We start from the raw sequence: 72,089 nt of genomic DNA on the forward strand, positions 1-72,089 counted from the left end.
TTGTCAGTTTCTTTATATCCTCATAAATAAAATAAATATATAATACGTATCTATATAAATATATACACACATACAATGTATGTATGTGGTTTCTTTATACAATTTTGTATATAAGTATGTATGCATTAATTTATAAATACATACATATGTACTCGTAAATGTGTCTAGTTTTTATTGTGCATCATTAAATTAAGATTTTTTCACAGCATGAATAGAATTTTTAATAGATTTTCATTTCAAGTAAAAAAATTGTATTTTTGATAAACAGAAATTGGTGTTTCTCAATGATGGCGTTGACATGGCTCTTGTCATCTAAAAAAAACCAGCTGCTTATTTTTGCTTCTATGACACTATGCCACAACAACACCAACAACAAAAACATGACATTTTAACAGAGAGAAAAACGATATCCAACCTTACCACATAATGTGTATGTGTGTGACGTACGATACGATTTTGTCACAGGGAATAACCCATGTTCATCACAATTTTAAGGTCTTCTTCCATAAAAAGGAGGCCTCTTTGTCGACTATTTATGACAATAAAATAACTAAGTGGTTGGTTGTTTGGTGGGTCGGTCGTTCGGTCGCTCGGTCGCTCGGTTTGATGGCTGACTAAAGGTTATTTTATGACTTGATGTTATTGTATCGAGATGGCCGGGGTTGTGAGGTTAGATGGTGAGGGGGGTGAGAGAGAGGTTTTTCTTTTCTTGTATTTATTTCCGAAGGGGGAAAGGGGGAAGAAATTAAAAGAATATTAAATGATTTAAAAAAAATTAAAAAAAATTGAATCATTTTAATTAAATTGCTATTATTTTGATGAGTTTAAATTCCCAGCTAACTTAGCAATACAACAATGCAAAATTTCCATTTATTATTTGCTTGAATTGTCAAACAGGTGTTGACTGGCAATGGTTAATTAATCGGTTATTTTAATACGGTTGAGGTTTCTTTGTTGTTGTTGTTGCTTTTTCGTTCGTTGTTGGTTTGGGTAAGTGAGTTTGTGCGCTGCGCTGTGTGAGGAAGTGAGTACAATGTACCTACTCAGTCAGTATATAAATGTCATATTCTGTTATCAAACAGCTGTTTTCTGGTTTAAAACGGTGCGTGCGACCGACTACGAATGGATATGTGTGGCGGTCGTTTTTTTCTTTTGTTCAATTTAGTTCTCTTTTAAGAGAATTTCAGCAGCTACTACATTTTTAAGAGAAGATATGAAAAATGTTTTATTTTTGAATTTCTCAGATGAGTACTGAGAGACTGGCAATTGAAAACAACACACTACCTCTCAACAAAATATAACAAAGGCATTTTTTCAGTTGCTTAACAGACATACTGAAATGAATCTTAAAGATTGATTTTTTTGTTTACTCGTTAAATTATGTTGTTTTTGTTTGCTATTTGAAGTTAATTTTAAAGGTTGTTGATTATAAATAAAAGCAAATACCTATCATAAAATGATTAAAAAAAAACTGTTTTTAATTAAGGAGGAATTAACTAACAAATTGTGTTTCGATTTGGATTTATTAAGGACAAATTTCCCAACCCCCAGCCTTTTCTCACTCCCAGTAAAAATTAGTAAGCCACATTACCATTATAAAGTAATGTAATCAAGCTTCCATCAGCATTACCGATAGTTGAACAAAATTATGCATATGCAAAATTTATGCATTTTACATACCTATATATTTTCGATGCAACAAACATTTCAATAATATTTTCAAAAATGTTTAAGTGTATGAAGACGTGGAGGTATAGGTCCAGGTGGAAAGTTTTATAGGTACCTCCAACAAAGATTAAATACCAAATTTCAGTCATTTCGGTGGGATATTGAGGCCGCAACCTTCAAAATGCCGAAAATCGGAAGGTACCGTTCTATGGGGGCTATATGAAGACGTGGACCTATTCCGACAAATTTCCGGTGGAAAGTCTTATACCCGCAACGAAGACTTAATACAAAATTTCAGCCATTTCAGTGGTATATTCAGGCCACAACCTTCAAAACACCGGAAATCGGGAGGTACTGCTCTATGGAAGCTATATGAAGACGTGAACCTATACCTACAAATTTCTGGTCGAAAGTTGTATACCTCCAAGGAAGACTAAATACCAAATTTAGGTCATTTCGGTGAAATATTAAGGCCACAACCTTCAAAATATCGAAAATCGGGAGGTACCGTTCAATGGGTGCTTTATGAGGTCGTGGAACTTTGGGGGGAAATTTCCGGTGGTAAGTTTTTTAACACCAACGAAAACTTAATACAAAATTTCAGGAATTCCGGAGGATACAGAAAATCGATAGGTACTGTCCTATGGGGGTCATATGAAGACGTGGACCTATACCGAAAAATTTCAGGTGGAAAGTTGTATACCTCCAACGAAGATTAAATACCAACTGTCAGTCATTTCGGTGGTATATTGAGGCCGCAACCTTCAAAATGCCGAAAATCGGGGGTACCGTTCTATAGGGGCTATATTAAGGACCTGAGGGAAATTTGTATACCCCCAACGGAGACTAAATACCAAATATCAGGCTTTTCTGACACCGACAAATTTCCTGTGGACTGTTTTATATCCGCAACGAAGATTTAATACAAAATTTCAGCCAGTTTTACTGAACTACACGTAATTTGACATTTGAGATTCCTTGCCATCACGAAACTTCTCCAAAAGCAATTGTCAACATAGGCCCATGTTGTGGTATGACAGGAGAAGTTTAGCTACATTTTTTGGCCGAACTATCTGTTATTTGACTATTGAGGTTTCCAGTGCTCACAAAACTTCTCCATCAAAAATTATCAACATAGGTCCATGTTTTGGTGTAGCTCCCATATAATGGTACCTGCCGATTTTCGGTAGTTTTAGAACTTTAGATACATATTTTACCGAAATAACAGTAATTTGAGATTAAAAGTTCATAGTAAACACAGAACTTCAGCACTAAAAACCGAAACCAATTGAGAGTTACTTTCGTAGTCTTCATTAGTTATTGAAATTGATTTGTTACTTTAAAATGTTTTTTCATTGTCATTGTTGTACGGAAAAAAATGCATTCACTCATTTTCCCTTACTAAAAATGTAAGGTAGTTGAAATCTGAGGCTTATCACTTGTCCCTGTGCTATATTGAACGTTTGTTTTTGCATTTTATTGTTTTTTTTTTCAATTCCAACCACCACCGCCAACATAATTTTCGTCTCTCCATAAAATCCAAAAATGAAATGAAAAGAATGAAAAGTACTAGATTGAAGACGGAAGGAGAAGCAAGCGGTGATGACAACAAGCAGCGAGAAAAATGAAGTAAAACAAGCAAAAAATATATTTATTCCCCTTTGACTGAACTGAACACTCAAACTATATGTAGTTGTATGTATGTAAGTATATCTGTATGTATTTTTGTTCAGTTAAATGTTGTTTATGGCACAAACAAATTTACCCAACGACAGCATATCATCGCTACGTCATACAAAATCCAATTCAACGACGTTTCTTTTTGTATTTGAACGAACATTCATTCATTCATCTCTATATGTACAAAATTATGTTTACAAATAGACAAAACTACTTGTTACACTAGTTTGCCAAGCGGACACCACCAACCAGCATTTTATTTATTTCAAAAAATAACTTTATTTTATCAAAAAAAAGTTTCAAAACTAAAAGCATTTCAAGGTAAAACGGAACTAATGCCAATCTGAATATGAATTTAAATTAGTTTAGGGTTTCTCCATAACTTTGTTATGTAGGTGGCGTTAACGATTAGAATGAGTTAATTACCGGTATTCGATGAGTGTTAGGTTGTTGAAAACGATTCTTATCGATTACCATATCGGGTGTTACAAGATTCGATTAGAATTGGAATTCATACCTAACAATTTCATAACAACAGTGAGAGAAAATTATTACACAACGTAAGGTATCGGAGTTTATTATTCCTCAATAGACAGTTTGGAGTCTGTTTCTAAAGGCTGAAGACAATGGTTTTGCTGATAGCGATGGATTGATTAACAATAAATAATTTAAAAATAAGTGTTTCAACTCTGTCGACCTTTTATTAAGAAATCTAAGAATTTTCAAAAAAATGTGTATGTTTCAAAATTATTTATTTAAAGGAGGTTTAAACATCAGGTCTCCACTTTCACACCGGTGGATGAAGGACATGCTACAACTCGGATAAAAGCTAAATTTTTCAACATCACGAAGATATGGACCAAGGAGCAGACCAAAGATATACTTTACGAGCGCTTACAAATAACATTATTCTAGGCGTTTTTTGTGGCAAAATTGGAAAGGAGAATATCTTTGAACCATCAGTCAAGATAGTGAATGTTTACTCCATAAACCGACTGAGGAATATTCTCAACCGTTTTTAAAAGAAGGCATTAACTGATATCAGGTCCTGAGTTAAAATATGCAATAGTTAAAAGTATTTGCACAATATACAAAATTACGGATTTTGAACCGAATCCGAATCCGTGTGCTCGAGACAGACGGACGGACAAGGCTAACTCGACTCCAAAATCATTATTTGATATTTCAGTACAATGCAGTTTAAGGCCTCCTCTCGACTTTGACGCTTTGATTTTTTTTTGCAACGGATTGTCCTCGAGGTCCCTATTACGACGGTACAAGTGTTTTTCGAGAGCAAGTCCATACTTCCTGAGAAAATGGCACGAAAACTGTAAAGACCTCTACGGCTACCCTGTGCAGTGGTTGGTGCGCACGATAACTCTAGAACGGATGAACGGAATCGGTTCAAAATTTGACCACCGTAACTTATCTTAAGCGGGGTACACACGATCAGTTTTGATTGTCGATTTTTCGGAAATATCGATAAATGTCAAACTGTCCAGCAACCACAAAATATTTTGTGGTTTCCTGATGACTGACAAAAATGAACGGCCACACTGACAAGCAACCGATTATTTGAGCAAAACTGAAAGTCAAAACTGATCGTGTGTACCCCGCTTTAGTTTACGTTCGAAATGTTTAAAAATTTCACTAAAATGGTAGGCGCTGAGCAACCGACTAGGTCCAAACTTTGGATCTCCTAATATTCCCAGTAAAATTTGAAGGAAGGGGTTCCATGCGATGACGTGATTTCATGGCATCTTGTTTTCATTGGTTCAAACGAAGACGTGAAAGATCCGATTTTATCATTAACATTTGAACCAATGCAAAGGAAGTCGTGAAAGACCCGATCTTTTCATCAGCATTTGAACTCATGCAAAGGAAGTCGTGAAAAATCCGATCTTTTCATCAGAATTTGAACCCATTCCATCAATCGAATAGAGATGAATTTTGTGTTATTATTTATACAAATTTTTCAATATACATATATAAGATTAATTATTTACAATAGGCTTGATGTTGTCGGAGACTCGAAATCACAACCAACGTTGTTAAAACTCTCGTCGTAATGATTATATCACTGCAAAGGGTTGGTGGAAATGACATGCCAAAGCATTGGTGAAAATGACATGTCAATGCGTTGGTGTAAATGACATGCTTTGGATCCAAAAATGAATTTGCTGGGTTATGTCAACACGTAGATTAACTTCGAAAATGGTCAATATCGGTCTTCTCCTTCGGGTATATCCCTCACAAAAGCTCAACATTTTTGTTTAAGTTTCAATTTAGGATATGTTCAGAGCAGTGTTCGAAAAGAAACAGTACACTAAAATAACGTACCGCTCCAGGTACGGTATCACTAAAAAATATTTTAGTGTACCGTACCGGAGCACAACGAAAATCGTAGTGAACCGCAGTCGGTACACTAAAAAATCGTAGCGTACCGCAGTCGGTACACTAAAATATCGTAGTGTACCACTGGTCGGTTCACTAAAAAAATAACGTACCGGTAATGTACCAAGCATGTGTTTTTTATTTATGAGGAAATATGAATTGCTATATGCAAGTGTAATAAATAAATTTAATATTATATAAATTAATTACATTTTAATCGTTTATAAATATTGAGAAAATTACTAGAAAATATAATGTTGTTTACCAAGTTAGGCACTTAGACATTTATGATATGTAAAAAAGGGTGAAAATTCATGAATTATAAAATCATTTACGTGAAGAAGTAAAGAAGAATGTTAGTATTTTGGTGTCATTAGCATTTTTTGCGAAAAAGATTATTTAAAAAAATTTAATATTTGCTATCAATCCACATTAATATTACCTGCACCAACAAATAATACCCATGTCTTTTGTTTGTAGTGAACAGTATCCCCTTTTTATACCCTCCACCATGGTTTGGATGGTATAATTAAATTTGTCATTCCGTTTGTAACACATCGAAATATTCATCAGGGTAGAATTCTAAGTCGATATAACCATTTTCGTCTGTCCGTCTGTTGAAATCAAACCACAGCTCGCAATTTTTAAGATAGAGCGTTGTAATTTTGTATAGAAGTTTCTATTACTCCTAGGATGTTTGGTATTGCAAATTTGCTATATCGGTCCACGTCTTGATATAGCCCCATAGAACGGTACCACCCGATTTTCGTTATTTTGAAGGTTTTAGCAACATTATCACACCGAAATGGCTGAAATTTTATATTTAGTCTTCGTTGGGGGTAAACAACTTTCGCCCAGAAATTTGTCGGTATAGGTCCACGCCTTCATATAGCCCCCATAGAACGGTACCTCCCAATTTTCCGTATTTTGGAGGTTGTGGCCTGAGTATTACACCGAAATGGCTGAAATTTGGCATTTCGTCTTCATTTGGGGTATTAAACGTTCCATATGAAATTTTTCGGTATACTCGTACGTTCACGCCTTAGAATGGCCCCACAGAACGGTACCACCATATTTCCCGTAGTTTGAAGGATTTAGCATAATTATCTCAACGAAATGGCTGAAATTTGGTACTTATTCTTCGCTGGGGGTATAAAACGTTTTACTAGAAATATGTCGGTATAGGTCCACCCTTAGTATAGCCCTCATAGAACGCTACCTCCGATTTTCAGTATTTTTAAGGTTGTGACCGCAGCAAACCACCGAAATGGCTGAAATTTGGTATTTAGTCTTTGTTAGAGGAAAAGGCATTTCTGACTGAAATTCGTCGGTATAGGTCCACGTTTCGTTATAGGTCCATAGAACGGTTCCTCCCCATTTTCGTAATTCTGAAGGTTGTGACGTCATTATTCACCGAAAGAGTGAATTTCGTTATTTAGTCTTCCGTGGGGTTATTTAATATTCCTGAAAAGAATATTTTGAAGGTTTTACCGGATTATTGGAAATTTGGTATTTAGTCTTCTTTGAGACTAAAAACATTCCGCCTGAAATTTGTAGTTATAGATCGACTTTTTGATATAGGCCCAAGGAACGGCCACGTTGTTTTATCGAACTTGCTGAAATTTTGTATTCAGTCTTCTGCATAAACGAAAAGAAACTAATTGTTCCATTTTGCTTCAATACAACTTGTGGTGGAGGGTATAACAAGTTCGGCCTGGCCGAACTTAACGACGTTCTAACTTGTTACTTGTAAAAATTGTCTAATTATTTAACTAAGGAACAAACAATATTTTAAAAACAAGTAAGAGAGGGCTATAGTCGGATGGGGCCGAACATGCGATACCACGATTTTTTTATATTATTGCGACACTTTATATGTTATTTTAGAATGTGTATTAAAAAAAAATGTGATTTTTACCGAATTGACCAAAGAACAAGTAAGAAATCACCAGTTAGCTATGCCTCCGACAAAAAAATAAAAAGAAGCAAACCCCATAATTATACCGTATATAAAATATATTGATTTTTTATCACAATTTTGCTTCAAAATTAGTGGAATAATGTGGGACTATACTAAATCACTGGCAAATGCCAACAATTTTAATCAGCAATCATCTGCTTCAAACTTCTGTCGAAAAAAATTCAAATCGATCCGAGAGGAGCACTTAAACTTCACTTTTTCCAAATTAAGTGTTGCAGGAACACGAAAGAGTGGATCGATAAAGTCTATATTCGAACCCGATGTATGTATATGTAGGAGGAATAACATAATGTATTGATTTTGGACCAAATAGAGTGCTCCCTTCGAAAGATATCGTTCACACCATTTTTTGGAAATTTTTTGAACTTTTGTGGGAAAGGAGTGACCCGATATGGCACATCTTTGAACTTTAACGAAGTTTGGGAAAAATATTACGAAGTTCAAAATTTTGTTCGAAGGCAGACGGGCAGGGCTAAATCGAGTCCATATTTTCTAAACGAATCCCTTCCAAACATACTTGGTCTAAAACCGTCATTTCTATTAAGCACATATTTGGTCGAGATAAAAGAAGACTAAACAATATATCGATGTATTGCATCGCTTTTTACCAAAGGTTATACACAAACTTCAGACCCCGTACAGCATTGCAATTTGCATCAATTAAAAAAATATAAATTTCTTTATCATGGTTTAAAAACATTTCTATAATGATTGCGACATTTTCTAGCATGAGGTAAATGTAATTATTTGCAAACAAACCTTAACGACAAGGAACCCACTTATATTATATATATATATATTCAACCACTATATTGCTATAATTTACATGTGGGAGAGGTCAAGAGTTAGTTTTCAAGTTTCGCGTTCCTATTTTGTCGGAATATGTCCCCCAGAACTCAAAATATGGAACAAAAACTAAATGTGAATATTTTCACAAAAAAATTATGGCCGATTTCACCCGCTAAATACTATCCTGTTATTATCCAAGATGATTGGTACTTTTTTTTACCAAAACCCTAACCTCGTGAAAATTTGTTCTAGTATTGAACTATAACTACGACATCTACGTTGATTATGATAACAATGCACAATTGAAACTGCGGGATCTATTTATAAACTATGCTGTAACTCTGTTATCTGACGACGTACTTCAACATAATTAGTATAGAGAGTTCCTCTTTCAAATATAACTTACGAGGAAGGAACATGTCTTCCAGCAATAAAGATATAGTCATTAAATTAAAAATTGTAGCAAATTTCACACAGAAGTTTTGGTTCATTTTACCCGCTTAATATTATCTGATCATCACGAAAAATCGCAAGCTACTTCTCTGTATACCCAAAACTAACTTAAAATTTCGCGTCTCTCAGACTGCCATTGCGACCTACAGAACCGCTACAAATATGGATAAACATTTAGTTTTTGGTTCATTTCACCCCATAAATATTTCACTATCATCGACAACTATTGGGGTCTATTCTGGTCTGAACCCGACCTCCATATACAATTTCGTGACGATTGGTTCATAATTGCGGCCTGTAGCTTGATTACAATTTTTAGTGGACGGACGGACACACGTCTCAAAATCGTTTTATCTCGCCGAGTGATGAATTTTGGTATACCACATATTTAGCGGTGTTACATGAATATTTCGAAAAACATATTTATAATACCCTTTCCACATTGTTGTGTAGGGTATGATAATGTTTTGATATGTACATTGACTTCAAGGACCCTAATGAGCCTATAATAAAAATTTAAATGGAAATACATACATTAATAATGTGGATTTCAACCTGTATGCCCTAATAGGAAGTGGTTCACTTAAAACTTCTATAGAATTAATTAAAAATATGTATTGATTGGCAATTTTAGCTATCTTCATATTTCACACTAATTTTCGCAAAATTCGTAACCGACCGAATTTACCACATTCGTGCTTTTAATTTATATAATCTTGAATTTTTTTTTTACTATTCTTACTCTTATTATCAAAACATCAAACATAAAATTTTTCATCACAATTCACAAACAACACATGTACGGTACATTACCGGTACGTTATGTTTTAGTGAACCGACCAGCGGTACATTACGATCATCGTACTGTACCGCAGTCGGTTCACTAAAAAATCGTAGCGTACCGCAGTCGGTACACTAAAAATCGTAGTGTACCGCAGCCGGTACAGTATGATTTTCGTTGTGCTCCGGTACAGTATCACTAAAATATTTTTAGTGTTTGTGTACCGGTACGGTACATTATCGTAGTGTACCTATCCACCTTGGTACGGTACAGAACGGTACGGTACGATACCATAGTGTTTATTTTCGAACACTGGTTCAGAGATCCTTAGACGTCGAAGTTCCCAGTTCCCATGATTTGGTATAGCCCCCATATAACATTACCTTCCGATTTTCGGTATTTTTAGAATTTAGTTACATTTTTTGATTGAACTACCTGTAATTTGACATTCGAGGTTCCCAGTGGTCCCAAAGCTACTCCACCAAAAATTGACAACATACATATGTCCATGTTTTGGTATATGCCCCATATTAGCTACATTTTTTTAATGAAATACCTGTAATTTGACATTCGAGTTGACCAGTGTTTTGATATAGCCCCCATGTAACTATACTTCCCGATTTTCGATATTTTGAGAATTTTAGCGACACTTTTTGACCGAACTACCTGGAGGTTCCCAGAGGCCAAAAACGTCACCACCAAAAGTTGCCAACATAGGTCCATGTTTTGGTATATCACCCATATAACGGTACCTCCCGATTTTCGGTATTTTGATGTTGAGGTACCTCCCGATTTTCAGTATTTTGACGTTGAGGTTCCCACCGTTGTACTGAAAATTGTCAATACAGATCCATGTTTTTGTATAGCCCCCATACAACGATACCACCCGATATTCGAATTTTGGCTACCTTTTTTGACCGAACTAACTGCAATTTAACATTTGAGGTTCCCTGTCAACATTCATACATACATAAATACATGTTTTGGTATATCCCTAATATAATGGTATCTCTCGATTTTAGGTGTTGTCAGGAGTTTATGTATCTGTAATTATACATTTGAGGTTCCCAGTGATCACAAAACTTATTCACCAAAAGTTGTCAATATAGGTCCACACTTTGATTGATAATAACTGTTCCACAAACATCCCAGTAGGGACAGGGGAGACTTCTCATATATCAATGAGCCATTACACTGAAGGCGTTTTATACCCTCCACCATAATACGGAGTGTATAATTAAATTTGTTATTCCGATAGAAACACATTGAAATATTCGTAGGAGATTCTATAAAGTATATACATATATTCCTGATCAGCATAAACTTCTGAGTCGATATAGCCATGTCCGTCTGTTCGAAATCAATATACAGGTCGCAATATTTATACCCTCGGCATTTATGCTAACGAGGGTATGTATATACACTTTCATACGGGCAAAATGTGCCTCATCGAAATAATGGTTTTAGACCCCAAGTATATTTGGACGAAATCCGTTTCAGGCAATTTGAAGTTGATTTAGCAATGCCCGTCCGTCTGTCTGTCTGCGCACGATAACTCTCGAACGGATCAACCAAAATTTGGCTTTTGTAATATTTTGTCCAAACTTAGTTTAGGTTTGAAGATACTCCATATCGGTCCACTCCTTCAGGTACCTTCCTACAAAAGTTCGAAAAAAGTTAGATGAGGTTCCAATATGGAATCAATCTGTCCACTACTTCGGGTACCTCCCACACAAAATTTCGGAAAAGTTCAGTTTAAGACCTGCTGTCGAATCGATTTGATTTTTGTTGCAAAAGCTTGTATTCACTGCCCCCATTCCTCGGTACAAGTTTCATGAGGGGAAAGTCCATACTTCCTCAGAAAATAGCCTGAGAGGTGCAAAAAAACTTATGACACCATGTTTAGTGGTTGGAGTCCAAGATAACTCTCGAACTGATATGCGATTCGGTCCAAAACTTGTCCTTCGTAATATTTTGTCCAAACTTAGTTCAAGTTCAAAGATAAGCCATATCGGTCCACTGCTTTAGGTACTTCCCCTAAAAAAGTTCAAAAATGTTCGGAAAAATTGTGCGCACGATAACTCTTTATAAGATTGACCAATTTGGTCCATACTTTACACATCCCAATTTATCTACCAGATATAGAATATGGACTATATTTGTCCACTCTTTCGGGTTCCTACCACACGAAATTTCGGATTAGTTCACTTTAAAACCTGCTCTCTAATCACTTTGATTTGTGTTACGACAAAAGTTCAAGATTTGCGGCTAAGTGCCGTTTAGGGTCTGTTCGAAGATCCGTTTGATATGTGTACCGATGCTGTTCGTTCTAGTTCTGTTTACAGCGATATTATGTTTCCGATAACAGGTCCATGCTTCCTGGCATACTGGTCCAAAAATTATACGATGACACACTTGAATGACCAGTGGGCGGTATATCTATCGAAAAGATATGACTCCCAAAATAACATCAACTTCCATAATGGAACAACTCGGTGTATTTCTTTTCGCAACACTTCTCAACTTTAATCCTAATCCACATTTTTGTCGGCAAGTTCAAATGTCCAAAAAGGGCCACAAAATTCTGAAAAGACCCTAACTACATTCGATCCGTCCGTAGATGAAAGATTCAATTCACATAAGCTGACGTTATATCTTTTTCGGCAAAGCCGACAGATACCTTTTTATACCCTACACCACCTTATGGTAAGGGGTATTATGTCGTTGTGCATTAGTTTGTAACATGCAAAAGGAAACGAGATAGATCCATAGTTCCTTTTAGGGATATACATAGAATCACTTTCTGAGTCGATTTACGCATGTCTGTCCGTCTGTCCATGTATTTTTGTAAACAAAGTACAGGTCGCATTTATTGTCCGATTCGCATGAATATTAGGGAAGATAGTTTTTTTGACCAAAGGACGAATGCTATTTATTTTGGGAAAAATCAGTTCAGATTTGGATATAGTCCCCATATATATTTTCGCCCGATTTAAGGCATTTTGTGCACGAAACTCGCTATATATGTCCGATTTCAATTAAATTTGCAATGTGCGACGGTATTTAGTCTAGAAATAAGTGTGCTAAATTATATAGAAATCGGTTCCGATTTGGATAAAGCCTCCATATATAATTTCACCCGATTTAAGAAATCGGTTCCGATTTGGATATAGCCTCCATATATAATTTCACCCGATTTAAGGCATTTTGTGCACAAAACACGCTATATATGTGCGATTTCAATTGAATTTGGAATGCGCGATGGTATTTAGTCTAGAAATAAGTGTGCTAAATTATATAGAAATCGGTTCAAATATGGATATAGCTCCCATATATATTCTCGGCCGATTTTATGTATTTGATGCACGAAACGCGCTATATATGTATGTCCGATTTCAATAAAATTTGGAATGTTTTCCGGGATTTGGCCTAGAAATAAGTGTGCCAAATTATATAGAAATCGGTTCAGATTTGGATATAGCTCTCATATAAATTTTAGGCAGATTTGAGGAATTTGATGCACGAAACACGCTATATTTGTCCGATTTCAATGAAATTTGGACTATGTGACGGAATTTGGTCTACAAATAAATGTGAAAAATTATATCGAAATCTGTTCTGATTTGGATTTAGCTCCCATGTACATTTTACGTGGGGCCACCGTAGTGCAATGGTTAGCACGTCCGCCTTGCACTCAGAAGGTCTGCGGTTCGAAACCCAGGCCAATCAACATCAAATTTTCAACGGTGGCAAAATTCCCCTCAGTAATGCTGGCGACATTTCCTGAGTATTTAAGCCATGAAAAACTTCTCTACAAGTGGTGTCGTAAGACACGCCGTTCGGACTCGGCAATAAAAAATATCATTGAGCCAATATGAATTGGCGTGCACTCATTGATATGAGAGAAGTCTCCCATGTCCCTTCAGGGATGTTGTGGGAACATATGTATGTATGTATGTATATTTTACGTATTCACAGTGGTGTAGGGTATTATATAGTCGGCCACGCCCGACTTTGATCCTTTCCTTACTGGTTACTTGTTAAGCTAGTGCTTTATAATTATACCCTCAGCCTTTAGGCTAAAGAGGATATTTACACTTTGATACGACCAAAAATGTGCCTCATCGAAATAATGGTTTTAGACCCCAAGTATGTTTGTACGATATCCGTTTCAGACAATTTTGAGTAGATCTAGCAATGTCCGTCCGTCTGTCTGTCTGTCTGTCCGTCTGTCTGTCTGTCTGTCTGTCCGTCTGTCTGTCTGGCTGGCTGGTGGTCACGATAACTCTCGAACGGATCAATCGATTCGGTTCAAATTTTGGGTATCGAAATATTTTGTCCAGATTCGATTTAAGTTCGAAGATGGGCCATATAGGTCCACTCCTTCAGGTACCTCCCCCACAAATGTTCAAAAATTGTCGCAAAACTTGTGCGCACGATAACTCTTGTAGGGAATAACCGATTTGGTCCATACTGTGCACATCGTGTAACTTCTACCAAACTTAGATGAGGTTCTAATATGGACTCAATCGGCTTTCGTAATATTTTGTCCAAGCTTAGTTCAAGTTCAAAGATGGATTATATCGGTCCACTCCTTCCGGTACCTCAACCACAAAAGTTCGAAAATGTTCGGAAATTTTGTGTGCACGGTAACCCTTGAAGGGAGTGACCGATTTGGTCCATACTTTGCACATTATGAAATTTCTACCAGACTTAGATGAGGTTCCAATATGGACTCAATCGGTAAACTCTTTCGAGTACCTCCCACACAAAGTTTCGGAAAAGTTCAGTTTAGGACCTGCTCTCGAATCGCCTTGGTTTTTGTTGTAACATCTTGTATTCAGTGTCCCCTATACGAAGGTACAAGTTTCCTCAGGGGCAAGTCCATGCTTCCTGAAAAAATAGCCTGAAAGTTGAAAAACAAACCCTATGACACCATGTTTATGGGTGGAAGCGCAAGATAATTCTCGAACAGATATGCCGATTCCGGCCAAAATTTGGCCTTCGTAATATTGTTTCCAAACTTAGTTTATGTTCGTAGATAAGCCATATCGGTCCACTCCTTCAGGTACCTACCCCACAAAAGTTCAAAAATATTCGGAAAAATTGTGTGCACGACAACTCTTGATGGGAGTGACCGATTTGGACCATACTTTACACATTCGCATAATATCTACCAGATATAGATCAGGTTCGAATATGGACTATATTTGTCCACTCCATCCCGTACCTCGCACACAAAATTTTGGATAAGTTCACTTTAAGACCTGCTCTCGAATCACTTTGATTTTTGTTGAAGCAACTTACGATGGTAAAAGTTGTTTCAGGGGCAAGTCCATACTTCTTGAGAAAACAGCCCGAAGGGTGTAAAAACATCCTATGGCACCCCCATGGTCTATGTCGGACCATTCTTTTAAGTACATTTTCCGCAAAATTTTTGAACTTTAATCCTAATCAACATTTTGTCGGTTCATACGACCAAAATTTTGAAACCCCCTAAATACATAAGTTTTTTGTGAAAAAAGTGTTTCAATTTGCACAGGCTGAGGATATATATCTGTCGGCAAAGCCGACTGATACTTTTTTACTTGTTTTGTATATAAGTTTCTATTACTCCTAGGATGTTTGGTATTGAAAATAGAAAACCTTCGGTAAAAATGTCCAAAGGATCCTCGAACAGGATCCTCCAATCAAAGTTTGGACCAAATCGGTTGCTACGTCTATGAGACATCGCGCGTACCATTTTAGCGAATACTTTCGAACTTTTGTGGGGGAGGTACCGGAAGGAGTGAACCTAACTTTTATTTTTTTATTTTATATTCCAAGAAATATTACAATATCCAAAGTGTGGACGACCGCAATATTCGGTTCGAGCTCTCCAGCCACTACATATGGTGCCATAGGAGTTTTTTACAACTTTCGGGCTGTTTTCTCAAGAAGTATGGACCTGTACCTGAAAAAACTTTTACTGTCGTAATTGAGGCACCGAATGGAAGTTGCTTCAACAAAAACTAAAGTGATTCGATAGCAGGTGTTAAAGTGAATTTATCCAAAATTTTGTGTGAGAGGAACCGGAAGGAATGGACCGATATAACCCATCTTCGAACTTAATCTAAGTTTGGACAAAATATTACGAAAGCCAAATTTTGGACCGAATCGGTTGATCCGTTCGAGAGTTATCATTCGCTCCAGCCAGACAGACGGACGGACATGTCTAAATCAACTCCAAACTGTCTGAAACACATTTCGTCCAAACATACTTGGGGTCTAAAACCATTGTTTCGATAAGGCACATTTTGCCTGTATGAAAGTGTATATACCCTCGTTAGCATAAATGCTGAGGGTATAAAAAGAAAAAATACAAACTACCTATGTATTTTAAATAGCGGAGGCGAAATCATTTGTCCACCCTCTCTTTAAAAAAAAGAGAATATCAAGTACTAATTTAATGCGAATTGTTTAATTAATAACCAACAAAAATGTGACTATGATTTTCTTTTTAAATTAATTATTCTTTGTGCCATTTCAACGCCATTTCAAGAGGAAATAATACAACAAAAACAGAGTGTGTGTATTTTGTTACTTTTTTGAAAGATGTGTCAAAAAATTAGGTGATGGCTAACATCTGACAATAACAATACAATACCGCACAATTAGAAGTAGGTTCTTCTATGTTGTTGCTTTATCTTAACAAAGAAAAATGAGAGCGTGTTGTGTATTTTCTTGAAATGTTTAAATGTTGTGATTTGTAGCTACTAATACAGGTATAGATACTACAACATATGGACACACATAACAACAAAATTATTATTATTTTTTTTTTGTTTCTATTTAACTTGAACCAAGTGAATCACTGAACAGATTCATTGAAAAAATTACGTTTTTTTCGGATAGCAAAATAGTTTAACCCCCATTATTATAAGTATTCTTTTGTTATAGTTTGGATTTACCGAACAGATTTATAGCGTTCCGGTTAAGTTAAAGTTAAAAGTGATGATTGAATTTCAAAGAGGAGCTTCTTGGCATTAACGTTTAATGTAAAAATTATATTTTTAATGCCTCAAAATGAATTTATTTTGCGTCTTCAAATCCATTAGATTGTAAAAGAACACATGTAATAATAGCCCTAAGTTTACTATTGAAAAATATGGGTCGGTGACCAATATTTCAATACTTTTCACACTTTTAGGTCATAATGAACTCAAATGAAAATAACACCCTCTCTACCTAAACATACCATGCCATCAAATTAAAAAGTTTATAGGAAACCAAAAAACAGCAACAACATCATTATAGGCAAGCCATCACTATCTCAACTATTATGAACCAGCCAAACAGCTGATTTTCAGGGTCTGTATTGTGGTTGTTGTTTACGATTTTTGTTTTAATTGTTTTCAGCGTTCAAAAAAAAAACGTCATCGTTTTGTTTGTTTTCTTTGCATTTTCTCTATACATTAAGTGTGAGAGCAAGAGAATGGGTATTCGTAAGATACAGATACTTCTCCATACATCGAGAATAATAACAAAAGAAAAGAGCGTATCTGAATGGGAATGGGGGAATGCTCTATTAAGGTTATATTATCTACACACCCGTGCAGCACTCCCTCTTAACCAAACAGCAAAATATACGACACTCAAACAAAATTGTTAAGCAGACATTTTTCTCTTTACCCTCAGTATCTCATCCAAAAAGGTAAATATTTCGACTCTCTTAAATTCTAAAAGACTTGAAAAGATTTCATGTTAACGATGTTGTCCGTCCGTCCGTCCGCTGTACTCTATGTGCAATGATTACTGAAAACAAAAAGCCATAAATATTAAGTATGAGCATGTGTGTATCTATGTGTGTTCCGTTTATCCACACACCAACTCGTAAGTATGTTGTGTAGATATGTAGATACAATTTCAAAAGATTGGTGGCGTTCGTTCGTTTGTTTGTTGGTTGGCTGCTTGTCTTTTTGGTTTGTTTGAATGAATGGACGGACAAACGAACAGAACATCACAACCTCACACACAACACAATTGGTTTGTTATGACTTTTGCCAATGCTTTCTGTTATAGATTGTTTTTGGTGTGTTGTTGTTGGTTTGACGCGGCGTGTTATTAGCTCTCTTCATAATACTCTTGCCATTTAGCTCTTCTTAATGATTGCGTTTGTGTGTTCATTGCTGCCGCTGCGTTGTTTTTGTTGTTTTAATTTGTGTATTTTTGCTTATTGTATGCATAGCTAATGCGTATCTTTTAGATACTTAATAAGGTTAAATGGAAATTGCAAGTTTTTTTCTTGCTTTGCTGTTTATGTAGCGTGTAGTAGCGCTGATGAGTAAGGTGTTTTGTTATTGTTGTTGCGTTTAGCCATTGTTAGGTTGATATGCGTTCCTCAAAATATCTAACAATAATAATAATAACAAAAAAATAGGTAACAGAGCGACAGAGTAAGCAATAACAAGTAGATAATAAACAAGAAATTTATAGGTAAAAAATAGTGTTATTGTTTTGAGAGTTTTAGGTATACAGTGGATTTTTCTTTAAACCTGCTTCTATGGGACCACAATTTTTCGTTGTTACTAACCCAAAGTTATTGAATCCAAAATGTGGCAATCTATTAAGGAATTTTAGGGACTTTAGGAAGGAAATTACTGCTGGATTTCACAGTAGAATTTAATGGATGGATGATTGATGGATTTTCGTTTTGAAATAAACACTGGAATTTAAATATAACCAGTAAGGAAAGGATCAAAGTCAGGCGGGCCGACTATATAATACCGACCACTGTGAATATGTAAAATATACATATATGGGAGCTAAATCCAAATCAGAACAGATTTGATATAATTTTTTCACATTTATTTGTAGGCCAAATTTCATCAAAATTGGACATATATAGCGTAATACGTGCATCAAATACCTCAAATCTGCCTAAAATATATATGAGAGCTATATCCAAATCTGAACCGATTTCGATATAATTTGGCACACTTATCGTCGCACATTGCAAATTTAATTGAAATCGGACATATGTATGTATGTATAGGTATAGCGTGTTTCGTGCACCAAATGCCTTAAATCGGGTGAAGATATACATATATGGGGGCTATATCCAAATCTGAACAGATTTTTACCAAAATAAATAGCGTCTGTCCTTTGGCCAAAAAAACTATCTTCCCCAATTTTCATGCGAATCTCACAATAAATGCGACCTGTACTTTGTTTACAAAAATTCATGAACAGACGGTCAGAAGGACAGACAGACGCACATGCGTAAATCGACTCAGAAAGTGATTCTATGTATATCCCTAAAAGGAACTATTATGGGTCTATCTCGTTTCCTTTTGCATGTTACAAACTAATGCACAAAGACATAATACCCCTTACCACAAGGTGGTGTAGGGTATAAATTGTAAACGGATACAGGTTAAGTGTACCAATAGTCGGCAATTTAAGGATTTGGTTATCTTCAATATTCTGTTCCTCTGATTCCAAATTTCCAATCATTGGTATTGAATTTAACTTATTATAGATGCAGATTTAATGTTGTTTTAGATAATATAAAATTTGTTTTCTAGCGAGTGTGGTCACATAAAAGCTCGTTAATAACAAGTAAGAACGGCGTTAAGTTCGGCCGGGCCGAACTTGTTATACCCTCCACCACAAGTTGTATTGAAGTAAAATGGAATAATTAGTTTCCTTTCGTGTATGAAGAAGACTTAATACTAAATTTCAGCAATTTCGGTAAAACAATGTGAGACACCATTCTATGGTGTCTATTTCAAAACGTCGATCTATACCGACAAATTTCTGACGGAAAGTTTTTAGGCTGAAAGTTAGTCTTCTTTTAACCTAAAAACTTTCCAATTTTTTTACCAAATTTCCTATATTTCGGTAAGAGAATGTGGCTAAAACTTAAAAAATACCGAAAATCAATTAGTACGCTTCTATGGGGATAAAGGAAGACGTGGAATATTTTATAACTCTTGGAAGACGAAATAACGAATTTCAGCCATTTCGGTTGGATATTGACGTCACAATCTTCAGTATTACGAAAATTGGGAGGTACCGTTCTATGGGGGCTATATCGAAACGTGGACCTATACCGACGAATTTTAGTCAGAAATGGGGCAATATCAAAGCGTGGACCTGTACAGACATATTTCTGGCGAACAGCTTTATATTACATTGAAGACTAAATACCAAATTTCAGCCATTTTGGTGGAATATTGAAGACATAACCTTCAAAATACGAAAAATCGGGAGGTACCTTTCCATGGGGGCTATATGAAGGCATGGATCTATACCGACAAATTTAAAGGGGAAGTTTGAGTACCCCCAACGAAGTCTAAATACCAAATTTCTGCCATTTCGGTGGAATATTGAGGACACAACGTTTAAAATACCGAAAATCGGGAGGTACCGTTCTATGGGGGCTATATGAAGGCATGGACCGATCCCGATAAAGTTCTGGGGAAAAGTTTTATACCACCAACGTAGACTAAGTACCAAATTTCAGCCATAATGAAGCTAAAACCTTTAAAATACCGAAAATCGGGAGGTACCGTTTAATGGAGGCTATATGAAGGTGTGGACCGATACCGACAAAATTCTGGGGGAAAGTTTTATACCACTAAAGAAGACTACGTACCAAATTTCAGCCATTTTGGTAGGATACTGAAGCTAAAACATTAAAAATACCGAAAATCGGGAGGTACCGTTCTATGGGGGCTATATCAAAACGTGGACCGATATATCCCATTTTCAATACCAACCATCCTGCAAGTAATAAAAACTTCTGTACCAAATTTCTTTAAAATTGCGAGCTGTATCTTGATTTCAACAGACAGACTGACGGACAGACGGACATGGTCAAATCGACATAGAATTTTATGCTGATCAATAATATATATACTTTATAGGGTCTCCGACGAATATTTCGATGTGTTACAAACGGAATGACAAATTTAATTATACCCTCCTTATGGTGAAGGGTATAAAAATAATGATTGTGAGAAAGTAGATTTAGATGTGGTCTTAAACATATGACCTATTAAGGTTTATACAGTTTGTCAAAGTAATGTTTATACCCTCAGCATTTATGCTAACGATTGTATATACACTTTTATACGGGCTAAATGTGCCTCATCGAAATAATGGTTTTAGACCCCAATTCGGTCCAAATTTTGGCTTTCGTAATATATTGTGTCCAAACTTAGTGTAAGTTCGAAGATGGGTTATATCGGTCCACTGCTTCCGGTACCTCCACCACAAAAGTTCGAAAATGTTCGGAGAATTTGTGCGCACGATAACTCTTGAAGGAAATAACCGATTTGGTCCATACTTTGCACATCGTGAAATTTCTACCATACTTAAATAAAGTTCCAATACGGCTTCAAGCGGCCCACTCCATCGGGTACCTCCCACACAAAATTTCGGAAAAGTTCAGTTTAGGATCTGCTCGCGAATCGCTTCGATTTTTGCTGTAGCAACTTGTATTCACTGCCCCACATACGACGGTGCAAGTTTCATCAGGGGCAAGTTCATACTTCCTGAGAAAGTAGCCTGAAAGTTGGAAAAAAACCCTAAGACACCGAGTGTAGTGGTTGGAGCGCAATATAGCTCCCGAACGGATCTGCCGATTCGGTCCAAGATTTGGCCTACGTAATATTTTGTCCAAACGTTCCTTTAATTTCAAAGATAAACCATATGGGTATACTTCTTCAGGTAGCTCCCCCACAAAAGTTCAAAAATATTCGGAAAAATTGTGAGTACGATAATTCTTGAAGGGAGTGATCGATTTGGTCCATACTTTACACATCCTAATATATCTACCAGATATATATCAGCTTCAAATATGGACTATATTCTCTAATGTCATTTGTAAAATGCTGAACTCCCATTTGACTGGTCATCAAATATTCGCTACTAAATCTACGGTCACTCTGTTCACCAAATGGACGGCAGAGGTGAGAATAGAGTTGGTCGATGGTAGCAAAATTCCGACCACAAACAAACTCAAAATTCTCGGGGCAATAGGTCGGTCTGTGGTAAGCTATGCGGCGCCAGTTTAGTCTACGAATATACATAAGAGCAGGGCGATGAAAATATATTCAAACATGTCAGAAAGCCGCGGCGTGCCGCCTTGAGAACTGTAGCAGGGTGCCTCCTCATGTTTTCCGGGGAACATCTACATGAGGAGATTAAGATTCTTCCAGTATAGCAACAATATTACATGCTTTCATCGCAGGACTTGCTCGGGTGGATAGGACACCCCCCCAGGCATGTCAGGAGGGATCGTTATGATCTAGAAAGAGAGGTCCAAAGTTACAAGAGGGTCATTATCTCAAAAAGTATGGACTTACTCCGAAAAAAATACCATTGTTATAGGGACCTTCTACAAAAAATTTCAAACAGATCCGAGACGAGTTCTCAAACAACACTTTTCCATAATTTTGTGTGGGAGGTACCCTAAAGAAGGGACCAATATAGCCCATATTCCAACCTAATACCTGAATGAAGAAATACGATGTGCAAAGATTGGACCATTTAGAAAATCCTTACGATAGCTATCTTGCGGATTTTCCATTTTAGTTGGTGCCGTCCGGGTTTCTTGGAGCTTTTAGGCCATTATCATAGGAAGTATAGGCTTGCGCTTGAAAACAATTGTACCGTTTTAAAGGGGGCTGTAAGGACAACCCGCTGAAAAATTTCAAAACCATCCGAGAGGAGCCCTTAAACTACACCTTTTCCGAATTTGGTGTGGGAGGTACTGGAAAGAGTATGCCGATATAGTCCATAATCAAACCCGATATATATTTGCAAGGAATAATATGATGTGCCAAGTTTGGAACAAAACGATGGTTCCCTTCATCAGTTATCGTTCACACCATTTTACAGAAAATTTTGAACTTTTGTTGGGGGGAGAGGTACCCGAAGGAGTGGGCCAACATGGCCCATCTTCGAACTTAAACCAAATTTGTACAAAATATTATGAAGTGTAAAATTTGGTTTGAATCGGTTGATCTGACAGACAGACGGACGGACATGTCTAAATCGACTCAAAATTGTCTGAATCGAATTTCGTCCAAACATACTTGAGGTCTAAAACCGTTATTTCGATGAGGCACATTTTTGGTCGTATCAAAGTGTATATACACGCAGAGAAGAGATATTGTAGGAGCAATCATATTATAAGAGCAAAATAGTTTATTTAAAAAAAAATTTAAAATACATATTGTTGTTTCAACCATATATTTTGTGTCAGGAAACATAGTGGCACAAAATATATTTCTGCACCAACAATATATATTTTCAAATTTTTAAACACTATTTTGCTCTTAGAATATGATTGCTGCTACAATATCACTTCTCTGTGTGTACCCATGTTAGCCTAAAGGCTGAGGGTATAATGAACTTACAAACATAATGCAGCGAATACAAGTTGTTACAACAAAAACCAAAGCGATTGGAAAGCAGAGAAAATCTGATTAGACAGAAACTTGTTTTATTACAAAATAAAACGAATATTTTGCATATCGTGCATGTTTTGACATATTTATACATACATATCTGCATAAAATGAGCATATGCAAAAATATATTCAAGGATTTATGGTCTGAATATCCCACCGAATTGGCTAAAGTTTGGTAGTAAGTCTTCGGTAGGTGTATGCAACTTTAAAACTGAAATCTGTCAGCATAAGTCCACGTCTTCATATAGCCCCCATAGAACCGTACCTACCGATATTCGGTATTTTGAAAGTTGTAGCCTCAATATCCTACGGAAATGACTGAAAATTGGTATTTAGTCTTCGTTGGGGGTATAAAACTTTCCACATGAATTTTCTCGGTATAGGTCCACGTCTTCATATGTATTTCCCTCATAGTAAAGTACCTCCAGGTTTCTGGTATTTTGAAAGTTGTGCCCTCAAAATCCCACCGAAATGACTGAAAATTGGTATTTAGTCTTCGTTGGGGGTATAAAACATTCCACCTGAAATTTGTCGGCATAGGTCCACGTCTTCATATAGCCCCCATAGAATGGTACATCCCGATTTTCAGTATTTTGAAGGTTGTGGCCTCAATATCCCACAGAAATGACTGAAATTTGGCAATTTGTCTTCGCTGTGGGTATAAAACTTTCTACCTGAAATTTATCGGTATACGTCCACGTCTTCATATAACCCCCATAGTACGGTACCTCCAGATTTCTGGTATTTTGAAGGTTGTGCCCTCAATATCCCTCCGAAATGGCTGAAATTTGGTATTAAGTCTTCCTTGGGGTAAAAAACTTTCCACCTAACATTTGTCGGTTAAGGTTCAGGCCTTCGTATAGCCCCCATTTTGAAGGTTGTGGCTGTAGTTATACATTTCTCCATTTTATTGACATGTCTGAAGAGAATTTTAAACAGAAAAATTGCACATACAAACATTTTTATACTCTCAGCATTTATGCTAACGAGGGAATATACACTTTCATACTGGCAAAATGTGCCTCATCGAAATAATGGTTTTAGACCCCAAGTATGTTTGGACGAAATGTGTTTCAGACAATTTGGAGTCGATTGAGCAATGTCCGTCCGTCTGTCTGTCTGGCTGGCTGGAGCGCACGATAACTCTCGTACGGATGAAACGATTCGATTCAAATTTTGGCTTTCGTAATATTTTGGCGAAACTTAGTTTAAGTTCGAAGATGGGCTATATCGGTCCATTCCTTCCGGTACCTCCCCCACAAAAGTTCGAAAATGTTCGGAAAATTTGTGCGCACGATAACTCTTGAACGGTGTAACCGATTTGGTCCATACTTTACCCATCGTAAAATGTGTACCAGACATAGATAATGTTTCAATATAGATTCAATCGGTTCACTCCATCGGGTACCTCCCACACAAAATTTCGGAAAAGTTCAGTTTAGGGCCATCTCTCGAATTACTCTGATTTTTGTTTTAGCAACTTGTATTCACTGCCCTCCATACGACGGTACAAGTTTCAGCAGGAGCAAGTCCATACTTCCTGAGAAAATAGCCTGAAAGTTGCAAAAAAAACCCCTATGACACCGTGTGAAGTGGTTGGAGCGCAAGATAACTCTCGAACGGATCTGCCGATTCGGTCCAAAATTTGGTCTTAGTAATATGTTGTTCAAACATAGTTTAAGTTTGAAGATAAGCCATATCGGTCCACTCCTTCAGGTACCTCCCCCACAAAAGTTCAAAAATGTTCGGAAAATTTTTTCATACGGTAACTCTTGAAGGTAGTGGCCGAATTGGTCCATACATTACACATCCTAATATATCTACTAGATATAGATCAAGTTCAAATATGGACAATATTTGTCCACTCTATCCGTTACCTCCCACACAAAATTTCGGATAAGTTCACTTTACGACCTGCTATCGAATCACTTTGATTTTTGTTGAAGGAACTTGCATTCGCTACATCAATTACGATGGTAAACGTTTTTTCAGGGGCAAGTCCATACTTCTTGAGCAAGCATCGCGAAGGGTTTAAAAACCCCCTATGGCACCATATGTTGCGGTCGGAGAGCACGATAATTGATTTGGTCCAACATTTGGTCTTCGTCATATTATATCCAAACTTAGTTTCATGAGGCAATACCGGTCCACAACTTCCGGTAATTCTCCCCAATCTTGAAAAATTTCACTAAAATGCTGGGACGATATTACTTGCATGGGACAACCAATTTGGTCCAAACTATGGATCTCCTAATATTTTGTCAAAATTTAGTTTAACTTCTAATATCGCCCATATCGGTCCTCCCTAAGGGTACCTCCCCCACAAAAGTTCAACATTTGTGTCTTAGTTCAGTTAATTCCTAATCCACATTTTTGTCGGCAAGTTCAAATGTCCAAAAAGGTCCATAAAATTCTGAAGAGACCTTAAATGCATTCGATCTATCCGTAGGTGAAAGTTTCGCTTCACATTGGCTGAGGGTATATATCTTTCGGCAAAGCCGACTGACACTTTTTTACTTGTTGTACCTATTATTGAAATATTGCTTGCATACGAAAAAATAAGTAATATGCATAAATTTTGCATATGCAAAAATTTATGCATTTTGCATAATTTTGCATATGTCATATATTTAGATTGCAATGTAATCAGAAGCCAAAAATATGCCCAGTCCCAAAATTTGACATAAATCGGACCAAAAATAGAGGTTGCATAAAATTCCGCTGTCTACAAATCAGTTAATCGCTTCAAGAGTTATCGTGCGAACAATTTTTCCGAACATTATCGAACTTTTGTGGGGGAGGTAGCGGAAGGAGTGGACCGATGTGGCTCATCTTTGATCTTAAATTAAGTTTGGATAAAATATTACTAATGCCACATTTTGGGCCAAATCGGTTCATCCGTTCGAGAGTTATCGTGCGCACCAGCCAGGCAGACTGACGGACATGGCTAAATCGACTTCAAATTGTCTGAAACACATTTCGTACAAACATACTCGTACTTGGGGTCTAAAACCATTATTTTGATGAGACATATTTTGCCCGTCTGAAAGTGTATATACCCTCTTTAGCATAAATGTGTAAGGTATAATGATTATGGATTTTTGCGTAGACTCTGTTGATCGGTTCTGTCAGTGGAATAATCAGGTCCCCTGTTTACGATACCGGGGTTTGTTATAGAAACATTTGACTTTAAAATCCTTCATCTTGGAGCGGCTTATAATAGAGTGAAATTCAAGTCCTGCTTTAGGAATAATGCAATACAGAACTATGTTTGATTTCCCTATTCGAAATGTTGTTAAAAATTATGTTAACTGTAGTTTCTTCATTTTTGCTATTTTGCTTCTCATTTGTTCATTCATTTTAAACCTGTTTATTTTATTTCTATTTTTGTTTCATTTATAATAATGCTGGTTGGATGGATGGTTGGCTGGCTGGCTGCATGCCGCTGTTAGTTTTTCTGTTACTAATATCATTGTTGTTTAAGTTGCTGTCTTTGGGTATATTCGATCCAAATTGTATGTTGTATATCTGTTGTATGTTGGAAGATATTGTTCATGGCGCGGTAAGTGCTATCATGTTGTTTTATGTCATTTTTCGTGGCCTCTTGTTGTCGTTGATGTTGTCTGTCTTTTAGTTACTTTTCGTTTTTCTCTTCGGCATACTTAGGAAACTATTACAATTTTTCCATGTTGTCGTTGGTGTTTTTGTTTTGTTGCTAAGCAATTGGATGCAAGTAATCTTTGAACAAAAATGTAGTATTTTGTGTGGATTTGATTTGTGGGGAATTGTTTTTTGTTCTCATCAACCACCACCAAGAGTAACAAGCAAAGGAAAACAAGAAGAAGATAATGTCAAACGCCATGGACTAATCTGTATTTCGTTCACCAGAAAATTCTTTAAAAAAATTTCCTCCACAAAAGATGACTAAATTTTGGGAATTTCTTCTTACATCGTTATGTTGTCGCCCTTCATCTTTGGTTTCTTGTACTTTATTTTTGTTATTAAATCATTATCATCAAAAATATCTTCTATATGGTCATTATTATATTACGTTCCAGTTGTATCTAGATACATCTACTGCATATTTGTATGTGAGTTTGTGCGTATTTTAATAACGATATATTTTTTCTTGTATGTACCACATTTTTTCTTCGTTTATTTGTTGCTCATTTTTTACGAAATGTACCAACAACAACAACCATGTTCACACAACAAAATAACTTCCGGCAGTTGTTTGTTGTTATTGTGGATTTTTGTGTATTTTTATTCCTTGTATTTTTTTCATTGCAATTTCGTAAAAAAGCAATCCGTTCATAATGCAATAATAGTCATATTAAGTTAATACACACGTCGAAGTTTGTTCAATTAATTAAAATGTTTTTCAAAAAAATGTTTGTTGGTAATTACGTTTTGCAAACATATTATGTACATAGATAGCGTAAGGTTCATGCGAACTTCAAAGAATTGCTCATATGCAGCAAAGCAAATCATTTGTAAATCGGAATAAAAAGCACATGAAAACCATGCTGGAGGGATGTTGGAGTCGAAATGAAGGCATCAATCAGTAAGCGGGATTTTAGTTCCAGTTTCTTACGGAACTTTTTTGTTATGAAAATAGTACTTTTGAGTCTATAGATGTATACGGAACATAACGGTGAACAAAGCGTACTTTGATAAGTTTTGTCTACAGTAATTTCGTGTGCGTATTATTAGGGATCAAAGATTTCAGTTTAGTGAAATTTGGAAAAGTGTGAAGAAAAAGCGAAAAAGTTTTATATGCATATTTTATTTTTGTTGGTTTCCTATGTTTTTCTATTTATAACATAATAAAAATATTTTTTTTACAGTTTTTAACATTAAATGAGATAATAAATGCCCTAGACCAAGCCTGCTCATACAAACCCAGTTGTTCGGGTAACTAGGGAATAACTAGCCATTTTGCTGGATACTGGTAAACACAACTAGTTATCACCCAATCTGAAATATGGATCCGAAGAATGGATACTTGAAAAAGCAGATGAGGCGATACCTGGGGTGTTTGAGAGAAAAACTCTTCGAAAGAGTTATGGACCAATATGCATTGAAGGTGAATACCGGCGTTGTATTACTTACGAATTGTATCAGCCCACCGACATCGTTAATAGTAACAAGTAAAAAAGCGTTAAGCTTGGCCGGGCCGAACTTTTCATACCCTCCACCATAAAATTTTCTGAACAAAAATTGAATAATTAGTTTTCATTCCTGTTCCCAACTTTAAGTGGGTACGTTAAAATGTCAGATAATGTACATAAAATGCTTCATTCGGGAGGCCCTTTTTTATGGTGCCTATATCTAACTATGTATGTTGACAATTTTTAGGGGTTATAATAAAACATGGACCTATGTTGAGCTTTTGATGGGAGCCTTTAATGTCAAATAACTCCTAATTCGGTTAAAAATTGTAGCTAAAATCCTCAAAACACTGAAAATCGGTACATAACGTGGGAACAATTTTTGTTGCAGAATTTTTGTTGGCTCTTAAATTTCAAATTACAGAAAGTTCGTCCAAAAAATAAAGCTAAGGTACGAAAATCGGGAGGTTTGTTTTGGGGCTATACCAAAACATGGACTTACGTTCGGTTAAACATTTTAAGTAAAATCTCAAAGTACCGAAAATCGGGACGTATCGTTATATTGGGGCTATGTTGAAAATTGTTTATGTAGATGTGTGGTGACCACTACAACCTTCAAATGTCAAATTACAGTTAGTTCGGATAAAAATTGTAGCTAAAATTGCCAAATTACTGAAAATCGGGAGGTACCGTTATATGGGGGCTTTATCCATACATGAACCTTTCTTGACAATTTTTGGTGGAGAGGTGTGTGACCACTAAGAACTTCAAATGACAAATGTTCAAATTACAGCTAATTCGGTTAAAACTATACCACAACATGGACCTATGTGCATAATTATTTCGAATATACGTTTTTTGGTCACTACGAACCCTAAATACCAAATTATAGCTATTTCGGTCTAGACATGTGACTTAAAACGTCAAAATACCTGCAATCGGGCGGTAACGTTATATGGGGGCTATTCCAAAACATGGACCTATGTCCACTAGTTTTATTATATAAGTTTATTGACACTTAAGAAACCTAAATGTCAAATTATAGCTAAATCGGTCTGCAAATGTAGCTAAAAACTTCAAAATACCGTAAATCGGGGGGTTACCGTTATATGGGGGCTATGTCAAAACTTGGACCTATATACATAATTTTTATACCCTACACCACTATGTGGGGAGGGTATTATAAGTTGGTTTTGCCCAAAAAGTTTGTAACGCATCGAAATAATGGTCGTAGACCCATACTTATATATATCAAAATGAATGTCTCGACGAGCTGAGTCGATCTGGCTATGTGTGTCCGTCCGTCAGTCCGTCCGTCCGTCTGTCCGTCTGTCCATCTTAACCTTGTAATCACGCTACAGGTCGCAATTTTGATCGGATCGTCACGAAATTTTGGGTGTTGATGGGGGTCCCGGAGGGTGATGGTCGGATAATATTTAGGGGTCGGAATGGGCAAAAAACTTATGTGGATAAAAAGACAACGTTTTTTCAAAGCGAATATCTCAGCTTCTATATGGGGTATACCAAAAGCAAAACCTGACAATGAAAGTAGAAAATGTCACCTTTCTAATGATGTAAAGTAGGTTCTTGTAGGTGATCAAATAACGAAGATATCACAATAGTCGCAAATAAACCCAAAATTTTCATGCTTGCGATTTTAGTTATAATGACGAATATCACAGCTTTGGCTGGGGACTTTCCAAAAGCAAAGCCTGACTATGAAAGTAGAACATTCCACCTTTACAATGATGCAAACTAGGTCGGCGTAGGTGACCAAATAGCGGAGATATCACAATAGTCGCTAATTCATCCCATTTTTTCCATTTTTTTGGAAATCACGCTACAGGCCGCAATTTTGATCAAATCGTCACGAAATTTTGAGAGTTAATGAGGATCTCAAAGAGGAAGAAGCCTATTGATTTTGGTGAGGGTCGAATAATATTTAGGGGTCGGAATGGGCAAAAAACTTATTTGGATAAAAAGACAAAGTTTTTTTCCAAAGCAAATATCTCAGCGTCTATAAGGGGTCTACAAAAGCAAAACCTGGCAATGAAAATAGAAAATATCACCTTTACAACGATGTAACGTAGGTTGTCGTAGGTGGTCAAACAACGAAGATATCGCAATAGTCGCTAATAAAACCCAACTTCTCATTTTTGCAATTTTAATAGTAATGACGGATATCACACCTTTGGTTGGGGACCTTCTAAAAGCAAGGCCTGACTAAGAAAGTAGAAAATCCCATATTTGAAATTATGCAAAGTAGGTTGGCGTAGGTAGTCAAATAATAGAGATATCGCAATAGTCGTTAATGCATCCCTTTTTCCACTTTTTCTGCAATCACACTACAGGTCGGAATTTTGATCGGATCATCACGAAATTTTCTCACAGAGATAGAAGCCTATTGATGTTGGTGATGTCGACAGTAGTCAAATATAAAATTAAATATTAATTATTTTGGTTCTGTTTTGTATCTCCATAAACGAAATGTTTTCGAGTAAAAAGATTATTCACAGAGGTAGTGGTGTAGGGTATCACATAGTCGGCCCCGTACCGACTATAGCCTTTTCTCACTTGTTTTTAGATATGTTGTTTGCCCCCCAGGAACCCTAAATGCCAAATTATAGCTAATTCGGTCTGCAAATGTGGCGAAGAACGTCAAAATAGCTCAAATCTGGAGGTACCGTTATATGGGGGCTATACCAAAGAGTGGACCGATATAGCCCATCTTCGAACTTGACCTGCCTATGGAAAAAAGACCTTCGGGTGCAAAATTTCAGCACTCTATCTCAATTATTGCGGACGCTAGAGTGATTACAACAGACGGACAGACGGACGGTCGGACAGAGGGACATGGCTATAGGGTCGCAAATGATTAGATCGATGTGTTACAAACGGAATGACAAACTTAATATACCCTCCATACTATGGTGGAGGGTATAAAAAACGTAAAACGTATCAAAGAGCTACAACGAGTGCGTAGTAGGTCAGAAACACATATGAATATAAGCCATTTGATGGTATACGCCCCATGGGAAGACCACAACACCGATGAAAATCCAAGTTAAAGATGATACACAAAACATGGCATCCAAAATTCGGGAAGTAAAGCAGAAGATTGGTGTATTTGGAAACCTATTCTTCGCTCTGCTTTTGCAACAAAGCGTTGTGTTTAAAATTAAATCCATTCAAGTAGCAAAGTAATTTATGAACCACATACAGAGTCGTATCTTCTTTTATATAATAAAAAGAGCTTAGTGATGAATAGACAGGGGAATTTTATGCAACTCCTATTTTTGGTCCGATTCATGTCAAAATTTGGGACTGGGCATAATTTTGACTTCTGATTAAATTTCAATCAAAACATATGACATATGCAAAATTTATGCATTTTACATATTTTCTTATGCAACAAATATTTCAATAATAGGTACAAAAATGTTTGTGTGTAAAATGTTTCTGTTTAAAATACTCTTCAGACAAGTCAATAAAATAGAGAAATGTATAACCACAGCCACACCCTTCGAAATACCGAAAATCGGGAGGTTCCGTTATATGGGGGCTATATGAAGACGTGGACCTATACCGACAAATTTCAAATGGATTGTTTTATACCCTCAAGGAAGACTTAATACCAAATTTCAGCCATTTCGGAGGGATATTGAGGCCACAACCATCAAAATACCGGAAATCGGAAGGTACCGTTGTATGGGGGCTATATGAAGACAAATTTCAGACGGTTTTTTATACCCCCAACGAAGACTTAATACCAAATTTCAGCAATTTCGGTGGGATACTGAGGGCAAAACCTTCAAAATACCGGAAATCGGGAGGTACCGTACTATGGGGGGTTATATGAAGACATGGACCTGTACCCACAATATTCAGGTGGAAAGTTTTATACCCCCAACGAAGACTTAATACAAAATTTCAGAAATTTCGGTGGGATACTTAGGCCTGATATCCTTGAATAAGGTTTTACATATGCTCATTTTATGCAAATATCTCAAAATATGCAAGATATGCTAGTTTCTGTCTAATCAGATTTTGTCTACGACCATCCTATGCATTTGCATAGGATTCCGCTGTCTAGTAATGAGTGAGTGACTGACAGATCATCGCCCAGACGAAACGGCTGAAGCTTGAAATTCAGTGGTTTTGTGGATTCAGATATGGATGTACTAAATTGGGAAACATTTGGTATTTGCTAAAATATGGAACTGGAATTTGAAATTTTAGTATTAACTGTTGGGATGTAGAGTAAAAATATGAAAGAGATTTCGGAAATTTTTGCTTATGTGCACGAAAAGTACTAAATAGCACTAAATTTGATACTGGGTTTAGGATTGGAGATGGAATTGATGGAATTAACATGGATTAATCGTGGTCCCTCTTTCATCTCAAGTGGACACTGACCTCCCCGTGGTGTCACCTGGGGAACTGCCTTTGACACCCGTTAAAGGTAGTGAGCTAACATGTGCCGCGCGTTCACCCATAAGAACGTTAAAAACTTGGGTTTGGGCGTCGGGTTAGTAACGCTCCCCTAGAAAAAACAGCCTACTATGAAAAAACGAAAGAAAAGAAAAACAAACCCCTCTAAAGTTGACGAACCCCGCAAACGTTTTAAGGACCATGATCTGCGAATCTGCACCTGGAATGTTCGCACTCTTTATAGAGAAGGCGCAGTCTTCGCATTGGCAGACGTACTTGAAAAGTACATGGCCGATATTACTGCCATACAGGAAATACGATGGATTGGGAACGGATTCGTAGTTAGTAGGAGGCTAAAACATCTGGTATCAAGCTTCACCCCAGCGAATGAAAGACTTGCTGCAATTCGAATAAAAGCTAAATTCTTCAACATCAGCTTTATTTGCGCTCATGCTCCCACTGAAGAAAAGGACGAACAGACCAAAAATATATTTTACGAGCGCTTAGAAGAAACATATGACCGTTGCCCAGCCCATGACATTAAAATCATTCTAGGCGATTTTAATGCCAAAATTGAAAAGGAGAATATATTTGGCCCAACAGTCGGGAAATTCAGTCTCCACAGTGAAACATCTGACAATGGTATGGGGCTGATAGACTTTGCAGCTGCAAAAAACATGGTAGTTAGCAGTACCAGATTTAAGCATCTCGATATTCATAAGGGCACCTGGCTGTCTCCAGATCAAAGAACAAGTAATCAAATTGATCATGTTGTGATAGATGGAAGACATTCATCGAGCGTGTTGGATGTACGATCGTAGGATGTACCGCTTAAACGTGGCAAACAAAGTACGAACAGACACAACACGAAAGTTAGACATCGGTAAGCTGCAATCACAACAGATAGCCACAGCATATTCCACTCAACTAGCCCAATTGCTTAATCAAAGCACTCCGCATGCCGATAACATATCAGCGCAATGGCAAAGCATTGCCCACTCCATGCAAACAGCCGCAAAATCCATACTTGGATACAAGAGTCCTCCACCAAGGAATCCATGGTATGATCAGGAGTGTCGTGCTGCCACCGAAGAGAAAAATGCGGCATATAGGGCTACTTTACAATCCGTAGCAACGCGTAGCGCACGAGAGAGATATCGGGAGAAAAGGAGAGAGGAGAAACGTCTTTTCCGCAGGAAAAAGAGAGACAGATGGAAAAGTGGGAGTGTGAAAAAATCGAGATGTACAGGAGCCAGAATGAAGTCCGAAAATTCTACCAAAAAGTCAAGCATCAAACTGATGGCTTTGGTACAGGCACATCCTCCTGTAGAGACCAACAAGGTAATTTGGTAACTGATACAGATAGTGTACTCAGGATATGGAAACAACATTTTTCAAAACTGTTGGTATCCAATAGCAGCGAAGACGACGAAGATACCACAGTCCCAATCCCAGAAGATGGTATTGAATGTATACCGCTCAGCCAAGATGAGGTAAAGACAGCAATAAATCGGCTGAAGAATAATAAGGCAGCAGAAGCCGATGGCTTACCAGCCGAGCTGTTCTAAACCGGAGGCGACACGCTGATAAGGTGTAGCACCATCTGGCAGGAAGAACGAGTACCAGACGATTGGAACCTGAGCATCCTGTGCCCCGTCCGCAAGAAGGGAGATAAGACTGTATGCTCTAACTATAGGGGCATAAGTCTACTCCCTATTGTCTACAAGATCGTGTCAGGGATATTGTGCGAACGACTAAAGCATATGGTCAACGAGATAATTGGACCATACCAATGCGGCTTTAGACCTGGCAAGTCCACCATTGACCAGATATTTACCCTGCGGCAAATCCTGGAGAAGACCCAAGAGATGCAGATCGCCACCTACCACCTTTTTGTCGGGAGGCAAACTTGATTATGCTGATGATATAGACATCATGGGACGATCAGTAAAAGAAGTAACCGATACCTTTATGAAGGTCGAAGGAGAATCTGCTAAAGTGGGTCTGGCGGTAAACGGGGAGAAGACCAAGTTGATGGTGTCGACGCACAATGCGTCCATTGAGCTCGGACCGACTGTGGAAGTTGGTTCCTATAATTTTGAGGTAGTAAAAGACTTCGTCTACCTCGGCACCTCCGTAAACACAACAAACGACATCAGTTGTAAAATAAAAACCAGTAAGGAAAGGATCAAAGTCGGGCGGGGCCGACTATATGATACCCTACACCACTGTGAATATGTAAAATACAAATCGGAGCTATATCCAGATCTAAACCGATTTTGATATAATTTGGCACATTTATTTCCAGACCGAATTCAGTCACACATTCCAAACATCATTGAAATCCGACTTATATAGCGTGTTTGGAGCAGCAACTACGCGAAATCGGCCGAAAATATATATGGGTGCTATATCCAAATCTGAACCGATTTCGATATAATTTGGCACATTTATTTCTAGACTGAATTTAGTCACACATTCCAAATTTCATCGAAATCGGAAATATATAGCGTGTTTGGTACAGAAAATACGTGAAATCGGCCGAAAATATATATGGGAGCTATATCCAAATCTGAACCGATTTCTATATAATTTGGCACTCTTATTTCTATACCAAATTCAGTCAAACATTCCAAATTTCATTAAAATCGGACGTATATAGCGTAATTGGTACATCGCATACGTGAAATCGGGCGAACATATATATGGGAGCTATATCCAAATCTGAACCGATTTCGATATAATTTGGCACTTTATTGTTAGACCAAATTCAGTCACACATTCCAAATTTCATCGAAATCGGACATATATAGCGTGTGTGTTACAGAAAATACGTGAAATCGGCCGAAAATATATATGGGGGCTATACCAAAACTTGGACCGATATAGCCCATCTTCGAACTTGATCTTCCGACGGCTAAAAAAATGGTATTCCCCAATTTTCAGCGAAATCGGTCAACAAATGCGACCTGTATGTTGCGAACGGACGGACGGACGGACATGCATAAATCGACTCAGAAAGTGATTCTATGTATATCCCTAGAAGAAACTATGGGTCTATCTCGCTTCCTTTTGTATGTTACATACAAATGCACTAACACATAATACCCCTTACCACATAGTGGTGTAGGGTATAAAAAGATTTGTATTGGCCAACAGATGCTACTTTGGCTTAAGTAAGCACTTTAAAAACAAAGCCACATCTCGTCAAACAAAAATAACGCTCTACAAAACACTGATACTACCCGTGCTGATGTATGGCTCCGAAGGTTGGGTACTTGCGCAAGCAGACATGGCAGTGTTTTGTGTGTTTGAGAGAAAAATTTTTCGAAAGATCTACGGACCAATCGGCGTTGACGGTGAATATCGAACCACGAGCTGTATCTGCTATACAACGACATCAATATTGTTAAACGTATCGAGATGCAGCGATTGCGTTGGCTAGGCCATATCATAAGAATGACCGATAATGAACCCGCTAAAAAGGCGTATAAATACGGACCGCTTGGCAGTGCACGCAGAATCGGCAGGCGAAGGAATAGATGGCGTAAACAAGTGGATGATGAGATGAAAAGGCGCGGTATTCCAGAGTGCGAAGCAACAAATAGAGAGAAATGGAGATCTTTTCTTAGTTCGGCCTATGGAACAAATGTTCTGTAATGGGCCAGCTAAGTAAGTAAGTAAAGGGGATGAGATAGAAGATTGAAATATTAGAAGGAGGTTTTGGAAATTCGTACTTATGTATGTATGTATGTATATAAAATATACTAAATAGTGCCTTAATTGCGATTGGTTGATATAAGGAATTATTTTTTACTAAATTTGGTACCATTTTGGTATTGCGTGCGGAATTAAGCTGGAATTATAATTTGGAATTATACTATTAGTGTAAAAGTTCTAAGGCTAAATAAACAATAATTGTACGTGTGAAAGTGTGTAAGGCGAATTCTAAATAATTTACTGACATCAAATCAAGAAACTTGAAATATTTTTTTCGGTTAAATTGTTTGGTATACTGAACGTTTTAGTAAGTTCATTTGAAAACGTAGACATCTGCGTCGGTCGTTTTTTTTTCTTTATGAAAATTGAATTAAATGGGTACGAACAGTACTTAAATTAAACATCCATTAAAATATGTGTTAGTATGTATTGTTTATTCGTTTTTATTCCTTTTCCGAATGCGAAGTAGCTGACACTTTTCTAGTAATGTATATAAGTGTGAATTTTTGGAATTTACATGCAAAAACTGGGAAAGAAAAACCTCACCCGCATCACAAAATGATTGATGGCGAATTATATTAAATAGGTACATACTTCAATACAGACGTTGAATCACCCAACCAGCGCATAATGTACCCATGAGAGAATTACAAATTCATCATTAAACACTGCCAGAGTACATTATGCACATTTTATTCTATCAACAAGAAACTATTGATTTATAAAATCAAACGGTAATTTTCATAATTGTTTAATTGAATTGAATTCAATACCGTTCAGGGCTATTGTAGCTGGTGTTTAAATTTGATCGCCGGAAACCCCATTGTTTTACATAAATTATCAACTAAGTTAAACAACGTAAGCATATCAGATAGCTGTTTGTGTGTTTGTTTGTAGACGACGTTATACATTCAAAGGGAAACCACAAACACCTCCTCCTCCCTGTGTCGTACGAAACATGAACTTACCACGTAATTCCGTATCGATACAACAATGTAACTCACCGAGATAGTAGAGAGAGAGACCGACCCACTAGTATGACTATAGTTTGCATGATGGAGTTAATCACAAAGCATATTATCCGCATTTAAATGTCTCAAAACTCAATTAGCCTTCGAGCAATCAGTCAGCCAGTCAGTCAGTCACAACAATAAAAACGACAATAACAACAACAACAACAGCAGCAGCAGTGACAACGAGAACGCCAACAATTGTGACGACATTAAAAACGCACACAAACTTACAAATCGAGAAAAAAAAAGAAGAAGCCAAAAGGCAAGCAACAGAAAAAAAAAACAAAATAACTTTAAATAAATAATTTTCAAAAAAATAAACAACAAAAAGTATTAAATCGTTAAGAAGACCAGCTAACCAGCCAGCAGTGAACTGAGGCAATTTGCAGCAGCAACAGTTAAATGAAATAAAATCGAATCAAATTCACAAAATAAACAACAACCACAAAACTGAGGCGGCCAAAGCAGTGGCCGCAGCGTAGACAAAGCAGCAGCGGCAGCAATAACTAATAAATCCAAACAAAAGCCAAACAAAAATCTGAAAAAAAAAACCCCAGCACCCAGTGGAAAAAAAGGCCAAGCAAAATCAACGACAACGATAACAGCACCATGGCCAGCCAGACTACTGAAGACAATGTTTAGGTAAAACAGAAAAAACGCACACAACAAAAAAACAGCCAAATGGAATGGAATTTCCGATTTTATTTAGAGAACGGCCAGTTTGGGAGTCCTCCCTGCCTGCCTGCCTCTGCAGCAATGGCCAGCATTTTGGTCAAGAGCAATGAGAGACTAAACTTTTGTTGTTCAATGTTGGATGGAATAGCATACAGTCAGCCAACCAGCCACCCAGCCAGTCAACCATCCAACTGACTATTCACCAGCCATCATAACCAGCACAGGCAAGTGAGTGTGGATGCTGTTGCCACCATCATCAATGGAAGGCAATGGAGACGACAGCAATGAGACGACCGACGACTCTGGAGGCATTATCAACACCAGACCAGAGTTGTGTTGTTTGTTGCACTTACAATGCCATCACAGACTGCAACATTGGCTGGACGTAAAAAACAAAACAAATTTATCAGGAATAGAGGACAGAGGGAATATTGCAGCGACAACAATCCATTGGAGAATATCCCACTGCCATCATCATCATCGTCGTCATCTATTGAACGAACGACCACTTCTAAACAAAATACAAATAAAAAATAAAAAAAAACAAACTAAAACCTCCAACAACTTTAAATGAAAAGAAAACAGAAAATGAAACTGAAGCTGAAACTGCTTGAAAAGTATAAAACTAAAACATCAGCAACAACAACAACAACAACCACAAAAAACGCATAAAAAAGAATGAAATGAAAATCACTGATGAAACAAATGAAGAGCTTTAACATATACCGCCGACACCCGCCAACAATAAATGTCTTTACTGGCTGACTGTCCAGATCACTGACTGCTTTGCTTTGATAGCTGAGCTGAACTGGCTGGTTATGACTGACTGACTAATCGGGTCTGCTGTAGTAGTTGTTGTTGTTGTTGAATTTGTTGCTGTTCATCGCTATGTTTGTGTGACAGCTACAGTGACTAAATGATGGACTCATTTTTCTCCAGAACAAAATAAGTTTTTTTTTGCATATCGTTTTTTAACTGGCATATGAATGTGTAGACAGGCGTTTAGAGTGATAAGAACTATAGGATCAGATTGTATACTAAACTAAGGGATAAATCTATTATAACCGGGACTTAGAATCCATGGATAGAGATGGTATTTACTCGCTCGTTGATATTTATACCCTCAGCATTTATGCTAACGAGGGTATATACACTTTCATACGGGCAAAATGTGCCTCATCGAAATAATGGTTTTAGACCCCAAGTATGTTTGGACGAAATGTGTTTCAGACAATTTGGAGTTGAATTAGCCATGTCCGTCCGTCTGTCTGTCTGTCCGTCTGTCTGTCTGTCCGTCTGTCTGACTGGCTGGTGCGCAGGATAACTCTCGAACGGAGCAACCGATTCGGTTCAAAATTTGGCTTTCGTAATATTTTGCCCAAACTTAGTTTAAGTTCGAAGATGGGTTATATCGGTCCACTCCTTCCGGTACCTCCCCCACAAAAGTTCGAAAATGTCCGGAAAATTTGTGCGCACGATAACTCTTGAAGGGAGTAACCGATTTGGCCCACACTTTGTACATCGTGAAAGTTCTACCAGATTTAGATGAAGTTTAAGTATGGACTCAATCGGTCCACTCCTTCGGGTACCTCTCACACAAAATTTCGGAAAAGTTCAGTTTAGGATCAGCTCTCGAATCGCTTTGATTTTTGTTGTAGCAACTTGTATTCGCTGTCCCACATACGACGGTACAAGTTTCATAAGGGGCAAGTCCATACTTCCTGAGAAAATAGCCTGAAAGATGCAAAAAAACCCCTGTAGTGGTTGGAGCGCAAGATAAATCTCGAACGGATCTGCCAATTCGGTCCAAAATTTGGCCTTCGTAATATTTTGTCCAAACATAGTTTAAGTTCGAAGATAAACCATGCCGGTCCACTCCTTCAGGCACCTCCCTCACAAAAATTCAAAAATCTTCGGATAAAATATGCGCACGATAACTCTTGAAGGGAGTGACTGATGTAATCCATACTCAGCAGATCCTAATATATCTACCAGATATAGATCAGGTTCGAATATGGACTATATTTGTGCACTCCTTTGGGTACCTCCCACACAAAATTTCGGATAAGTTCACTTTAAGACCTGCTCTCGAATCACTTTGATTTTTGTTGAAGCGATTTGCATTCGCTACCTCCATTACGACGGTAAAAGTTTTTTCAGGAGCAGGTCCATATTTCTTGGGAAAACATCCCGAACGGTGTAAAAAGCCCTATGTCACCATATATGGCTCTCGAACTGTTCTACCGATTTGGTGCAACTTTTGGTCTTCGTCATATTTTATCCAAACTTAGTTTCATGGGGCAATACTGGTGCACAACTTCCGGTACTTCTCCCCCAATAAAATGTCACTAAAATGCTAGGACGATCTCACTTGGATTGGTCAACCAATTTAGTCCAAACTTTGGTTCTCCTAATATTTTGTCAAAATTTAGTTTAACTTCTAAAATGGTCCATATCGGTCCTCCCTAAGGGTACCTCCCCCACAAAAGTTCAACATTTGTGTCTAAGTGCAGTTAATTCCTAATCCACATTTTTGTCGGCAAGTTCAAATGTTGAAAAAGGGCCACAAAATTCTGAAGAGACCCTAAATACATTCTATCTATCCGTAGATGAAAGTTTCAATTCACATTGGCTGAGGGTATACATCTGTCGGCAAAGCCGACTTACTCTTTTTTACTTGTTTTATACTCGCGTTACAACATCCACATGAAAACTTCAAGAACAAACTTGGCATCACTTACACATTTTTCATGTGGTTGTTGTTTCTAACACGCGACGCACAACGGACCGTATGTGCAGAGCCCTTTAGCCTATTTAGCTTTGTCTGTCCGTATGTGGAGCGATTGTGCACAATAACTCTCGCCAAACTTTGCACATAGTAGTATTTTTTCAAAGTCAGTTCAAGTTCGAAGATGAGCATTATCGGTCCACTCCACCGGGTACAACCACCACGCCACCTCGCCCACCAAAGTTCAATATTTTCCTCTAAAATGTTGAGCACGATAACTCTTGTATCATGTCAATATGATCACGTACATAACACAACAACTACTACCAGTCATGGGTAAACAGCGCTTTGACAACAAACACTCCACCGTACATTGTCTCTACCTGATACTAGTGGTTAACAGCCCACACGCTGGTAAATTTAACTCCAGCGTATTTTTACAGCCATCGTAGTCAGTGTCTAGTGCGAATAATTCGCATTCACTTCATGCCTAGAGTCACGCATATATTTCAGAGTTGCTTACTGATGGTTGGCTGGCTACTGCAGAGAGTTAGCTACACGGGTTGGAACTAAAGCCTGTTCTAAATCCGCCAACGTACACCTTGATGTTACCGAGTTGGGAATACTTTTTGGAAGCTACAGATTAAATTGTGGTGGCTACTAAATTGCACTGGACCTTCGGCTCTTGAGTCATCTGTTCCATTTAGCGCTGGACATTCGGGTTTTTCAGTTCTACAGAGCTCTTGGGTCGTTTGGTCCATTCGGCACTGGACCTTCGGGTTTTTCCGTTCTACAATGTTTTGAGTCATCTGTTCCATTCGGCACTGGACCTTCGGGGTTTTCAGTTCTACAGGGCTTTCGAGTCATATGTTACATTCGGCACTGGACCTTTGGAATTTTCAGTTCTACAGGGCTTTCGAGTCATCTGTTCCATTCGGCACTGGACCTTCGGAGGTTTCGGTCCTACAGGGCCTTTGGGTCAGCTGTTCCACTGTTTGGGTAATAGTAGTAGATTGTAGAAACTACATCGTAGCCCTAGTCTAACACCCGAGCGACGAATCCATCGTGTCAACACCCAAACGCCGTACTCACGTGTTCCCGAACATCGATACCCGAGTATCCATCGTGTTCCCGAACCTCAACAGCCGAACCCATCGTGTTACCGAACATCAACAGCCAAGCGCCGAACCCATCGGCTTCCCGATAATCTGCAGCCGAACACCTAATTCATCATCTTCCCGATCATATGCAGCCGAACACCGAATACATCGTCTTCTCGATCATCTGCAGCCGAACACCGAATACATCATCTTCCCGATAATCGACAGCCGAACACCGAATACAACGCTTCCCGATCATCTACAGCCGAGCCCGAATACATCATCTTCCCGATAATCGACAGCCGAACACCGAATACATCATCTTCCCGATCATCTACAGCCGAGCGCCGAAACCATCGTGTTCCCGATCATCTGCAGCCAAACACCGAATACATTGTGTTCCCGATCATTCACACCCGAACACAAACAACACCGTTTTCCTCGAAGAATTCAACACGTGCTCCTCAGCTGCCAAACCCCAGCGAGTCTGCATAATCCTCACGGCAACAATTAATCCAAATATATACGCACTGAATTCATTTTTATCGCATTAAAACACAAGTAGATTGTAGATCTTTTCATTTCTTAAGGCTTAGTGGGTCCTTATAGAGACCCTGGACGCGACTGAACTTACCCCAGCCGACAAGAAAACCACTCTTTAAGGGAGTAACCGGTTTGATCCAAAAATATCTCGTCATTTTTCTTCCAGACATAGAATAATGGCCTGTTTCACAAAGACGATTCAAATTCGGTAGTAGTTCAAACTACCAAACTTCTGTTTTTGTTTGTCCGTCTCTATTGAGACCTGGATAAATTCTCCGAATAGATGGGCTAGGTGGGAAATCTGGATAAGTTCTTCGTAGGCTTAGTGGGAGACCATGATAAGTTCTCCTAATGGGTGGGCTAACTGGACGACCCAAGAGTTCCGGACACTTAAAGGACTCTGAGATGGTTTAGAGGACAGAGAAGGTACAATAGTTGCGGACACGTCAGGGAAGGATTACACGTAGGAGAAGGTCCTAGAGTTGCGAGCACTTCAAGGTATCAGTGAATGATTACACTAAGGAGGAGCTCCAAGAGTTGCAAAAACTTCAAGGAGTCAGGGGAAGGATTGCGCGAAGGAGCAGCTCCAAGTTTTGCGAACACTTGGAGGAGTCGAAGGAAGGACTTCTCGAAGGACGAGCTCCAAGTTTTGCGAACACTTCGAGGAGTCGGAGGAAGGACTACTCGAAGGACGAGCTCCAAGAGTTGCGAACACTTCAAAGAGTCTAGGAAGGATTGGGCGAAGGAGAAGAACCAATAGTTCCGGACACTTCAAGGAGTCTGAGATGGTTTACAAGACGTAGAAGGCACAAGAGTTGCGGACACGTCAATGTGTCTGGGAAGGATTACGCAAAGGGGAGGACCCAAGAGTTTAGAACACTTCAAGGAGTCTGGGAGGGATTACGCGAAGGAGAAGATCCAAGAGTTTTGAACACTTCATGGAGGAGTACGCGAAGGAGAAGACTGGAAGGATTTCAATATAACCACTCTAACTCACCTGGATATTCTTGGTTTGATACAGGATGAACTTGGCCCTTGTTGAAACGATAGTTTACTATCGACAGTTTGCCTTTGCTTTATGGTATGGACACGACTGTTAGTCCTCTTCAAAGGTTATGACATTCAGAACAGCCATGTTGAGACAGGCTGTTCTGAATTTTCAATGAAGGTCTTACCTACCAAGTTCATGTTCCCAATCAATATTGTCTGGGGTTAAAAATTCCAAATGGAATTGATGGTATAAGGTAAGAAGAGCAAAACCGCTAAAGGGTTTTGAGTTCTCAGGTCAATTTTGTTTTTTATGAGAAAGTCCTCATATAACGGTACCTTCCTGGTCAACGTCCCGAAACGATTTAGTATGGGGTGTGGTAAATTCGAAATGAAGGTGATGATATTATGCGAAAAGAGCAAAAGAGAAGGTGTACCGGCAACGAGAGTGTTATAATTGAACGTATCGAGTTGCAAGGATTTCGTTGCCTTGCTCATCATGAATGTGCGGCCAAGGCTTCGATGGAGGAAGGTCAAGGCATCGCTGAAGTTAACAAGCGAGAGACGAGATCAAAAACACGATACTTCAAATTTGAAAAGAAAAGCAACAAATGAACGGGAGTGGGATCATATTCTTAATTCGGCTTATAGAAAAGGCCACCTAAGTAATGCTCTTTCCAGAACCTGCAAGAATCTACTATTTTTGACATATATTAAAATTGCTGGCGGAGATATTTTGTGACCCACAGGGAACATCAAATGTTAAATTACAGGTCGTTCGGTCAAAAAAATGTAGCTAAAATCCTCAAAATATCGAAAATCGGAAGGTACCGTTATATGGGAAGCTATACCAAAGGTATTTTGTGATATTTTAGTAGAGATATTTTGAACTTCTGTAGTTCGGTCAAAAAATGTAGCTGTATACGGAGGCTATAACATAACTTGGACCTATGGGAACCTTACTTACTTGGCTGGCCCATTACAGAACATTTGTTCCATAGGCCGAACTAAGAAAAGATCTCCAATTCTCTCTATTTATTGCTTCGCGCTCTGGAATACCGCGCCTTTTCATCTCTTCATCCATTTGTTTGCGCCATTTTGCGTGCACCGCAAAGCGGTTCGTATTTATACGCATTTTTAGCGGGTTCATCTTCGCCCATTCTTATGATATGGCATAGCCAACGCAATCGCTGCATCTCGATACGTTTATATATACTGATGTCGTTGTATAGCAGATACAGCTCGTGGTTCATGCGACGTCGATATTCACCGTCAACGCAGATTGGTCCGTAGATCTTTCGAAGATTTTTCTCCAAGCACTGCCATGTCTGCTTGCGCAAGTACCCAGGCTTTCGAACCATACATCAGCACGGGTAGTATCAGTGTTTTGTAGAGCGTTATTTTTGTTTGACGAGATGTGTGTGTGTGTGTGTTTTAAACTGCTTACTTAAACCAAAGTAGCAATACAATTCTTCTTTTTATTTCACAACTGATGTGGTTTGTTGTGTTTACGGAGGTGCAGATGTAGACAAAGTCCTTACTACCTCAAAATTATAGGAACCAACTTCCATAGTTGGTCCGAGCTCAATGGACACATTGCGCGTCTACACCATCAACTTGGTCTTCTCACCGTTTACCGCCAGACCCACTTTAGCAGATTCTCCTTCAACATTCATAAAGGTATCAGTTACTTCTTTTACTGATCGTCCCATGATGTCTATATCATCAGCATAAGCAAGTAATATGTGGCTATTAGTGTAGATTGTGCCACTTCTTTTGACGTTTGCCTCTCGTATAACCTTTTCCAGCAGGATGTTGAAAAGATCACACGAAGGGCTGTCTCCTTGTCTGAAACCTCTTTTGTTACAAAACTCTTCGGAGAGGTTCTTTCCTATTTTAACTGAGGATCTCGTGTTAGTTAAAGTCATTTTACAAAGCCGGATGAGCTTTGCTGGGATACCAAATTCAGACATGGCTTGGAATACCTTTGAACGCAGCGGGCTGTCGAAGGCTACTTTATAATCGACAAAACGTTGGTAGGTGTCGATCTGCATCCCTTGGGTCTTCTCCAGGATTTGCCGCAGGGTAAATATCTGGCCAATGGTGGACTTGCCAGGTCTAAAGCCACATTGGTATGGTCCAATTATCTCGTTCACCATAGGCTTTAGTCTTTCTCACAATATCCCTGACACGATCTTGTAGGCAATAGGGAGTAGACTTATGCCCCTATAGTTAGAGCATACAGTCTTATCTCCCTTCTTGTGGACGGGGCACAGGATACTCAGGTTCCAATCGTCGGGTACTCGTTCTTCCTGCCAGATGATGTTAACTAGCTGATGAATACACCTCATCAGGGTGTCACCTCCGGTTTTGAACAGCTCGGCTGGTGAGCCATCGGTTCCTGCTGTCTTATTATTCTTCAGCCGATTTATTGCTGTCTTCACCTCATCTTGGCTGGGCGGTATACTTTCAATACCATCTTCTGGGATTAGGTCTGCGGTATCTTCATCGTCTTCGCTGCTATTGGGTACCAACAGTTTTGAAAAATGTTCTTTCCATATCCTGAGCACACTATCTGTATCTGTTACCAATTTAACTTGCTGGTCTCTAAAGGAGGATGTGCCTGCACCAAAGCCATCAGTTTGATGCCTGACTCTTTGGTAGAATTTTCGGACTTTATTCTGGTTCCTGTACATCTCGATATTTTCACACTCCCGCTTTTCCATCTCTCTCTTTTTATACCCTCAGCCTTTAGGCTAAAGAGGGTATTTACACTTTGATACGACCAAAAATGTGCCTCATCGAAATAATGGTTTTAAACCCCAAGTATGTTTGTACGATATCCGTTTCAGACAATTTTGAGTAGATCTAGCAATGTCCGTCCGTGTGTCTGTCTGTCTGGCTGGTGCGCACGATAACTCTCGAACGGATCAATCGATTCGGTTCAAATTTTGGGTATCGAAATATTTTGTCCAGATTCGATTTAAGTTCGAAGATGGGCCATATAGGTCCACTCCTTCAGGTACCTCCCCCACAAATGTTCAAAAATTGTCGCAAAACTTGTGCGCACGATAACTCTTGTAGGAAATAACCGATTTGGTCCATACTTTGCACATCGTGTAATTTCTACAAAACATAGATGAGGTTTCAATATGGACTCAATCGGTCCACTCCTTCGGGTACCTCCCAAACAAAATTTCGGAAAAGTTCAGTTTAGGACCTGGTCTCGAATCGCTTTAATTTTTGTTTACGCAAGTTGTATTCGCTGTCCTCTATACGACGCTGTAAGTTTTATTAGGGGCATGTCCATACTTCCTGAGAAAATAGCCTGAAAGTTACAAAAGACCATATGACACCGTGTGCAGTGGTTGGAGCCCAAGATAACTCTCGAACGGATCTGCCGATTCGGTCCAAAATTTGGCTTCCGTAATATTTTGTCCAAACTTAGTTCAAGTTCAACTATGGATTATATCGGTCCACTCCTTCCGGTACCTCCCCCCCAAAAGTTCGAAAATGTTCGGAAAATTTGTGCGTACGATAACTCTTGGAGGGAGTAACCGATTTGGTCCATACTTTGCACATTATGAAATTTCTACCAGACTTAGATGAGGTTCCAATATGGACTCAATCGGTAAACTCATTCGAGTACCTCCCACACAAAATTTCGGAAAGTTCAGTTTAGGACCTGCTCTCGAATCGCCTTGGTTTTTGTTGTAACATCTTGTATTCACTGTCCCCAATAAGAAGGTTCAAGTTTCCTAGGGGCCAGTCCATACTTCCTGAAAAAATAGCCTGAAAGTTGAAAAACAAACCCTATGACACCATGTTTATGGTTGGAAGCGCAAGATAATTCTCGAACGGATATGCCGATTCCGGCCAAAATTTGGCCTTCGTAATATTGTTTCCAAACTTAGTTTAAGTTCGTAGATAAGCCATATCGGTCCACTCCTTCAGGTACCTACCCCACAAAAGTTCACAAATATTCGGAAAAAATGTGCGATTGGTCCATACTTTGCACATTCTCATAATATCTACCAGATATAGATCAGGTTCGAATATGGACAATATTTGTCCACTCCATCCCGTACCTCCTACACAAAATTTTGGATAAGTTCACTTTAAGACCTGCTATTGAATCATTTTGATTTTTGTTGAAGCAACTTACATTCGCTGCCCCAATTACGATGGTAAAATTTGTTTCAGGGACAACTCCATACTTCTTGAGAAAACAGCCCGAAGGGTGTAAAAACCCCCTATGGCACCCCCATGGTCTATGCCAGTCCATTCCTTTAAGTACCTTTTCCGCAAAATTTTTGAACTTTAATCCTAATCAACATTTTTGTCGGTTCATACGATCAAAATTTTGAAACCCCCTAAATACATAAGTTTTTTGTGAAAAAAGTGTTTCAATTTGCACAGGCTGAGGGTATATCTCTGTCGGCAAAGCCGACTGATACTTTTTTACTTGTTCCTGCTGAAAAGACGTTTCTCCTCTCTCCTTTTCCCTCGGTATCTCTCTCGTGCGCTACGCGTTGCTACGGATTGTAAAGTAGGCCTATATGCCGCATTTTCTCTTCGGTAGCATCAGTACACTCCTGGTTATACCATGGATTCCTTGGTGGAGGTCTCTGGTATCCAAGTACTGATTTTGCGGCTGTTTGCATGGAGTGGGCAATGTTCTGTCATTGTCCTGATATGTTATCTGGACGAGGAGTGCTTTGTTTAAGCAGTTGGGCTAGTTGAGAGGAATATGCTGTGGCTATCTGTTGTGATTGCAGCTTACCGATGTCTAACTTTCGTGTTGTGTCTGTTCGTACTTTGTTTGCTACGTTTAACCGGTTACGTACTTTTGCTGCAACAAGGAAGTGGTCCTAGTGTATGTTTGCACGCTCGATGAATGTCTTCCATCTATCACAACATGATTTGATTTCTTGTTTTCTGATCTGGAGACAGCCAGGTGCCCTTATGGATGTCGAGATGTTGAAATCTGGTGCTGCTAACTACCATGTTTTTTGCCGCTGCGAAGTCTATCAGCCTCATACCATTGTCAGATGTTTCACTGTGGAGACTGAATTTTCCGACTTTTGGGCCAAAGATATTTTCCTATCCACTTTTGGCATTAAAATCTCCTAGAATAATTTTATTGTCATGGGCAGGACAACGTTCATATGTTTCTTCTAAGCGCTCATGAAATATATCTTTGGTCAGATTGTTCTTGTCTTGATGTTGAAGAATTTTGCTTTTATTCGAATTGTAGCAAGTTTTAACCTCCGACCAACTACAAATCCGCAACCAAACTCATGCTTTATGTCATGGCAACTATAATACAGTGCGTCACCTTTAGGTGTTGTTGTGACGCCTTTCCCATTCCATTGTATTTCCTGTATGGCAGTAATTTCGGCCTTGTACCTTTCCGGTGCAAACTTAATATACCCTCTATACTATTGTGGAGGGTATAAAAAGTTGTCAAATTTTCAAAAATAATAGACTTTTGCACCTAGCCGCTGCAAATATACATATTTTTATGCATTTTCGAATGTATCCATCTACCTGAAATTGTAAAAAAATAATTAATTAATATTAAAACCAAACAAAAAGTTATAAATTAATGTTACGAATGTAATTGATAGATTGAAGTTAAATTATATGAATTTCCATTTAAGAATTTGAATTGTAACTAACACACTATTTTCCATGTTTATTTTGCTATTGTTTTTTTTTTTGTATTATCTACCACATTTGTTTTGGTCATTCGGTGTTTTAGCTTAATTATTTTTCTATATTGTGAACTTATTCATTATTTCCCCTCCTATTCTCTCGTGTTTATTACCTCTGTTTGTGTAAGCGAATTGTTACATTTCGTTTGAACATTGTAGAACATCCTACATCGAGGATTCTAGAACAGTCTATATATCAGCGAGCAAGTATAAATACAGAAGAATAGCAGATGCGTGAATATGTTATTCAAATTACGAACTGTCAGCCAAGAAGTTATGTGTCAACTAATAGCTTAAAAAAATATGTGTCCTTAGTAGAGACAAGTTGTGTGCTAAGTGAAGTCGTCTTACGAATACGAGGAGGAACGTTAATAAAGCATTGTAGACTCGTAATCTAAAGAACCCCCGTTTATTTAGTACAAATCGTATCGAAACATAAAACAACGTCTACACACGATTTAAGGTATACACAAATTAGATGAAATTTCAATTACATTACTAATGCTGCTAACTGAATTGGTACGCTTATAATATCCTATCATCCCACTGCGGTAAGCCCCTTTATCGCCAACAGCAAACAATGAACTAATAAATGCAATGATTAAAAAACTATTTGTATCTAACCATTTGAGATCGAAAGGTTTTTTTTTGTTCACAACAGAGACTTTGTGTTGTTTTTATTCGCTTTATTCGTCTCCTTTGCTGCTGATATCAGCAAAAAGAAGGCAACAACATTAGCCGAGATTTCTTTTTGATGTTATAGATTGTTGCAGTTTCTAACGTTGTGGTAATATGAAACGGCGGCCTTATTCCTGGCAAAGCACACAACTGCACAAAAGCTAGCATCGTCAGCATCAAAGCCTTCTCCAACGTTAGCAGTAGTAGTAATCATAAAAACAGCAACAAAAACAACAACTACTTGGGCACTCTGTGAAAACAAGCTAAATGCAGATATCTCAAAGGTACAAAACTATAGCCACACTAATATAGATGAGCCCCGTAAACACCACACAAAATGCTTATAAAGCTAGAAAAGCAACAAAAAGCTACATTATAATATCCACGATATAAATATATATTTATGTATGAATGTACATGAGAAATATGTATATATGTATACTTAGATACAGATTTGAATGAATGTATTTACGGTAAAATGTAGGAAGGAAGGACGCATATACATACATACATGTTCGTTCATACCTGACTAAATGGCCTGGCCACATACATACACACAAATAGCATGCAAACATTTGTTGGAAGGTAAGTAAGTTCGTTTTTTTTTTGTTTTTGGCATCTCAAAATAAGGTTGGAAAAGGTAAGTAACTACTAACGACAACTCCATGGCAGTACATATGAAGTTTCATCTGATGCAAAAAGATGGTGATGCCAATGACCATGGATACCATGATGACGACGACGATGTTTTGTGTCGATGATGAGGAAATCTCCAAACAACAAACAACTGTAATCAAGATGCACAGTGTTTTGGAGACATCCGATTTATGAGAAGATAATTTCTATAGTCCTGAGGCAATAAACATTATCAGTCCTGGTGGACTTAAAATATTTTCTATATAGAACCCTGTCAGTCCTGGGAGACTGACAAAATTTTTTTATAGAAAAAAATTGTAAAGGACTGACAACAATTTTCAATTTTCTGTAGATAACCCCACTAGTCCTGGGGGACTGATACAATTTTCTATAGAAAACTCCATCAGTACTGGGGGATGTGTAACATTCTTCTATAGACCCTGTGTGAAAGAAATGACTCTTTTAAAGACCCTTCCTGAGAGTAAGGGTGATTCTATAGACCTTTCCTGAGATAAAGGGTGCTTCTATAGACCCGCCCTGAGAGAAAGGGTGCTTCTATAGACCCTTGATGAGAGAAATTGCACTTTTATAGACCCTTCCTGAGGAAAAGGGTGCTTCTCAAGACCCTTCCTGAGAGAAATGGTGCTTCTGTAGACCCTTCCTGAGAAAAAGGGTGCTTCTATAGACCCTTCCTGGGACAAAGGGTGCTTCTATAGACCCTTCCTGGGACAAAGGGTGCTTCTCTATACCCTTCCTGAGACTTAGGTTGCTTTTGTGGACCCTTCCTGGGACAAGGAGTCCTTCTGTAGACCCTTCCTGAGGAAAAGGGTGCTTCTCAAGACCCTTCCTGAGAGAAATGGTGCTTCTGTAGACCCTTCCTGAGAGAAATGGTGCTTCTCTATACCCTTCCTGAGACATAGGGTGCTTCTCTATACCCTTCCTGAGACATAGGGTGCTTTTGTGGACCCTTCCTGGGACAAGGGGTCCTTCTGTAGACCCTTCCTGAGACAAAGGGTGCTTCTATACACATTTCCTAAGACAAAGCGTGCTTCTATATAGACCCTTCCTGAGAGTAAGGGTGATTCTATAGACCCTTCCTGAGATAAAGGGTGCTTTTATAGACCCTTACTGAGAGAATGGGTACTTCTGTAGACCCTTCCCTAGAGAAAGGGTGCTTTTATGGACACTTCCCTACAGAAAGGGTGCTTCTACGGACCCTTCCCTACAGAAAGGGTGCTTCTACGGACCCTTCCCCAGAGAAATAGTGCTTATTTAGACTCTTTCAGAAAAAAGGGCGCTTCTAAGGCACATCCTCAGAAAAAGGGTACTTCTATGGACACTCTCTGAAAGAAAGGGTGCTTCTATAGACCCTCTACGAGAGAAAGGATGCTTTCCTGAGAGGAATGGTGCTTCCTGGGAGAAAGGGTGGTTCTATAGACCCTTCCTGGGAGAAAGGGTGTTTCTATAAACCCTTCCTAAGAGAAAAGGTGCTTCTATAAGCCCTTCCTGAGAGAAAGGGTACTTCTATAGACCCCTCCTGGGAGAAAGGGTGCTTCTATAGACCCGTCCTGAGACAAAAGGTGCTTCTATAGACCCTTCCTGAGAGAAAGGGTGGTTCTATAGACCCTTCCTGAGAGAAAGGGTGGTTCTATAGACCCTTCCTGAGAGAAATAGTGATTCTGTACACCCTTCCTGAGAAATAAGGTGTTTCTATAAGCAATTCCATACACCCTTTCTACAAAGAAGGGTGCTCTGTAAACCCTTCCTGAGAAGGAGGATGCTTCTATAGACCCTTCCTGAGAGAAAGGGTGCCTCTATACACCCTTCCTGAGAGAAAGGGTGCTTCTATAGACCCTTCTTTAGAGAAAAGGTGCTTTTATAGACCCATCCTAAGAGAAACGTTACTTCTATAGACCCTTCCTTAGGGAAAGGGTGCTTCTATAGACCCTTCTTTAGGGAAAGGTTGCTTCTATAGACCCTTATTTGGGAAAGGGTGCTTCTATAGACCTTTCCTTAGGGAAAGGGTGTTTCTATAGACCCTTTCTGTGACAAATGGTGCTTCTATAGACCCTTTCTGTGACAAAGGGTGCCACTATAGACCCTTCCTGGGAGAAAGGGTGCTTCTATAGACCCTTCCTGAGAGAAAGGGTGCCTCTATAGACCCTTCCTGGGAGAAAGGGTGATTCTATTGATCCTTCCTGAGAGAAAGGGTGCGTCTATTGACCCATCCTCAGAGAAGGGGTGATTCCATGGACACTTTCTGAAAGAACCGGTGCGTCTTTAGACCCTCTATGAGAGAAAGGATGCTTCTATAGACCCTTCCTGAGAGAAAGGGTGCTTCTATTGACCTTTCCTGAGAGAAAGGGTGCGTCTATAGACCCTTCCCTAGAGAAATAGTGGTTATATAAACTCTTTCTGAAAAAGGTGCTTCTATAGACCCTTCCCAGAGGAATAGTGGTTATGTAGACTCTTTCTGAAAAAAGGGTGCTTCTATAGACCCATCCTCAGAAAAAGGGTGATTCCATGGACACTTTTTGAAAGAAAGGGTGCGTCTTTAGGCCCTCTATGAGAGAAAGGATGCTTCTATAGACCCTTTCTGATAGAAAGGGTGCCTCTATTGACCTTTCCTGAGAGAAAGGGTGCGTCTATTGACCTATCCTGAGAGAAAGGGTGCTTCTATAGACCCTTCCCTAGAGAAAGGGTGCTTCTATAGACCCTTCCCTAGAGAAATAGTGGTTATATAGACCCTTTCTGAAAAAAGGGTGCTTCTATAGACCCATCCTCAGAGAAAGGTTAATTCCATGGACACTTTCTGAAAGAAAGGGTGCGTCTTTAGACCCTCTACGAGAGAAAGGATGCTTCTATGTACCCTTTCTGCAAGAAAGGGTGCTTCTATAGACCCTTCCTGAGAGAAAAGGTGCTTCTATAGACCCTTCCTGAGAAAAAGGGTGCCTCTTTAGAACCTTTCTGAGAGAAAGTGTGATTTTATAGACCCTTTTTTAGAGAAAGGGTGCTTCTTTAGACCCTTTCTGAGAGAAAGGGTGGTTCTATAGACCCTTCCTGTGACAAAGGGTGCCTCTATAGACCCTTCCTGAGACCCTTCCTGTGACAAATTGTGGTTCTATACACCTTTCCAGACAAAGGGTGGTTCTGTAGACCCTTCCTGTGACAAATTGTGGTTCTATACACCCTTCCTGACAAAGGGTGCTTCTATAGACCTTTTTTGAAAGAAATCCCTATCAGTCCTGGGGGACTGATAACATTTGCTAGAAAACTCCATCAGTCCCGGGGCACCTGAGAGTTTTCTTTTTGCAAAAAATGCCCATCAGTCCAAAAGTTTTTTTTTCTTTAGAAAACTCAATTTAGATCTTGGGAAAGTTTTCTCTAGGAAAACATCTCCGATCTGAGGCTTTGGAGAAGATTCTTCTACTAGATCGCTGTTAATCCAGTGTCATCCGGTACTTAATAAACCAACAGAAATAAGAAATATTCAGTTGCTTTCCAGAACATTGTTGCCCAGGAAAGCCTATGTTACTGTTGTGTGCAGTGTTTGGTAGTGGATATATGAAATTCAATGCAATGTGTGTTTCCCCCTGAAACCTTCATCTATCCTCTGTAACTACAACTGTTGTTCATAGGGGCCATCCAGCCAAGCAAACACAATCGAACCAAATCCAAATCAACTCCAACAACAATAACGGCCACGAAAAACATACAGCACAGTAATAACAACAACATTAAAAAAGTACAAAGCAATAACAATAGCAATGGCAAACTACAACAACAACGACAACAAAAGAACAGCAACAACATCAATATCATGGTGGAAAAATTGTACAAGGCACTGAATAAGCAGCAACTTACTCGTCGTCGCTAACTCGTAAATGTACGACTAAACTACCTTTGAACAGGCACAATTGACGACGACGACAACAACGACGAAGACGACGAAATTGTGTGTTGCTTTTTTCATTACATCCAACAGCCACCAGCCGGCGAAAGAGCCCGAGCCAGGCCAGTCAGTCTTAGAGGTTTACTTTCCATGGCACAAAAAAACCCATAAAACTCCAATATCTGTTGGATATAAAACAATCACACGCACTAAGCCAGCCATCCATCCATCCAGCCAGCCAGCAAGCAGTTTCATACGCAGCCAGCAGCAGGCACACACCACCAATTGACACACAAACATACAGACCGAAGATCCAAATGGAAGAAACAAAAATAAAAGACTCACCAAAAGGACAGACGGACATACAACATTTAAGACATTTGGTTAGTATATATGAACGAGCGTAACGTTTATACTTGTACGTCCGTCCGTCCGTCCATCCACAGCCTGGTTGGTTGTCCGTCCGTCCGTTTCGGTGTGTACGTATTGCAAGTGAATTTATGGTCTTGATAACAACACATAACACTGGCGGCTCACACCATAGCCTACATACAACAAACAAACAAACGGTGTATGTCTGTCGGTCGGTAGGTCCACCTTTATGCCTGTCATATACACAAACTTACCATGTACAAAAACAACTAACAATGCTTCAATGGCTGGCTCTGCCAGAGAGTTTGGCAGGCAAAACTTAAAAGTAGGCTTTTTGTTCAATTAACGGTTATACCGTTTAATTTATCTTTAACCCCAAACTTTTGAAATCTTGTTTAGGGTTATGACCAGCCAGCCAACACAGGCATACGAACTACAGACCAATCGGCCAGCCAGCCGACCACCCGCAATGATGTATTCCTTCATTTAATGGCATCACATTACGAGAATCCGTTAGGAGTTTAGTTACAACAATGTACTCCACTTGCCTCAGTTATTTATTTATTACTTAGCATCAATTAAAAGGGGTTTAGTTGTTGGGTATTGTGCGTTGATGGTGGTAGTGTACATATTGGTAATAGGTTAAGTAACCTGTCATACACTGCATAAATTTTAGAAATATTGAAGTGAATAATAACTTCCGGTTGTTTTATTGTTAGAGTTATGGTGTAGTCGTAAAATAAGTGAAAGATGAATGGTTTTGGGTACATATATACATACATACTTTATTGTGAAGCAAGCAAACATGGGCAGATTTTTTATCGCTCTTTTATTTATTCACTGATATATTATCAGTCTCAGCTTCAGTAGCAGACAGCCATTTCAGATTCTGAATGATCACCAACAATAGTAAAACACTGGTATTGAAGCAGAACGCTTTCTAGCTGCAATTCTGACGCTATTGGTAAATAAGTCATTGATTCCCGAGATTTTGAAAATTCCGCTACCAACAGCAAACAAAGCAGTGTTGCTAGGTGAGGATCATATCGTCCTATTCCAATTGCTTTGACTGTTATTCAAAGTTTTAGAAGCACATGTAAAAATTCAGAGGAAGGCACAAGGATTGCAAGGTTAAGCGATTCGTATTGCAAGGAGGAGACAACTCTACTTATTAACTTTTACCTCTATATGTTTCCGTCCTTCCAGACGGCGGAAGTATGGCGAACTGGTGGAAAAATTAGTGCTCACAACGCAACCTAACTAGATTTCTGCAGAAAACAAACCAACAGCTATCAGAACAGCACCAACAGTCGGTTGTGATCTTTGATAACCTTATTACCAAAAAAGAAAAATGTGCACAAAACCATCTCGGGCGCCTTTTGGGGTAAGGAAACTGAGATCATGTTGACATCGTATAAAACTGTCAGTTGCTCAGTCCAAAATTCTGCAGCCGCAATTTGGTCCTCTGGTCAAGCAAAATCAATGGGAAGCCATTGAAACTCAAGCAATAAAATTTCATACATATCGCGACCTAAGTGTCTAGATATTTAATTTGTGTGGATCTTCTGCATCAGAAGGCATGAATGAGGTCATAATTGCAGCAAACTAACGTATTGTTCTTTCTTCCGATCCTGCTGGTATATCATCAGCTATCACATGCCAATATCGTAGGGCAGGATCAGGCAGGACATCTTTGTTGTATCTGTGTCCAGAGTAAAAATTATGCAACATGGACTGGCTGGGCCCATAAAGAATCAGGAGAGAGGTGAGCGGGTTAAGAAGCCTCCTAAGGAGGCCTATTATTCTATTAAAGTGTTCTATTCTACATAAGTCTCCTATGAAGACCTTCTACTCATTGGAAACCTCCTAATGAGGTCCCTAATGATGCATTCTATCATATGGAAGCCTCCTACGGAGGTCTTCTATCGTATAGAAGCCTCCTACGGAGGTCTTCTATCGTATAGAAGCCTCCTACGACAGTCTTTTATCCTATAGAAGCCTCCTATGGCGGTCTTTTATCCTATAGAAGCCTCCTACGGAGGTCTTCTATCGTATAGAAGCCTCCTACGTAGGTCTTCTATCGTATAGAAGCCTCCTACGGAGGTCTTCTATCGTATAGAAGCCTCCTACGGAGGTCATCTATCCTATAGAAGCCTCCTACGGAGGTCTTCTATCCTATAGAAGCCTCCTAAGGAGGTCTTCTATCCTATAGAAGTCTCCTACGTAGGTGTTCTATCCCATAGAAGTCTCCTACGGAGATGTTCTTTCCCAAAGAAGTCTCCTACAGAAGCCTCCTACGGAGGTCTTCTATCCTATAGAAGCCTCCTAAGAAGCTTTCTATCCTATGGAAGCCTCCTACGGAGGTCTTCTATCCTACAGAAGCCTCCTACGGAGGTCTTCTATCCTATAGAAGCCTTCTACGGCGGTCTTCTATCCTATAGAAGCCTCCTAAGGAGGTCTTCTATCCTATAGAAGCCTCCTACGGAGGTCTTCTATCCTATAGAACTCTTACGGAGGTCTTCTATCCTATAGAAGCCTTCAACGGAGGTCTTCTATCCTATAGAAGCCTCCTACGGAGGTATTCTATCCTATAGAGGAGGTCTTCTTTCCAATAGAAGCCTCCTACGTAGGTCTTCTATCCTATAGAGGAGGTCTTCTATCCTTTAGAAGCCTACTACGGAGGTCTGCTATCCTATAGAAGCCTCCTAAGGAGGTGTTCTATCCTATAAAAGCCTCCTACGGAGGTCTTCTATCCTATAGAAGCCTCTTACGGAGGTCTTCTATCCTATAGAAGCCTTCTACGGAGGTCTTCTATCCTATAGAAGCCTCCTACGGAGGTATTCTATCCTATAGAGGAGGTCTTCTTTCCAATAGAAGCCTCCTACGTAGGTCTTCTATCCTATAGAGGAGGTTTTCTATCCTATAGAAGCCTCCTACGGAGGTCTTCTATTATATAGAAGCCTCCTACGGAGGTCTTCTATCCTACAAAAGCCTCCTGCGGCGGTCTTCTATCCTACAGAAGCCTCCTTCGGAGGTCTTCCATCCTACAGAAGCCTCCTGCGGAGGTCTTCTATCCTATAAAAGCCTCCTGCGGAGGTCTTCTATCCTATAAAAGCCTCCTGCGGCGGTTTTCTATCCTATAGAAGCCTCCTACGGAGGTCTTCTATCCTACAGAAGCCTCCTGCGGAGGTCTTCTATCCTACAGAAGCCTCCTGCGGAGGTCTTCTATCCTATAAAAACCTCCTGCGGCGGTCTTCTATCCTATAGAAGCCTCCTACGGAGGTCTTCTAATATATAGAAGCCTCCTACGGAGGTCTTCTATCCTACAGAAGCCTCCTGCGGAGGTCTTCTATCCTATAAAAGCCTCCCGCGCCGGTCTTTTATCCTATAGAAGCCTCCTACGGAGGTCTTCTATTATAAAGAAGCCTCCTACGGAGGTCTTCTATTATATAGAAGCCTCCTACGGAGGTCTTCTATTATATAGAAGCCTCCTACGGAGGTCTTCTATCCTATAGAAGCCTATAGAAGCGTTCTACGGAGGTCTTCTATCCTATAGAAGCCTCCTACGGAGGTCTTCTATCCTACAGAAGCCTCCTTCGGAGGTCTTCTATCCTACAGAAGCCTCCTGCGGAGGTCTTCTATCCTATAAAAGCCTCCTGCGGCGGTCTTCTATCCTATAGAAGCCTCCTACGGAGGTCTTCTATTATATAGAAGCCTCCTACGGAGGTCTTCTGTTATATAGAAGCCTCCTACGGAGGTCTTCTATCCTATAGAAGCCTATAGAAGCGTTCTACGGAGGTCTTCTATCCTATAGAAGCGTTCTACGGAGGTCTTTTATCCTACAGAAGCCTCCTTAGAAGGCATTCTATCCTATATAAGCCTCCTACGGAGGTCTTCTATCCTATAGAAGCCTGCTACGGGGGTCTTCTATCCTATAGAAGCCTCCTACGGAGGTCTTCTATCCTATAGAAGCCTCCAACGGAGGTCTGCTGTCCTATAGAAGCCTCCCAAGGAGCCCTTCCTCCGTAGGAAGCTTCTGTAGGATAGAAGACCTCCTAAGGATGCATTTTATCCTATACACGCCTCATCTATTTCTATTCTGTTGAAGCCTGTCATGGAGTTCTTCTATTCTGTAGACGCCTCCCATGGAGGTCTTCTATTCTATAGAAAAATCGCATGGAGAAGCCTCATGTGAAGGCCTTCTTTTCTATAATAGCCTTCTATACTACACAAGCTTCTCTTAGAGGTCTTCTATTTTACTCAAATATCCTATGGCGTCTTCTTTGTATAGAGGTCTCTGGTGGAAGTATTCAAAGATTCTGAACTGTCTCCTACAGATAGAAGCGCTTTTAAGAGTCTTCTATGGATGGAAGACCATTGAGTAGTCTTCTATAGACAGAAATCCTTTGTCCAGTAGGCTATGGAATTTTATGAGTCTTTTGTAATTTTCTCTCTTCAATCACTCCCAAAAATCCTGACGACTTTTAAAAGAGTTAAACTGTTAACCTTTTGGATGCTCCGTTTTAATTTTTTCTCGCACAAATACATATAAAAACGATAAATAAGAATGAGATCAACTTGTTGACAAAATAACAGATGAGCAACTGAAACGGTAACAAATATCTCCCCAAAAATGACAAAACATTAAAAAAACAAACAACAAAAGTGTAATCAAGCCACCTCCAGCTTAGTCGTTTATGTCGTTAATTCTCAGCATACAAATGCCGATGCTAAACTCCAAAAAAAGACAACAAAGAAGAAAACAACTAAAAATCACAGTAACAATCACCCGAAAAATATAAACAACGCCAAACAAGAAATTCATGAAGGAGAAAAAGAGCAACAAGAAACGAATTAAGAAATCCCAATCATAAAACAAATCAGAATGCTAACGTAGCCAAACAAATCGTTTAAATAACAGCGTGAAGATACTCTCGACTTAACACTTTACGTACTCAGCAGAGCAGCACCACCGTTAAAGAAGAGGACACAAAGTCCGCATGTGAATGTGGGATTTTTGTATTTTTTTATATTTTTTGGTGATTTAGGAGACAAGGCAAGAGGAGCAGCCGGCAAGTTAGCCTCCTGTCTGACAAGAGTTATAACAAACAAAGCGACGAATAAGGAAAATTTAGCCGCGATGCTAACAAAAACGACGACGACATTGACGCCGTTGAAAAAGTATTGCTGGTGGCATAAGTTTGAGGGGTCTGTCTGTATGTATGTACATACATATGTATATAAGTAGGGTTTTTTTATTTGGCATTTTATGAGCGCGTGTTAAGATTCCCTGAAATACAATTTTCAGTTTAGCTCAATGTACAAAGCAAATGTACAATTATACGAACGGGGAAACAGATGGACAGGCGGCCTATATGTATTCTCCCTTCGTATACCTACAAACATACATATTGTAGAGCTATATATGAACATATGCACACGATATTCGTTTTTCTCCCCCCTTTGTACACTACTCACATACATACCTACATACATTTTGATACTACATAGAATTTCTGCGGATCTGAAAATTGCGATGGTTTTACAACTAAATGTTTGTCGATTTGTTCGAGTATTACGTTATTGCAGCAGGCTTATGTCTACATAGTACGTTTGTCTGTATGTTGTATACATACATATGTATGTACATAATAGTTGACTCGCGTGCTGATTATATTCACACTCGTCGCAAGTTTCTTTGCCACACATATAACAACTGTGGTTGACAGCTTTGTTGTTGTACAGTGGGTGACGTGAGGAAAACTTGTAGAAAATGTATTGGGAAGACCTTTGAATGCTCTTTTGTCGCTATGGGTCTTCTATGAACAAAAAAAAAAAAACATTAAAACAACACCTCTACAGCAAGAAGAAGGTCTTCTATAGCTAGAAGATATTTCAAGTGTCTTCTATAGCTCGAAGTCTTTCTAAGAAGTTTCCAAAGCTCGAATAACTCTCAAGTGTATTCTATCTCTAGAAGATTTGTTAAGAGTCTTATACAGCTAGAAGACATTTCCAGGACCTTTCAACGATCTTCTGTAGCTATAATGCCTTTACAGAGTCTTACATAGCACGAAAACCTTTCTATTGTCTTTTTCAGCGGTCCTCTGTAGCTAGAAGACGTTTCAAGGGTCTAATGTAGGTAAAAGACCTTTTAAGGGTCGAAGACTTTTCAGCCATCTCCAATAGCTTGGAAATCTTCAAAGTACCGTTTATAGCTCGAAGACCTTTCAAAGGTCTTCGGTAGCTCAAAGATCTTTCAAGGGTCTGATGTAGGTAGAAGACCTTTTAAGGGTCTTCTGTAGCTTCAAAGGGTCTCCTAAAGCTAGAAGACTTTCCAACTGTCTCCTATAGATCGAAGACCTTCCAAGGATCATCAACATCTTAAATACTTTTTAAAGGTCTTCTATAACTCGAAGACCTATCAAGCGTCTTCAAAAGCTTAAAGACCTTTAGAAGGCCTTTAGTAGCTCGAATACCTTTCAACGATCTTATATAGCTAAAAGACCTTACGACGGTCGTCTATAGGTTAAAGACCTTTCAAAGGGTCACCCAAAGCTAGAAGACCTTCCCACTGTCTTCTATAGCCCGAAGACTTTTTCCAGAATCGTTTATAGCTTGACCACCTTTCAAGGGTCTTCTAGAGCTCGATGAAATATCAGGGGTCTCCTATAGTTCGAAGACCCTTCAAGGGCCTTCTATAGCTTGAAGATCTGTCAAAGGTCTTCTATAGTATGAAGACCTTTCAAGGGTCTACTATAGCTTGAAGACATTTCAATGGTCTTCTATACCTCTAAGACCTTTCAAGAGTCACCCATAGGTCGAAGGTCTTTCAAATGCCTTCTAAAGCCTGATGACTTTTCCAAGTTCTTCTACATCTCGAACACCTTTCAAAGGTCTTTTATAGCTCGAAGACCTTTTAAAGGCATTCCAAAGCTCGAACACCTTTCAAGAATCGTCTATAGCTTGACGACCTTTCAAGGGTCTTCCATAGCTAGAGGAAATTTCAGGAGTCTTCTAAAGCTCGAAGATCTTTCAAGAATCGTCTACGATCTTATATAGCTAAAAGACCTTACGACGGTCATCTATAGGTTAAAAACCTTTCAAGGGTCTCCCAAAGCTAGAAGATCTTCCCACTGTCTTCTATAGCTCGAAGACTTTTTCTAGAATCGTTTATAGCTTGACCACCTTTCAAGGGTCTTCTAGAGCTCGATGCAATTTCAGAGGTCTCCTATAGTTCGAAGACCTTTCAAGGGTCTTCTATAGCTTGAAGACCTTTCAAAGGTCTTCTATAGTATGATGACTTTTCAACGGTCTTTTCTAGCTCAAAGATCTTTCAAGGGTCTACTATAGCTTGAAGACATTTCAATGGTCTTCTATACCTCTAAGACCTTTCAAGGGTCACCCATAGGTCGAAGACCTTTTAACGGCCTTCTAAAGCTCGAAGACCTTTCAAGAATTGTCTATAGCTTGACGACCTTTCAATGGTCTTCCATAGCTGGAGGAAATTTCAGGAGTCTTCTGAAGCTGGAAGACCTTTCATGAATCTATAGCTTGACGACCTTTCAATGGTCTTCCATAGCTCGAGAAAATTTCAGAAGTCTTCTATATTTCGAAGACCTTTCAGGGGTCTTCTATAGCTAGAAGACCTTTCACAAGTCTTCTGTAGCTAGAAGACCTTTCAATCGTCCTTTAAAGCTAGAAGGTTTATCAAGGGTCTTATATAGCTCGAAGACCTTTCAATGGTCTTCTATACCTCTAAGGCCTTTCAAGTATTTTCTATAGCACGAAGACCTTTCAGGAGTCTTCTACAGTTCGAAGATCTTTCAAGAGTATTCTATAGCTATAGCTTGAAGACCGTTCAAAGGTCTTCTATAGCTCCAAAAACTTTCATGGGTCTTCTATAGCTCGAAGACCATTCAAGAGACTTCTATAGCTCAAAGACCTTTCAAAGGCCTTCCATAGCTCGAATACCTTTTAAAGGTCTTCTATTGCTAGAAGACTTTTTAGCGGTTTTCTATAGGTCGAAGTCCTTTCAAGGGTCTTCTATAGCGCAAAGACCTATCAAAGGTCTTGTCAAGGGACTTCTATAACTCGAAGACCTATCAGGCATCTTCAATAGCTTGAAGACCTTTAAAAGGACTTTTGCAGCTCGAAGATCTTTCAATGGTCTTCTATAGCTAACAGGTTAAAGACCTTTCAAGGGTCTCCCAAAGCTAGAAGGACTTTCCATTGTCTTCTAAAGCTTGACCACGGTTTAAGGGTCTTCTATAGCTTGAAAAAATTTCAGGGGTCTCCTATAGTTCGAAGACCTTTCAAGGGTCTCCTATAGCTTGGAGATCTTTCAAAGGTCTTCTATAGCTTAAAGACTTTTCAAAGGTATTTTATAACTCGAAAACTTGTCAAGGGCCTACTATAGCTCGAAAACATTTCAATGGTCTTTTATACCTCTTAGGCCTTGCAAGGGTCATCTATAGCTCGAAGACCATTCAAAGGCCTTCTAAAGTCCGATGATCTTTCACAGTACTTCTACATCTCGAATACCTTTCAAGGGTATTTTATAGCTCGAAGACCTTTCAAGAATCGTCTATAGCTTGACGACCTCTCAAAGGTCTTCCATAGCTCGAGGAAATTTCAGCAGTCTTCCATATTTCGAAGACCTTTCAAGGGTCTTCTATAGCTCGAAGACCTTTCATAAGTCTTCTGTAGATAGAAGACCTTTCAATTGACTTTTAAAGCTAGAAGGTTAATCAAGAGTTATATAGATCTAAGGCCTTTCAATGGTCTTCTATATCTCGAAGACCTTTCAAGTATTTCCTATAGCTCGAAGACCTTTCAGGAGTCTTCTATAGCTCGAATATCTTTCAAGAGTCTTCTATAGCTTTAGCTCTAAGACTATTCAAAGGACTTCTATAGTACGAAAGACTTTCAAGGGTCTTCTATAGATCAAAGACCTATCAAGGGTCTTCTATATCTTGAAGACCTTTCAACGGTCTTCTTTATTTTAAGACCTTTCGAGGGTCTTCTATAGCTCGAAGGCCTTTCAAGGGTCTCAAAGAGATTTCACCGGTCTTCTTCAGCTAGAAGATCTTTCAGCCGTCATCTATGGCTAGAAGACCTTTCAAAGGTCTTCAATAGCTCGAAGAGCTTTTAACGGTCTTATACAACAAGAAGACCTTTCAAAGGTCTCCTATAGCTGGAAGACCTTTCAAAGGTCTCGTATACCTCGGCGATCGTTCAAGGGTCTTCTATAGCTCGAAGACATTTCAATGGTTTTCTATAGCTAGAATACCCTTTAACGGTCTTTGTAGCTAGAAGGTCTAGAAGGACCTTCAGTGGTCTTCTACAGCTAAAATACCTTTCGAGGGTCTTCTGTGGGTAGAACACCTTTCAACAGTCTTCTACGGCTAAAACACCTTTCTACGGTAGTCTACAGCCAGAATACCTTTTAAAGGGTTTCTACAGCTAGAAGACCTTATAACGGTGTTGGATTGCTCGAAAATAGAAGTAGAATATATTTAAACTTTTTTTAATTACTTAAAAATATTTCTCATAGCTCGTGCCAGCAAAGCCTCACCAGAACCATTAAATATATTGCTTTTCTTTTGGTTACCCTCAACTCCAATGTGTTAACTACTTTACATGGTGTTCCGTGACAGTGTGTCTATGGCAAGTATTACACACTGCGCCATAGAATGGCATGTAGCTCTTTGACAAGTAACTGAGTCTCTGGAGTGCCACTAGTTACAATAATGCGGGTACGAGAGTCCAACAACTACAGCTACTACTGCTACTACTCAAGTTCAATATTTCCTTTGTCGTCCATACATCTAACCATGCAGCACATTTGGTTCCTCTTTCCTTTTGCAGCTAATTGACTGTCGGTTTTGTTTGCTCTGGAAGATCTGCTTAAAAAAAATTCATACACTTGGTTCTTATTTTTTTTTTCTGGTGCTGTTGCTCTTACGTACCGTTGATTTTTTTCGCATTTTACTCAATTTAAGCTTCATCCCCTTCCCTGCCCCCCTTTCTCTAGATGTCTGTCTACAAAAGAATAACGAAAACAAAGATACATCAGATCAAAATATACACACACAGAGAGATACACATTAATTTTATAGGTTGGGTTCGACGTCACCATCATCATCGTCGTAGTCGCCAGCGTCAACTTTTGTGGACTTATAAACAGATGTATGAATTGGTCACTCATTTATCGGCTTACATATGCTTATAGGCGACTTTTTGGGCAAAAATTACAGCCGGACATTTAGATATGTGAACATAAATACAAACATACATACATACGTATGTATGTATAAACTCGTAAAAGCGAACTGATAATGACACACATAAAAAAGTTACAACGCCAGAAAAAGAACAACTCCATACCTCTTAAAGACTGTAAAACGAACAACATTCGACCGGCAAGTTGTGAATAAATTTTTATTTAGTCAATCGTATTATACGATAATTTTATGGTGTAATAAGTTTAAGAAGAAGTCAGCATGGAATCGACATTTTTTAATGGCATAATGTAAGGGACTTCTTATAAAAATATTTTTTAAGGGACTATCTATCAGAGCTATAAACGTGAATTTTCCAGAATTATTTTAAGAAACTTTCACAAGAAATATAATACAATCTTAATAAACTATTCTTTATTATTTGGTGTTCACAATAATAATAATATGTTAACCACCACCTCCATAATAAAAATATGTTTTTCTCAGCATGCATACAGACAACTTTTATAGCCACTTTGAAAAACCACTCTCAATTTCAGCGATGTTTGCCATTCCAACTGTTCATAGGTAGCAGCAGCTGTACCACGCCCCAGTCAGGCTAAAGTCCAGAATTCCCAAATAAGGTCCGCTGTACAAACAATTTGTTTTTCTCCAGGGTGAAAAAAACCAGACATGCCGATTTGGTCAACATTTTCTTTATTATTGTTGGCTGCGCTCAAAATTCGTTCCAACCTTCCCTGGTGTCGAGCTATTTCATAGAAATCTCTTCGGCAAACTCATTACCAAATATTTTGTTCTTCCGAAGGGCCTTAGCATTCGCCCAAGAAGACGGTGGCTTTTGAACAGTCAACCAATCGATCTCCTATGCAGCGTACGTAAAAATACTTTAAATAACATTTCCAATCGTTTCGTTTCGTATTTTCCATAGGAACAATACAAAACGAAACATAACGCACGTTGGCCGAGCTCGCTGTTTAGTTTCGTTTTGTTTACATTCGTGAGTGCGAACAAAACGAACAGATAGAAAACGAAATAGTACTAAACACATGTGAATAAATCAAAAACGTTTGGTGGTAGATAAAATTCACTGTGGTATGCTGATGCTAACTTGCCTGAGTGTGTCATTGACCATAACGCACAGCAAACGTTTGCCAAACATTCTTTTTGTTTGGGTGGTGAATGAAACAACTCGGCAAAGCATAGCCGAAGTACATTTCAGCAATCGTACAGTTTTCATCTTTTTACATTGAACAGTTTGTAGTTTTGTTTTGGTTGTGAGAATGAAACGATTCAGAATTGTTTTGTTTGTTTCCGTTCATTGCTCCTATGTAGCTGTCCTTGACCAGAAAGCGAAGGAGAATAAGCCCAGTATTGAGAAGGTAAATGCCTTCTCGGGAAAAAGCGCACTATAAGGCGTATGGACATGGACATGAAATATGTGCCCGATGGGAGAAACAGCAACAGTCATGCGTTTCTAGTCGAAACCGGTTTTTAGAGTGCAATTTTTCAGGGTGATAATCAGTTCGACTTTCTTCAAAAGGGCATCAAAGTCATAAACACTCATAACAAGAAATTGCGAAATTTGTTAATGACTTTGGTGAATTTTGGGAATACGAATTAGAAAAGTGTTAGCTGCATGGGTTACCCCAAAGGAGCTCATACTGAAAATGTTGTAGACTCAGATTGAACATCTGGCTGGACTATTACTTATATAATTCCTTGTGAGGAGAATGAAGGGATGGATTTTAAGGTTGCTGTGGGCTTTTCAGGGGAGTAGTATTTAAAGGTCTTATAAAGCTCCAATACCTTTCAGGAAGAAGATCTTTCAAGGGTCTTCTATAGCTATAGCTCGAAGACTATTTAAAGGAGTTTTATAGCTAGAAAAACTTTAAAGGCACCTCTATATCTCGACGACCTTTCAAAGGCCTTCTATAGCTCAAATACATTGTAAAGGTCTTCCACAGCTAGCAACCTTAGACGGGTCTTCAATAGCTCGAGGACCTATCAATGGTATTCTTAGCTCAAAGATCTTTCAACTGTTTTATACAGCTCGTAGACCTTTCATGGCTCTTCTATAGCTCGAAGATCTTTCACAAGTATTCTGTAGCTAGAAGACCTCTGAAGGGTATTGTATACCTAGAAGGCCTCTGAAGGGTTTTTGATACCTAGAAGACCTTTCAACGGTCTTCTATAGCTAGCAGACCTGGTAAGGGTCTTCTCTAAGTAGGAAACCCTTTCCAGGATCCTCTATTGCTGTAATACCTTTCAAGGATCGCCTAGAGGTAGAAGACCTCCCAACTCTCTCCTATAGCTAGAAGACCTGTCAAGAGTCTTCTATAGATGGAAGACCTTGCAATGGTCTTTTACAGCTAGAAGGCCTTTCAAGGGTCTTATATAGCTGGAAGACCTTTCAGGGGTCTTCTATACATCGAATACCTTCGAACTGTGTCCTATAGCTCGAAGACATTTCAAGGGTATCCTAAAGGTAAAAGACCTATCAACTCTCTCTTATAGTTCGAAGAAGTCTTGTATAGCTTGAAGACCTTTCAAAGGTATTCTATAGCTCGAGATATTTCAATGGTCTTCTATAACTCGAAAAACTTTCAAATATCTTCTAAAGCTCGAACACCTTTCAAAGGTCTTATAAAGCTCAAAGACCTTTCAGGAGTCTTCTATAGCTAAAGCTCGAAGGCTATTAAAAGGACTTCTATAGCTCGAAAAACTTTCATGGGTCTTCTATAGCTTGAATACCTATCGAAGGTCTTCTATAGCCCGAAGACCATTCAAGGGACTAATATAGCTCGAAGACGTTTCAAAGGCCTTCTGTAGCTCGAATATCCTTTAAATGTCGTCTACTGCTAGAAGACCTTTCAACGTTTTTCTAAAGCTTGCAAACTTTCAAGGGTCTTCCATAGCTCGAAGGCCTTTTCATGATTTTCTCTAGGTAGGAATACGAATCAAGAAGAGCTCATACTGAAAATGTTGTAGACTCAGATTCAACATCTGACTGGACTATTACTAATATAATTCCTTGTGAGGAGAATGAAGGAATGGATTCTAAGGTTGCTGCGGGATTTTCAGGGGAGATGTATTTAAGGAAGACCGAGAGAAATTTGAATATAGGTTTGCGATGGATTCGGTTTCGTCTGAATCAACCTCACACAACTCAATAAGGGGAGGGAAGCGACAAGCTCTACGCATCGTTCAGGTTAATCTGCACCATTGTAAAGCCGCTACAACCGCTAAAACTAGTATTCTATATCGCGAGTTCTGAAATAGGCATTGCTTTATACAGGTATCGGCACTAATACAAACGCATTGTTTGCGGCTTCACGCATACGACTCTCTCTCGCTCTCCACAAACAGCGTGTGCGTTAATGCATTGCTACAATTAAAAATTATTGAAACAAGCGACAGCAGAACCGTCTTCATTGGCTTCTGAACGAAGACTGAGTGGTGGTTTTTCTGTTGTTATTCTCATCAAGGGCACATGCGCCCTTTTTTGCCGGATGCTGGCTTTATATATCGACAAGAACGTAATTTCTAGTGCCACCGTGGTGTGATGGTATGCACACCCGCCATTTACCCAGAAGATCTGCGTTAAGACAGCCAACATAAATTTTTCCACTGAGGGGTAGAGTGTAATGTTGGCGACATCTTCTGATTATTTCAGCCATGTAAAACTTCTCTACAAGTGGTGTCGTAAGACAAGCCTTTCCGACTCCACGATAAACAGTAGGTCCCATATCATTAAGCTTATATGAATCGGGGTGCACTCATTGATATGAGAGAAGGGAGACTTCTCTATTTTGGGATGTTTGTGGAACATTACATAGTTTCTGAACTAAGCAATGCAAACTTTAACATCTTCGATTCCACCGTGGAGGACAAGGTTAAGACTTGTGTAGTAGGTAGGAAAAATTTAAATGTAATTTTTCTATCTAATTACAGTAATGGAGACATACGCAGGGTTAGACTGGAACATGGAAAGTTCCACTCCTGTCCTCAGTCTGCATGCCTCTCGAGGACACTGATCCACCAAACCTGGGTGTCCGCCAGATGCTGGACTAGAAAATGGGTGTGTGCAACGTTGTTCTAGATTATCCAGATGTTCCTCTTGGGACCATATGAAAATACTTTTCGAAATATCTTTTGATGGAGTCTCCAAAAATCCTTATAGAAAACCGAGAAAGCAAAAAATGGAATAGATACAGATACACAGAAAGAACAAAATCACAGCTACCGTATTGAAAATATGGAAACAGCTGAAGGGCTTCATAGAACTATGGACAACCAAACTGATGTTCTTCTTCGCTGTCATAGGGTGCTGTCGTAACGCACGAGAGAGGCATCAGGAGAGAGAGAGAGGAGAAACTTCTTTTCCGCGGAAAAAAGAGAGAAACGGAAAAGCGGAAGTGTAAAGAAATCGATATGTACAGGAGTCAGAATAAAGTCCGAAAATTCTACCAAATAATGAAACATCCTTAAGGACCATGATCTGCGAATCGGCACCTGAAATGTTCTCACTCTTTATAAAGAAGGTGCAGTTTACGCATTGGCAGATGTACTTGAAAAGTACAAGGCCGATATTACTGTCATACAGGAAATACGATGGGACGGGAAAGGCAACACAACAACACCTAAAGGTGACGCACTGTATTATAGCTATCATGACACAAATCATGAGTTTGGTTGCGGATTTGTAGTTGGTCGGAGGTTAAAACATCTGGTCTCCAGCTTTACCCCAGTGAATGAAAGACTCGCTACAATTCGATTAAAAGCAAAATTCTTCAATATCAGCTTTATTTGCGCTCATGCTCCCACTGAAGACAAGAACGAACAGACCAAAGATATATTTTACGAGCGCTTAGAAGAAACTTATGACCGTTGCCCCGCCCATGACATTAAAATTATTCTAGGCGATTTTAATGCCTAAATTGGAAAAGCAAGTATCTTTGGCCCTACAGTCGGAAAATTCAGTCTCCACAGTGAAACATCTGACAATGGTATGAGGCTGCAAAAAAGCATATCGATATTCATAAGGGCACCTGGCTATCTCCAGATCAAAGAACAAGTAATAAAATTGATCATGTTGTGATAGATGGAAGACATTCATCGAGCGTGTTGGATGTACGATCGTTCCGAGGAGCAAACATAGATTCGGACCACTACCTTGTTGCAGCAAAGGTACGTACCCGTCTAAACGTTGCAAATAAAGCACGAACAGATACAACGCGGAAGTTGGACATTGATAAGCTGCAAACACAACAGATAACCACAGCATATTCCACTCAACTAGCCCAATTGCTTAATGAGAGCACTCCTTGTCCCGATAACATAACAACACAATGCAAAACATTGCTCACTCCATGCAAACAGCCGCAAAATCAGTACTTGGATACCAGAGACCTCCACCAAGGAATCCATGGTATAACCAGCAGTGTCGTGCTGCTACCGAAGAGAAAAATGCGGCATATAAGGCTACTTTACAATCATAGCAACGCGTAGCATGGGAGAAAAGGAGAGAGGAGAAACGTCTTTTCCGCAGGAAAAAGAGAGAGATGGAAAAGTGGGAGTGTGAACAAATCGAGATATACAGGAGACAGAATGAAGTCCGAAAATTCTACCAAAGAGTGAAACATCAAACTGATGGGTTTGGAACTGGTACATCGTCCTGTAGAGACCAGCATGGTAATCTGGTAACTGATACAGATAGTGTGCTAAGGATATGGAAAGAGCATTTTTCCAAACTGTTGGTATCCAATAGTAGCGAAGTCGACGAAGATACCACAGATCCAATCCCAGAAGATGGTATTGAATGTATACCACCCGACCAAGATGAGGTAAAGACAGCAATAAACCGCCTGAAGAATAATAAGGCAGCAGGAGCTGATGGCCTAAAAGCCGAGCTGTTTAAAACCGGAGGCGACACGCTGATAAGGTGTATGCATCAGCAAGTTACCTCCATCTGACAGGAAGAAAGCGTACCCGACGATTGGAACCTGACACAGGATGGTCCCGTCCAGGAGATAAGACTTTATGCTCCAGCTATAGGGACATAAGTCTTCTCCCTATCGCCTACAAGATAGTGTCAGGGATATTGTGTGAACGACTAAAGCCCATGGTCAACGAAATAATTGGAATTGAAAGAAAAATTCTTCGAAAGATCTACGGACTGATCTGCGTTGACGGTGAATATCGACGTCGTCTGAACCACGGGCTGTATCTGCTATACAACGACATCAGTATAGACAAACGTGTCGAGATGCAGCGATTGCGTTGGCTAGGCCATATAATAAGAATGAGCGATGATGAACCCGCTAAAAAGCCGTGTAAATTCGAGCCACATGGCGGTGCACGCAGAATTGGCAGGCCAAAGAGATTACAAGGCGCGGTATTCCCAAAAGCGAAGCACGAAACAGAGAGAATTGGAGATCTTTTCTTAGTTCGGTCTATGGAACAAATGTTCTGTAATGGGCCAGCTAAGTAAGTAAGTAAGGGACTTAGTCTACCTCGGCACCGCCGTAAACACAACCTTTAACATCAGTTGTGAAATACGAAGAAGAATAGTGTTGACCAACAGATGCTACGTCGGGCTGAGTAAGCAGTTTAGGAATAAAGCCACATCTCGTCAAACAAAAACAAAGCTTTACAAAACACTGATACTACCCGTACTGATGTATGGTTCAGAAGCCTGGGTACTTGGGCAAGCAGACAAGGCAGTGCTTGGTGTGTTTGAGAGAAAAAATTCTTCGAAAGATCTATGAACCAATCTGCGTTGACGGTGAATATCGACGTCGTATGAACCACGAGCTGTATCTGCTATACAACGACATCAGTATAGATGAACGTATCGAGATGCAACGATTGTGTTGGCTAGGTCATATCATAAGAATGAGGGATGATGAACCCGCTAAAAAGGCGTATAAATTCGGGCCGCATGGTGGTGAACGCAGAATTGGCAGGCCAAAGAATAGATGGCGCAAACAAGTGGATGAAGAGATGACAAAGCGCGGTATTCCAGAAAGCGAAGCGCT

This window comes from Musca autumnalis, unplaced genomic scaffold, assembly GCF_047663935.1.
Source record: "Musca autumnalis isolate F117 unplaced genomic scaffold, ASM4766393v1 scaffold_3, whole genome shotgun sequence".
In the NCBI taxonomy this organism is placed as follows: domain Eukaryota; kingdom Metazoa; phylum Arthropoda; class Insecta; order Diptera; family Muscidae; genus Musca; species Musca autumnalis.